Below are 70,677 nucleotides of genomic sequence, written 5' to 3'. Positions count from 1 at the left end.
CACAAGCATCTTTATCTTGTTGTAGAAATCTTTACCACACCACAGGTTAGTGTCAGAATTGGCTTTAAAAAACTTTTGTAAATATTCATTCACTCACTCACTCACTCACTCGCTCGCTCGCTTGCTCGCTCCCTCACTTATCCAGTCAGTCATTGTGTGTACTGTGGCTACACTCAGGGCACATGTGTATAGATCAGAGGACAACTTGCTGTAGTCAGTTTTTTCCTTTGACTCTATGGGTCCCAGGGATGAAACTCAGACTGTTAGGTGCCTTTACCTGCTGAGCTGCCTCAACAGCTCCAGAATTCTAGTCTATTTCTTTGAACGGCCACTCTCTACCCTCAGCAGGCTCAAGTCCTCGTGTCTGCAGTGAGATGGAGCAACTAGTTCTTTAACAAGCTCGTGGGATGATGCTGAGCCACCGAGTAACCACCTAGGCTCTCCATCCTGTTGTAACTCAGGGCCCTCACTGATTCCAGCTTTCGTAGCTTATTGAGCTAATGTCTCTTTATGCAGATCAGGCTGGCCTTGAACTTGCAATAAGCCTGCCTGAACCTCTCCAGTTCTGAGATTCTAGGTATGTTGCACCATGCCTGTCCTGGATTCTTAGATTTTAAAAATTGAGCCTTGAACAAAGTCTTCTATGTAAACTGAGTCTTCTCAGCTGTCCATGGTTAATAACACGCCAGCTCTTGTGTGTGCAGTGTTTTCTGTGGGTCAGGAGCTGTGAGAAGGATGTTTTGTCTTCATGAGAATTCTGTGGAGTGCTCCTATTGTTGCTAATACTGCTCCTGTCACTATTAGAAAGATGGAGAAATGGAGGTCTAGTGTGGTCAGGAATTTTGCCAAGTTCATAAATGCATTCGGAACTTGAATTAGAGTTTTGGCTTTAAACCAGACATTTTCATCATGATTGTATGTTTCGATGCACTTGCTTGAAAAGGAAGCATAAAAAGAGCGAAGCTCAGAGGAGAAACTTATCCGCCCCTGCCTGAAGCCTGTGGGAACATTTCCCACTGACAAAGGAAGGCTCAGTAAAGAACAGACGGGGCACAGAGACCTGGTGTCAAGTCCAGCGGCAAGGACAATGGCTTGACAATGCACTTGGGGCTGTGGGGGAAGAAGGGTAAGAGACAGTCCCCGTGAGACCCAGCTATCCAGGCAACGTGTCCCTTGGGGCTACTGTCACTATCCCCACATTGCCTTCCCTGGCTTGTTATAAGGGAACAGATGAGCCAATGATACTGCTAGAATGTAATTTAACTATTCTACTTGTTGACATTTAAGGTGTGTGTGTGTGGGAGGGGCGGAATCTCTAAAGCGGGCCATTTAATTCCCACCACAGACAGCTTCTTCGTATCTCGGTATCTGCTACTGGTACTCAAACCTCCCTCACGTGTTCCCTCCAGCTGTTCCCTAGCCAATAGATGACCTCACTCTCTGCTTCACCAAGCAAATGGACAGGCGGATGACATGTCCCTCTTCCTTCCCTGAGCCTCTGTATTCTACACCTGCCCACTTGTCCCTGCTCCCACCAGAGGCCAGCCTCACCCATGGTCCTGTCCTACTCAAGGCCTGATCTCCTGCGGTTACTTCTCTCCTGGTGGGAGTGTTTCATAGTCAAGTGTGCTGTTCTGGAAAACTCCATCTTGGGAAATCCCCAAAGAAGACTCTCCATTGATGATGCTTTCTGTTCTGTTTTAGAGCACTTGCCTCTCATCGCAATTGCTATTGCTGCCACCACCTGCTGACTTCCTTTTCCTTTTTTGCTGGCACTGGAAGTTTCTGTGTACCTTTTGGGGATCTGTGTCTATTCTATGGTCCTGCTAAGTGGTAGGGCTTAAAGAGTCTGGGGCCTGCATCTTCCATGGGCCTGCCTCCTTCCCCTTCTCCAGTAATTTACACAACCCCTTTTCCTGACAACATCTCAGATCCACACCTTCTCTCTGAGTTACAGAACTGTTCTCCTGACTGGCCCCATGACATCTCCTCTTGCACGGGATGCTTTTTAGAACTCATAAAATGCATGTCAACCCAGTTATTTTGCCTTCCTGTTTTTGGCCTTCCCTTAATGAGTCTAACCTTTCTCCATGCCAGCTGTCCTGCAGGGCTTGGGTGGAAGGAGAGTGAGGAGAAGCCAAGAGCAGAGGGAGGCATCACTGAAATGCTGTACAATAGAAAGGAGCTGTTCCACTGGGGCCTGGGGACCTCCTGAGCCCGAGGATTTAAAGGAACCAACTGGATGCTGCTTTAAGCCACTGGAGAAGATATAAAACAGGCCCCAGTCCTCCTGTGATTTCCCTCCTTATGACTTCCTGCTATGGTTAGAATAAAGTCCAAATTCCTCACCATAGCTTACATCCTTTCATCTGTGTTCTCTGTTACTTCGTACTTCATCCCATGTTCCTTCTGCACATGCAGCTGCAGCTGTACTCTCTCGTTCCTCAGACCCACGGCACACACTCTGGCCTCAGGGGCTTTGCAATGGTTGTTGACACTGGTCTCTTTCTAGTCTTCAAGAGCTGGGATGCTATCTCTCAGAGGGACATTTTTCTGACTATCTTTGTCAATCTAATGGACCACCATGTCTGTTTTTGTTTTGTTTTGTTTTGTTTTTTGTCCCAGTATCACTCTGAGTCTGTAGCCATCTAATCTAAAGACTTTTTGTTTAAATCTGGTTGAGATTCTATGAAAGCAGCACTTGGTTTTGTATTATAGCCATATCCTTGGAACTTTTCAGGCTTATGTACCAGAAAGCCTAAAATGTTCTTTTGGATAAATAATGGGCTGGGGTTGTAGCTCATTTGGTGGAGTGCTTGTCTACCACGCACGAAGCCCTGTGTTCAATACCCAGTGCCACATAAAGAGTATGATGGTGCCTGTCCAACATCACAGCTACTCAGGAAGTTGAGGAAGGAGAATCAAAAGTTCAGGGCCATCCATGGCTACAATAGAGATTGAAGCCAACCTGGACTAGAGACCCATCAATGAATGTTCTTTGGAGACAGCTTCAATTCACAAAGGTAAATGACTGTGCACACCAGTGCCTCTCAGCTCCAGTGAGCGTGCAGAGCAGCTGGGTCCTGGTAAAATGAGGCTCTGCTTTTATACTTCTGGGAACACTGAACTAGGCCTGGGATTCTGCATGCCTGTCAGGTACCCTGGTGATGCTGAGAAGATGGTACCACAGCACGTCAAACAGCAGAACATTTAGAAGGTTCTAAATGCACTGTTTAACAACTGCATATCTTTTGTTTGTTTAAAATGCCCACAGATAATAATCCTTACCCTTTTCTCAAGTGTCTTTCCTCATGTTTAACTGATAGCTCTGTATTGTGTATGTGTATGTGTGTGTATATATATTCCCCCCCCCCCCCCATTTGGGGTCTCTTGTTTTTCAAGTATGTGAGTCTCTATCACTAAAAGTCAGGGCTGCTTCTCAGAAGTTATTCACCGGTGGATCTCCACACCTCAGGACTGCAGCAGCTTCCAGTGTGTACCCTGCTGTGTGACCCAGGGAAGGGATGGTGGGTGTCTCTGTCTAGGACATCTGATGTTCACTAGTGACATTGGCCTAGAATGGGAGGTCCCATCACTGCCTGCCTGCAATCCCTTTCACAGTTAGCTAATGTCTTTGAGATTCTGAGTCACCAGCTTCTGGTGAATCACAGACGATTTGTCCATTGAAGTTCCTCAGGCAGCTTTGCTCTCTGGCCTGTGTCTGATGTCTTGCCTTGTCCCTTGTGCCAGTGTCAGCTCATCTCTTCCACTTAAGCAAAAGGAGCCATGCCCTGTATTTTCAGGGCACCAGCCCAAGCTGATACCTGTCAGGCTTTGTGGCTTTGTGGCTTTGACGCAAATGCTCCTTCTTGACTCTAAACCTATTAGAGTCCATGCTTGCCCATTAGAAGAACAGAGAGTGGGCTTAGCCAGCGTGTCTGAAGTCCTGGATTTGATCCCCAGCAGTGCATAAATCCATGTGGCATGTGGTGATGCATACTTTTGATCCATGCTCTTGGAAGATGGAGGCAAGAGGACCAGAAGTTGTAGGTCATCCTGGGCTACATAGCAAATTCAGTACCAGCCTGGGATATGTGAGCCCTGTCTGAAAAGCAAAAACAATGGCCCCCACCCCAAACAAAAGAGCTTTAGGGAATCATTGTCACTTGAATGAGGCCTCAGAAACAGGGCAAAGAGATATCTAGAAAATGGCTTTCACTGGCTGCTTGTTCTATGCCATTATCTCCCAAATACAGTCTCCCTGGGCCCTGAGTTCCCTCCTCCCCATATGCTCTTCCCTTACATAATTTAATATCCCTGAAAACAAACACTTCAAACACTCAAAGAAATTGCAAGAAAGGCGGGTGGGTCCATAAAGTCTGCAGGACAGTTGTCACAGACCACACCACAACCCAACCTGCTCCCCTCTCCGCCCCCCCCCCCGTTCTTTTGTGGTGAGTGTGGACCAGAATCCACTGGGAAAGACGGTCTTCTGGTGAGGCCAGGACTGCCCAGGGTCTGGAGGAGGACTATGGAGAGAACGGCCAGCTACACCAGAGAGGAGGATTCTCTGGAGGGCATCATGCTGAGGGTGTGGCTCCCTTTCAGGCCAGCATGGCTTCTCAGAACTGTCTGTGGTCAGCTTCTCTGCATTTCTCTGATGTGAGGCAGCCTCTTACTCTTTACCTTATCCCCAGATCTACTCAAAGCTCCTTTCTGTGGGCAAGCAGTTTCTGTACTTGTTGACCTTGCTCACTTGATGCATAGATATGAAATTGGCAGCATCCTCACTGAGCTGACCTTCCCAATCTTGAGGTAGGCAGCCTTGGTCACTGTGGGAGTTCGAAGGCATAGAAAGAGGAGCATTATTTCTGATGGTCCATCCCTGAGAATGAAGCCAGGTGCGGGGCAGTGAGGAGGGGCGTTCACGGAAAGCAGCTGGAGGTTGGCAGCTGGGCAGAGGGCCTGCCCTTGCTTCACACAGAATCGGAAGATAATAGTACAGAGTCCTCTCAGCCTGCCTGGCACCATACTAAGCAATCAGAATGCCTCATCTCATCCACTCCTCATAGGGAGACAATGCCCAGGGTGGATTTGGTACCACTCTTAATGTCAGTGCTTGCTCAGAGGCCTGCTGCATCCACAACAAGGAAACCAAGGACAGCTTCAGGGGCAGCTTCAGGGATGGAATTGGAGCCTGAGCAGCCAAGCCTGGCCACTGTCTATACAGCCAGACTTCACTGGACATGGAATTCATGCTTTACTGGATGGGAGGTTGACTTGCCCTTCCTTCCTTCCTTCCTTCCTTCCTTCCTTCCTTCCTTCCTTCCTTCCTTCTTTCCTTCCTTCCTTCCTTCTTTCCATTTTTTCATTCAAGTAACTTAACTAAACTTATCAGTTTAGACAGTGCTGGAATGTGTAAAACAGAATTGCAGCCCCCACCTAACACCAGTCTAGCCCTTAGGCAACACCAGCCACTGCTAACAAGTTGGAATCTTTTCTATGATCATTTACATCAAACAAAATCTCCGTGTTGTTTTTCCCTGACTTCAGAACATGTGGGGTTCTCAATGAGGCACGTGGCCCTTTAAGGGTAGACCTGTCAGAGTCTGGGCAGAGCTGGACTATTGAAAGTAAGTCCCAAGAAAAGGTGAGGAAAGCACCAAGGAAGAAAGGTTGGGTTGCCTGGGTTTAGTTTTTATCTACCCAGCACAGTGCCAGGTTGACCCTGACTCTCGCGGTAGCCCTGACTGGTCAATGCTGGTGGATGGTCACCCTGAGAGTTCCTCTTCTTGGCTTGCCATGCCCAGTTTCCTTCTTCCTATAGATCAGGGCAGGCAGATAACCCCAGATAACCTAAGCCTCTCAGGCTTAGCCACTGACTTATATGCCAGTCACTGTGAATGTTAGAAGGTGGAGTTGAGGAAGTGGTTGCTTAGCAACAGCATCCATAGAGAGCCTGAGTGTTCAGTTGAAGTGAGTCGACACAATGGGAACTTCCACGGAGCCAATTTGTTCTCTGGCCACATTAATGGAAGCATGGCATTTCGGATAAAAGGGGCGAGGGGACAGTCCACCAACCTCCCAGCCTGCCAGATGCCATCAGTTGTAATGGACTCATTTAAAGCGTGTGGTTTCAGACCGGCCTGGCACTCAGGGGTGTGAGAAGAGCAGGATGACCATAGAAGAGAAGGCTTCCTGAAGAAACTGAGGCTACCGGGCCTGAATGGGAGGCTATTTGCAAACCTGTAAAGTCACTGTGCATCGGGGCCCGAGAGTTGGGAGCACTGCTAGTGGTAGCATGGCACTGGACAAGTTATTTATCTGCTGGGAACCACATTCCTTCAGCTTTAAAAAAGAGAGAGTCATGTGTGATTTCTGAGGCTTCCCCTTGCCTGGGGGTCTAACGTTTCATCTGCTCTTTATTAACTCATAAGTAACTCAGGTGTGGACTTGTGAACAAAGGCAGACTCGGTGCTCAGGGCAGCACTGTCTAGCCTGGCTTTAAGAAAAAAGACTTATTTGTTTTTTATGTGCATGGATTTTGCATTTGTGTATGTATGTGCATAACATGTGTGCCCGTCTCTCTCAGAGTCCAGGACAGGGCGTCAGATCTCTAGAACTGGAGTTACAAAGGATTGTACGTCACTATGTGTGTGCTGGAAATCAAACCCATGCCCTCTGCAAGAGCAAGTGCTCTTAACCACTGGCCATCTCTCTAGTACCTTTGGCTTTTGTTTTTTTTTATTACCAGTCATCTTCAAAGTGGAGAGGAGTCATGAGAGAGGGGTTGGAGACTGCATTGGGAAGAGAGTGCTGGTTTCTGACACATTCAAAGAAGATATCCCTCAGCAGTAAGATTAAGTCTTTTTCCTTTCAATGACTGTATTTTGTTTATTAGTAGAAATTTTAATATTTACTTACATAGGATTTATGACTTTTTAAGGTAATTACATTTTGTTTTTTTTTTTTATTAATTTATTCTTGTTACATCTCAATGTTTATCCCATCCCTTGTATCCTCCCATTCCTCCCCCCCCCCCATTTTCCCATTATTCCCCTCCCCTATGACTGTTCCTGAGGGGGATTACCTCCCCCTGTATATTCTCATAGGGTATCAAGTCTCTTCTTGGCTACCTGCTGTCCTTCCTCTGAGTGCCACCAGGTCTCCCCCTCCAGGGGACATGGTCAAATGTGAGGCACCAGAGTACGTGAGAAAGTCGTATCACACTCTCCACTCAACTGTGGAGAATATTCTGACCATTGGCTAGATCTGGGAAGGGGTTTAAAGTTTACCTCCTGTATTGTCCTTGGCTGGTGCCTTAGTTTGAGCGGGACCCCTGGGCCCAAATCTGCCTATCATATTGTTCTACTTGTAGATTTCTAGGACCCTCTGGATCTTTTTATTTTGCTGTTCTCCCATGCGTCTCTCATTTAGAGTCCCAATAGGATGCCTTCCCCTCTGTCCCAGTTTCCTGATAAGTGAAGGCTTTTGTGGGTAATTACATTTTGTAATAATATAATATGATCACATCATTTATCATTTTCCTTTCCTTCTTCTAAACCCTCTTTTGTACATAGCTCCTTGTTCAAATTCATGTCTCTTTTTCTTTAATTGTTGTTATATAAATATATAAATATAACATGCTTAGTCCATACAATGTTATTGTATGTATGTGTTTTCAGGGCCGACCATCTAGTGTAGGATAACCAATCAGTGTGCTTTTCTCTGATAAAGACTATAACTCTGGATCTCAGCATCCGTTAGCTGCCTGTAGATTTTTGTGTGGGATCAAAGCCTCCTGAGATCTCTGCCATCCATATTAGCATGCCTATTGCTGGCATCTTTGATCCAGTCATGTTTAGGCTGCTGTGTTGGTGAGGCTTCTGACATTTACACACACACAGAAAATTCTTCATTCCTCTGGCTCTTGTGATCTTTTGCTCCCTCTTCCACAGTGATGCCTGAGCCTTAGGTGCAGGTGTTTGTTGTATTACAGAGCTATCAGTTAGGACTGGGCTCCACAACTCTGTGCTTTGAATGGGTTGTGCTTTTCCTTAACAGTCTCTGTGTTGCAAAAAGAAGTTTTCCTTGATGAGGTATGAGAACTATACTAATCTGTAGGTACAAGGACAGGTATTTAGAATGTTGTAAATGTTTTTGTTTGCTCAGATGAGGGGATGAGATGAGAGCCGTGTCTTGGGCTGGGCTCAGAGAGTTTCTAACCATCCCTAAGTCTAGTTCTAGAAGCTTCATACAGTCTGTCCTTCTGCAAGCTGGACCTTGAAGGCTTCAGCCTCCAACTACTATCTGCTAACCTAGGCCTAGAATGTTTTCAGCCTCACAGACTTACTGCTGAATAAGCTCACCTTTTCTAGTTCTTTCTGAGCTCTGCCTGGCTGGTTCAACTCAGCTGTTCTGACTCAAAACTCCTCTCCAAGATGACTGATTCTCACTGGCTTCTCTCTGCTTCTCACTAAATTGCTTTGCTTGGAAAAACTGCCTCTGAACTGTAGGAACTCAACTGCATTGTTCTATACTCCTGGACTCTATTGTACTGTTTTCATGAACTCTCCCACCCCTGTGCTGTCTCTCTGCCCTGCTCTTTGTTTGTTTGTTTGTTTTGTTTTGTCTTTGGTTTTTCGAGACAAGGTTTCTCTGTGTAGCCTTGACTGTCCTAGACTCACTTTGTAGACCAGGCTGGCCTCGAACTCACAGCGATCCACCTGCTTCTCTCTGCCTGCCAAGTGCTGGGATTAAAGGCAGGTGCCACCACTGCCCGGTTTCTCTGCCCTGCTCTTAAGTAGCTTCTTATTCCTGTCTGTTCTCATGAGAGCGCATCCTATCTCTGACTTATTCAGTCAAATCTTTCTCTGATTTGTCACTTGTATGTCCCTTAATTAGACACCATTGTTTGGGATTAGAGGTGTGTACTGAAGGTGCGTCTATATTCCAGCCACAGCGACTAAAGGTGTATACCAAGGATGTCTGTATTCTAGCCAGATCCCACAAACCTAGCTCTTTGGATGTGACCTCTTGCCAGAGTAGCCATGTTGCTGGATTAAAATTCCTCCACAGGATGTAGTTAGGGATTATGCTGGCATAATAACAGAGTGGTTGTAGTTTCTCCTATAAGACCTATGACTTCATTAACTCTGGGTAGTTGACTAGGTTTCCAGTGCCAGTCATTATTCCTCGATTGCTGAGCAGGTTTTAAGTCTAGTTAGAGAACCACTGGCTACTGCAGAGGTATGTGTGCCACTGCTGCACACTTAGGGTTATTGTGCCATGCTATTTCTTTCTATAGTTTGTAATTCTTATAGCTGGGTAGGACTGCTGGTTGCTTTCATTCGTTGGAACCTTTCATGGTGCTTTCTTGTTGAACTGATGTGCATGATCCACAGATTATGTAGCCAGAACTATTACTAATAGTAAGTAGTCAGAGCTATATAAGTCTTTGCTATTAATTAGCCTTGAAAGTTTTTAATAAAAATTAATCCTGAAAAGAATTGTTATTGTAACCCATGTTCTACAGATGGAAACAACTAAGGCAGAGGGGTTAAGAAGTTGCCTGAAATCACCTGGCCAAGTTGTCATCTCTTCCTGCAGGTTGAACACTTGATGGAAAAATCAAATACAAACAATACTTGTGAAACAGTATCTAAACTTAATCCTTCTAAAAGCCCCTTTCTTGACAATATTCAGCCTCCTCATTGTAAGTTCACCAAAGAGTAACAGAATAAGAATGGCCTTTGGGAAGTGCGAACAGCTCCCTCCAAACTATGAAAGCACTTTTTGCACTGAACAAAATGATTAAAGTCCTTTTCTTTAAATGGCTTCATCAGTTTAAGGACCAAGTAAAAAAGGTGAGTCCTATCTCTTGTTCCTTTGCCATTATTAAAAATAGTGTTAACATCACTGGTTGCTTAGTTGTACATCTTCTCAGATCCTTTCAGGAAGCTGACAGAAGGCAAGTAATGAATAACTGGCCTGAGCTTTATGTTCTAGCTTCTGTTCTTGTTGATTAGAAGTCTATGAAGTTCTTTACCTGTACTTTAGAGACAGAGAGCTTCATAGATCAATGTCTGTGAGGGGCTAAGCTTTGAGTAATTATCCCGTTTGCAACTTCATTTTACAGATAATGGGTCTTGGGGATGGCGCGAACTGATTTATCCAAGTTCTTACTCACAACCAATTGCTTTTACTCCATAACCATTAGCCTTGTCCTAAACATCTTTCTCTCCTGCTAGCTGTGGAACTTTGTGTGGGTTAATTTGTTTGTGCTTTTGTTTTTATTTTGCTCTTGCTGGTTCGTTGGTTGGTTTTTTTTGTTTGTTTGTTTAATACAAGTTCTTTGTATGTTGTTTTCAATGTCTAAACCTTGTTTTGTAGACCAGGCTGGCCTGCAATTAACCTGCCTCTGACTTCTGAGTGCAGAATCCACTGTGCCTGGATAAAAAGTATGTAATACTTCATAGATTTGAGTGTCATTCTTACTCAAGGCCAATGCTAACCTTTGTGTTGTCCCAATAGTGTATGTGCTGCTGATGGGAGCAGTGCTGGCTAATTTTTTGTTAACTTGACACATGATAGAAACTGCAATTGAGAAAATGTCTCCATCAGATTGGGCTGTAGTCAAGTCTGGGGGGGCATTTTCTTGGGTAATGATTGTTGTGGGTGGTGCTGCCCCTGGGCAGGTGACCCTGAGTTGTCTTAGAAGTAAGGAATGGGGAGTAATCCACTAAGCATCATTCCCCCATAGTCTCTGCCTCAGTTCCTGCCCTCAGGTTCCTGCCCTGACTTTCCCAGATGATGGACTACAAGCTATAGGATGAAATAGACCCTTTCCTCCCCAAGTTGCTTTTGGCCATGGTGTCTTATGCAGGACAAGAAACCTAAGCTGCAGCTCTTGGCTGGTTGTGTGCTTACAGCCTTAGCCTGTGTGTAAGTGGGTGTCATGGGTCCCAGAGCTTTACCGAAACAGTCTTCTTGCCCTTTGCATGAATTTTGCAGCTCTTTTTGCTAAAGGGTAGATTGAGAGTGTGAAAATATTTCTCTGCCCTTTGGATTTAGCTATGTTACTTTCTCAGTGTGATGACAGATCCTTAAAACGACACTTACTTTGTGAGCTTCTGGCGTCACCAAGAGAAGAAAATGTCTACAACAGGTTTTCATTCCCAGAGAAGGATCCAGCCAAACTCAGTTTCTGTAAATTTCCTCCCATTCATAAATATATAAATCAACTAAATGGTTATTGCAATGGTTCTGCAAGGGTAGACTACAGACCCTTTTTAAGGGGTATATGAAGTGACAATTATTTTAAAATAGCATGAAGATGTTCATGCCTTTTCTACAACATTGACATATATGCTAATGTTCTGAAAGCAATGGGGCTATATTTAAAAACAGAACAAGACAAAATGTCTTCTATATTAAAAAATATTTTGTATGGGTAGGCATTTTGCCTGCATGTACATCTCTGTACCACTGTGCATGCCTGGTGCCTCAGGTGGCTAGAAAAATGTGTTGAATCCCCTGGAACTTGAGTTACAGATAGCTGTGAGTTACCATGTAGGTGCTGGGAATGGAAACTGGCTTCTCTGGAAGAGTAACCAATGTTTATAACTACCGAGCCATGTCTCCAGCCCTCTGCTTTCTACTTGTAGGTGAGATATTTTAGGTTCAAAGGCGTAGGTTGAAAGTAAAATGATATGCATATTGTGCAATCAGTGACCGTAATAAAATTAGCATGGCTATTTAGTATCAGACAAATATACTAGCACTCCTAAAGGGCATTTCACAATACTGAAAGAGTCACTCCATCAGGAAAATACTATAATGTGTCTTTGCCAGTCTTCTGCTACTGTAACAGAATTCCCGAGGATGGATAATTTATAATGAACATAAACTTTTTATGTTTTGTGGTTCTGGAGGCTGGGAAGTCTAGGAGCATGGTGCTGGTCTCTGGCAAGGGCCTCTGTGTGACATTATATATTATGGCAGACAAAAGGGCAAAAGAGAACTAGAATGAGAGAGCAACAAAGGACTGAACTTGCTTTTGTATGAGTTCACTTTCAGGATAATTAACCCATTCCTGTGGTAACAACTGTGGTGGTTTGAATAAGAATGACAGCCCCCCATAGTCTCATATATTTGGATACTTAGACACAAGGGAGTAGACTGTTTGAAAGGATTAGATGGATTGTTGGAGTGGGTGTGGCCTTGTTGGAGGACATGTGTCACTGGGGGTAGGCTTTGAAGTTTCAAAAGTCCATGCCAGCCAGGTCCAGTCTCTCTCTCTCTCTCTCTCTCTCTCTCTCTCTCTCTCTCTCTCTCTCTCTCTCTCTGTCTCTGTCTCTCTCTCTCTCTCTCCGTCTCTCTCTCCTCCTCTCTCCACTCCTCTCTCGCCTCTCCTCTCGCTCTCTTCTCTGTCTCTCCCCTCTCTCTGTCCTCGTCTCTCTCCTCTCTCTGTCTCTCTCTCTCTCTCTCTCTCTCTCTCTGTCTCTCTCTCTCTCTCTGTCTCTCTCTCTCTGTCTCTCTGAACAATAACTAAGGCAATGACATTAATTCTAGTTGTGAAAGCAGACTTCTTATGATGTAGTAATCTCTCTTTATCTGTCAGCACTGTTGTATGAGACATAAGATTTCCAGCATGCAAATTTCGATGAGGGTGATGCTAAATATGATGCAGTCATAATACCTAATACTTGAGCTTCTAAACAACAACAACAACAACAACAACAACAACAACAACAAAAAACCTAAAGGAAGAAATATGGATCTCAATAGTAACAGTATCTTTGATATTCTAGTTCAACAATGAATAGGAAATCTGTGTAGAAGATCAACAGATGTATAGAACTTGTCTGGCAAATATACTGTATGCAATATGAAAGTTGATAGGGGTTGCAGAATATGAGATTGATATACTAAAATAAATTTTATTTCCATACACCTACAAAGAACAACTGGAAATAAAATTAAGACAACTGTTCTTCTTGTGTTAACATTAAATAGAATAAGATACAATGGAATGATTTTAACAAAGGTGCAAAATTTACATTCTGAGAGCTATGCAATGTTGTTCAAGAAAATTGAGGAACATGGAAGCACATCATGGATTAGAAGACTTACTGTGACCAAGATGGAAGCATTTCCTGTTGTGGTTTATCCTAATTGTCAACTTGGTGGGACCCAGAAGTCCCTAGAGACACACCTCTTGGCCTGCCAGAGACAGCCTTTCTAGAAAGGATTAATTGAGTTGGGAAGACCTGTCCTTGGAGGTCAAGGTGCTTTCCAACTGGTAGCTCAGGCTTCAAGAGATCTGGGGAGAACCAGTGTTAGCTGCCTGCCTGCCTATGCTGCCTCCTCCTGCTCCCGTTCTCCCTGCTTTTCTCCTTGCTCCTCCTCCCTATGCTCTCCTCCTCCTTGCCGCCTTCTTCTTCTTCTTCTTCTTCTTCTTCTTCTTCTTCTTCTTCTTCTTCTTTCTTCTTCTTCTTCTTCTTCTTCTTCTTCTTCTTCTTCTTCGTCTCTGTGTAGCCTTAGCTAGCCTGGAGCTCACTATGTTTACCACACCAGGCTAGCCTTGAATTCAGAGATTTGCCTGCCTTGGCCTCCCAAATGCTTGGACTGAAGGTGTGCATCTTCTCACCACTGCTACCCTCCCCCACTGATATCACAGTCCAGCTTCCTTAGCCTTCCACTGTGGACTCAGTATCAGTGACTCTCCAGGCCTCCTCCAGGCCTTCCATAGGACTCCTTACATATCTAATTTTGTGAGCTGAGAGCTACTAGGTTCTCAGCTTCTTAACTACACAGAAAGCCCTACCTACCCCTATTATGTAAGCCAACCACAAATCCAGTAGGTCTAATAGATGTGTGTGTGTGTGTGTGTGTGTGTGTGTGTGTGTGTGTGTGTGTGTGTGAGAGAGAGAGAGAGAGAGAGAGAGAGAGAGAGAGAGAGAGAGAGAGAGAGAGAGAGAGAGAACAGGGTAATCTTGAAAAGCTACGGGAAGAACCATGCTTTTTTTTTAAAAAAAAATTAAGACTCACTACAAAGACTCAATAGTCATGACAGGATAGCTATGAAGGAAAGTATTGCAGCTCAGTGAAACAGTTCCTGGACACAATCCCTGTGACTATAGTCACTTGATTTCTACAGATGCTTTAAGTATAGAATGGAAGACAAATATTTTTAACAAAGGGTATTACAAAATGGTTCTGCACATGAAAGTGAATGAATCTGAGCTCCTAACCCACATTATACGCAAAACCTAAAATGCATCAAAGATGTAATTATAAGCATGAAAACTTTAAGCATGAGTCTTTGGGACCTTGAATGGAGAATAACTTCTTAGATGTGACATCAAAATCACAAACAACCAAAGGAAAACTAGACAAATTGGAGTTTACGAACGCTGGAACCTCTTTTGCGTTAAGTAAAACCACTGATACAAAGGCAGACAACCCTATTTGAAAATTGGGCAAAGGATAAATAGACCTTTCTACACGGGAGGTTACTAGTGGCCAACAATCACAAAAAACAAACAAACAACAAAAAAGATTAATTCAGTTAGCATCAGAAAAATGATTAGTAAAGCCACAATCAGATACAACTTTTTGGGCTGGACAGATGGCTCAGGGGTTAAGAACTCCCCACTGCTCCTGCAGAAGACCAGAGTTTAGTTCTTAGCATCCATGTCAGGTGGCTCAGAACCACGTGTTACTGAAGCTCCAGGGATCAGATGCCTCTGTTTCTGTGGTATGTACACATAGATGCCTCCATAATTAAAAATAAAAATAAGCACATAAATTGTGTGTGTGTGTGTGTGTGTGTGTGTGTGTGTGTTAGAGGTACAACTTCTCATCACTTAAGTGGCTATAATAAAAAAATATATTGTAGCGGTAGTGCTTGTAGGAAATGAGATCCCTTCTAATGCTGCCAGGGAAAATGTAAAATGCAGCTACTTTGGAAATCAGTCTGGTAGTTCCTCAAAAATGTTAAACAGAAGCCAGGCGGTGGAGACACACACCTTTATTCCCACCACTTGGGAGGCAGAGGCAGGCAGATCTGAGTTTGAGGACAATTTGGTCTACAGAGTGAGTTCCAAGACGGCCAGGGCCACTCAGAGCAACTCTCTTGAAAAAATAAAGTTAATCAGAGAGGTGTCACAACACAGCAAATTTTCACTAGATACCTATTCAAGAAAAAACCAATATGCATTATGTATATAAAGCCTGTGGCATTCACCATAGCCCCAAACCAGAGTAAGCAAAACATTAGCTAGTAACTGGATAAATACATCCACACAGCTGGAGGATATTCACAATAAAAGAAATGGAACCTGATGCGTGCTATGGCATAGGTAAAACTGGATAATAACTAAGCTTAAAAAAAAAAAACAGGCACAAAAGGCCACAAATTATGTGATTCCATTTATAGGAAATGTCTAGAACAGTGAACTTGTTGACAGGAAGTGATTGGTGGCCCATATCTGGGAGCTTTGGGGAGATGATGTGTGAGTGACAACGGGATAAGGTTTCACTATGAAATGACGCCACGGTTCTAAACTTGTGTTGACAGTTGATGTATAGGTTTTATAAAACTTATTCAGTTAAGCACCATACACTCGCCTATGGTTCTGGAGGCCAGAAATTAGGAATGGCTTCGGGGAGGCTGTTCTGGGCGCTTCCTATAGACTCTCTGTAGCTTCTGGGCTCCCTACATGTGTTGACTTGGTGCCCTCCCCATCTTCAAAGCCACCTGTCTGTGACACTGACACGGACTCAACATACATATATCTTTCAGTGTAAGGAGCCTTGTGCGGGACCCACTCCTGATAATCTAGAAAAACTCGGCATTAGATCCCGTCGCCCCCCTTCTCTTTACCCGCCCCGTGGCTGTGGAGTGGAAACCCTGTGCCATCACAGCCCTTTGCATAGCCATAACTGGAAAGGCAGAAGGCAGAGCCTTTAAGCTCCAGATACCGTCGTGTTCTGATACATGGCTTAAGTAATCTAGCTCTCCCCAGACTCTGATTTCTGAGCTGTGGCATCAAGATGGTAATAGAATTTGATTCCCCAAATTTATTTGAGGGCATTCAAGTGAAGCTTGTAGCACACAGAAACACTCAATAATGATTCCTTCTGTGCCTGGTGATGATTACGTCCTGAGTCTCAGTTTCCTCTCCCGAGAAATGGAGCGATGACTCCTGCTTGGAGTCTCATGGGGTTATTTTTGAAGCTCTAACAAGCTAATAGCCTGGAATATGTTCTGATCTGGAACAAAAGCTGGGCAAGTACAGGAGGCGAGTGTGGTTCTTTTCAGGATCCATGCAGATTCCAAATTCGGAAGGCTCTGCTGAACCCAGCACTGCCTGAGGCTGGCTCTCCCCTGCTGGCAATCCTTTAGGTGGTGCCCCTCCCCTCTCTGGACACACTGGGCGGCTATTGGAGAATAACTGGATGCCTCCCTGCCTCCAGACCAGGCAACAGTGCCAACCAAGGCCAGGAGGGCAAGAAGGGTTAGGTTGGGTGCCGGCAGCGGTAGCGCTGGTGCTTGTACTTCCGGTCCCTGGGGATAGTCTGGCAGCGGATTAGGTAGCTCTCTTGTTTAAACTGACTAAGGTAGTTGGTCGTTTTTTCTACCAAGTCTCAGTGTGAGACTTTTCAGTGGCAAAAGGGCAGAACAAAGCACGAGGGAGCTGCTGTGCATGGACTGGGCTGTCTACCCAGCTTCTGTTGGAAGGTGTTCAATGCAGATTAAAGTTAGGGTTCGGGCTGAGTGTGATGGGAGGCTAAAATTAGTTAAGTCAAGCATCTCCTCCAAAAGGCAACCCAGTGTAGTTGAAGGCCCGAGTGTAGATATGGTTGCAACTGGATTTAGACTACCCTTGCCCTCACCTATGCCTTCTGTCTGGCCAAGGTTGAGAAACCTATTCAGTGGAATGACAACAGAAACAAATTAGCCAGAAGCTCCGCCTAAGAAGCCCAGGTACCTGCCGCAAGTGTGTGAGCTGTTTCTGGAGCCTCTGGCATCCTGGCCCTTTGCCTAACTACAAGAGAGAAGAGCTCCCTTGGTATTCCTCTGCTGCCAGCATCACAGACTCTGTCCTCAAATTTAATAGCCTCTCCTGCACCAAGCTCTTAATACACGATCTTGTTTATTCCTCACAGCCTGCTTCCAAGGCAGTTGTTCTCATCATCCTGTTATGGATGAGGGAACTTTTCTGTTTCCGTTGGATATGTTGTTAGTTCCCAGGATTGGTTCAAGGGATATTTGGCTCCCTGTGGACTCCAACTTCTGCAGGCTCTGCGGAGCCCAGCATTGCTGCTGAGAATGGCTCTCCTTTGCTGTCAATCAATCTCATTTAGGTGGTGCCCCTCCTCTTTCCAGACCTACTGGGCGGCATATATCACTCAGCATATACATTCTAGGATACACATGAATAAAGTAGACCTGGCTCCTGGTGGTCGGCATCAATCAAAACCCTACAAACCTTTGCCTGCCAAACTGCACCTTTGGGAGAGACTAATGTTAGAAATAAGTTCCAGGTAGAAAGAAAGAGACCATTCCAATCAAAGTGCCTGGACAAGGCAAACTCTATTCCTGTCCAAGAGGGTGTGCTCCGAAGATCCAGCAAACGGAGGCAGGAAATGTGCTTGGTTTTTATTCTTACTCAGGGGGTGACCATGCCCTTTCCCATTTGGCTGTGATTTGACCTCCCAGTTATTTGATTGGCTAGTCTTAAAAGAATCAGCACACAGGAAGTGAGCGAAGGAGAAAGGGGTCACTGCTCCAGGCCATCTAATTATTGGATTGCAGCAGGGGTCCGTATGAAAAAGATTTTATCTGTGTGTGTGTAAAACATTAACATAAAAGTCTTTAGAGGTAGGGGAGATAAAAGATTTGAATTCCTAAACACAAGTTTTATAGTATTTGATAGAGAACTCATATTTACTATTTCTTATGTGAAGGAGAGATGTTATGATGGAGTTGGAAGACTTGATGAGGCAGTGTTTTTGAGTCAGGAGCAGGAAGTAACTTGGCCAGGCATTTGGGGCAGCGGCTGAAGATAAGGGAAATTAGAGTGCTCAGCAGCAATGGGGCCACCCTACTCTCTGCTTCTGTGACTTTGACACCTTTTAAAGATTTCACAGGTACACCTGCATCTAGCTTGATTTCAAGCATAGTGTGTGCCAACGCTGCAAGCGGCAGGACTCTCAAAGGCTGGCTATTAATTATTCTGCTGTGTTTATGTACCACACTTCCTTTAACTGATCTGTCTGCGCACTCCAGGGTTGTTGTTATTGTGACGCTTGCTGCAGTGAACATGGGGTGCAGGCCTCTCTTCAAGACACTTCAGATGTATACCCAGAGGCAGGATTGCTGGATGATATGTGATGTTTTAAATATTTGAGGACCTCTATACTGTTTCCATAGTTGCTGTACTAATGGTGCTGACTAGTTGTATGTCAACTTGACACAAGCTACAGTCTTCTGAGAGAAGGGAACCTTAACTGAGAAAATGTGTCATTAAGACTGAGCAGTAGGGAAAGGAAGCCTATAGGGCTTTTTCTTTTTTCCTTCCTTCCTTCCTTCCTTCCTTTCTTCCTTCTCTTTCCTTTCTTTTCCTTTTTCTTTCTTTTCTTTTTCTGAGACAGAGTTTCTCTGTGTAGTCCTGGATGGCCTCACACTCACAGCAATACACCTGCCTCTGCCTCCCTAAATGCTGGGATTAAAGGTATGCTCCACCACACCCAGCTATTAGGGCATTTTCTTAATTAGTGAATGTTGGGAGAGGGCTCAGTCCACTATAAATGATGCAGCCCTTGGGCTGATGGTCCTGGGTTCTATAAGAAAGAAGGCTGACCAAGCCAGGGTGAGCAAGCCACTAAGAGCACCCCTCCATGGCTTCTCTGTCAGCTCGTACCTCCAGGTTCCTTCCCAGTTTGAATTCTTGTCCTGACTTCCGTCATTGATGGACTACAACATGGAAGTGTAAGCTGAGAAAACCCTCTCCTCCCTGTTTTGCTTGGCTCCTGGTGTTTCATCAGAGTGATGGTAACCCTAACTAGGACACTAACTTACATGCCACAGCACTGTCCATGTCCTCGCCACACTTGTTTTTTTTTTTTTTTTTTTTTTAATTTATTCTTGTTACATCTCAATGTTTATCCCATCCCTTTTATCCTCCCTTTCCTCCCCCCCCCATTTTCCCATTATTCCCCTCCCCTATGACTGTTCCTGAGGGGGATTACGTCCCCCTATATATTCTCATAGGGTATCAAGTCTCACTTATATCTGCATACTAGCCCAAGGGGCATGTCCCACAAAAGCCTTCACTTACCAGGAAACTGGGACAGAGGGGAAGGCATCCTATTGGGACTCTAAATGAGAGACGCATGGGAGAACAGCAAAATAAAAGGATCCAGAGGGTCCTAGAAATCTACAAGTAGAACAATATGATAGGCAGATTTGGGCCCAGGGGTCCCGCTCAAACTAAGGCACCAGCCAAGGACAATACAGGAGGTAAACTTTAAACCCCTTCCCAGATCTAGCCAATGGTCAGAATATTCTCCACAGTTGAGTGGAGAGTGTGATACGACTTTCTCACGTACTCTGGTGCCTCACATTTGACCATGTCCCCTGGAGGGGGAGACCTGGTGGCACTCAGAGGAAGGACAGCAAGTACACACTTGTTATCTTTATAAAGTTCTCTCTCTCTCTCTCTCTCTCTCTCTCTCTCTCTCTCTCTCTCTCTCTCTGTGTGTGTGTGTGTGTGTGAATATATGCCACATGTCTCTGGGTGTTCACATATTTTATCCCACCTTTTCATTTTGTCAGTTATTTCCATTTTTCCATTGCCTTTTAGTTTATTCTAGTCAATTTTATTTGGTCTTGATTTTCTTATCTATGCCTTTGGTCATTGTCAAGACTAATTCAGGCGCTTCCTTCATTTTTTAAGTGTTTCAAGCTTCAGGTTTTGCATGCAAGTCTGTAATCCATTCTTTATTAGCTTTTGATGTCAGATAATGGTGTGAGATAAAGGTCCAATTTCATACCTTTGCATATTGATATTTAGTTTCTCACTGGCAATTTTTGAGGACTGTCCTGCTGTTGTCATATCTGTATTAAGGCAAGGCTTTCTAAAGAAATGGAACTGATAGAATGAATATCAGTTCATGAGGCTGGTTGTCTGAGCCATCTCAGCCTGGCACTGAAGGCTTTGAGGATTCCTGGTGACCTTCTGGTCTTCAGCCTAAGTTAGAAGCCAGAAGAAGTTGGTTCAAATGTAGGTGAAGGAGCGTTGCAGCGACAGGAGAGATGGACCTACCAGCAATAGTGAGGGCAAGCAGGCAAAGACCCGCTTTCTTTCTTGGCTTTTTATCCCTGCTGCCACCAGAGGTGCAACCCACACTCAGGGTGGGTCTTCCTGCTTCAAATAATCCAATCAAGGCAACCCCTCACAAGACTGGCAGCTTGTGTTTTCATTGACGCACTCAATGATGCAACCAAGCTTAGTTGTTGCAGTATGGGTTGTAAAGTTTAACGACCCGTGCCGTTCAATCTCACCATGTATCTGTTTATGCCAGCTGGCTGCGTTCTCTTGCCTCCACCCCTGAGTGCTGGGATTACAAGCATTCTGTTTGACATCAGAATGTGTGATGTCATAACTTGCCCTTTACTCTAGATTTTCTTTGGCTTTTCCGAGTCCTTTCTGGTTCTCTATGAATTTTAGGAGTATTTTTCCTGTTTCTGTGATGTGGGTCACTTGGAATTTGTATGTTATCTTTAGTAATATGGACATTTTAACAACACGACTTAAGATCTTTTTCCTTCCTGACTAAATCCATTCCTAAGTATTTTATTCCTTTGCATGTGGTAGGGACTGTTTTCTTAATTTCTTTTTGGATTGTTGTTTGTTGGTGTACAGAAAAGCAGCTGTACAGTGCTAGCAGTTTGGCAGGAGAGTTTGCTCTGCGGAAGACCATGCAGAAGACCACTCCTTCTTTGCTGACCTACGTGTCTTGTTTTTATTGCTAATCACTCTGGTTAGAACTCCCACTCCCGCGCTGAGTGGGAGTGAAGAGATTCCAAAGGTTCTTCTTGACCTGAGGGATGCGGGCAGCTCGTCACCACTGAGTAGAGACTTCTCTGTGCAGCATCACACACGGCCTTTCTTATGCTGAGTCACGTTCTTCCTATACTTCTTTCATTGAGAAATGTTCCTTTCTTTGTTTTGAGACAGTGTCTTGACATTTAGCTCAAGATAGCCTCAAACTCTACCACTGAGATTAGAGTCATGCAGCACCATACCTGGCTAAAAAATAACAAAAATTTTTAATTTATTATTTTTAAAGATGTGTGTGTATGTGTGTGTCCACGTGAGTTAGAGTGCTTTGGGAGCCAGGAGAAGGTATTAAATCCCCTGGTGCTGGAGTTCCAGGTGCTTGTGAGCCACCTGACGTGGGTAAGAGGAACCAACTCTAGTCCTGTGCAAGAGCAGCAAGCACTGTTGACAGCTGAGCCATCTTTTTCCTTGGGGGATATTTTTAGTTCTAAAAGAGCATGAAATTTTGTTCAATATTTTTTGTTATAATAAGGTGACCATATAATCTTTGTTCTTCATTGTGCTGTGAGGTGTCGGAAGGACCCTGCTGTTTTAGGTTGCAGTCCTCCTTGTCTGGATAGCCATTCTGAGCTCAGCTCAGTGTTAGACGCAGCTCTCCCCAGCAGGGCCTCCGGCTCTCTGTCTGACTCCATCTGGAGAGTGTCTTTAGACATAGATGCCCCTAACCACACTTGATATATGGCCCGTGACACAGCTCCCTGCTAGATCTCCCCTCCCTGTGCCTATAGGATAATTAGGTACTGGGTTCCCATTCATATGATAGGAGCTTGCTGCCAAATGCAAAACAAGTATATTTAAAGTGCCTGGTTTCAACCAATTATGAATGCCTATCCTGGAAGCCCCCCACCCATTCCCCAAGGAGTATATAGCCTTTGTTTTCCCTGGTTAAAGCTGAACTAGCTCCTGAAGTGGTTCCTGCAGTGTTCAATCTCTGTCATGCTTATGGCCTGCCAGGCCCTATGTCTTGTCTTCTGCTCCTCTTGCCTCAGTTGGTTGGTGGCCAACAGCCTCCCAGGGAGGAGGAGAACCACAGCAAGGTATTCCATATGTGTTGCTTTACATATATTGAACAATTCTTACGTCCCTTGCATAAATTCTACTTCATTATTATAGATCCAAAGACCCAAAGCCTCTTGGAGTGAAGGCTGGTTCCCAGTACATTAGCATGCAGGGGTAATCTGACCATGAAGGCTTGACCTCATAATATAGAAAAACCCACTGATGGACTTTATGAACTACTGGGAGCTGATAGAAACGGGAGGTGGGCTTCAGATAAAGGTAATGGTCTTCAGGGGCATGCCCTTGACCCTGTCCCCTTTGCTCTGTCTGTTAAATGCTCCTTCCTAGGACATGTTGACTCTCCAGAGGCCTAGAAGCAATGAGCCAAGAGATCATGGACCAAAGTCTTTCAAATGGAACCAAAAGCAAGTGCTCTTTCTTTTATGTTGTTTATCATAGACATTTTGTCACAGTAATGGAAAGCCAACTATGGTATAGGTTTCATCTAAATTGATGTTGAATTAGGTACATGAATATTTTGTTTTGCATATGTATGCACTGTGTATATATATGGACACATGGTGTGTATATGTGCACTGTATATGTATATGTATGTGGACTCTGAAGTTAGCATCAGATGCTTTCCTTCATTTCTCATCATTTTCTTTGACTGAAGCAAGGCCTCTCTCTGCACCCAGAGCTCAAGGATTCTGGCTAGTCTCACTAGCCAGTTGGTTGCTGAGATCTCTATGTGCTGCAATTATAGGTAGCATCCCACCTGCCTGGCTTTTATGTGAGTTCTGGAGATGTAAACTCTGGGCCTTCCAGTTGAACAGCAAGCTCTTTATCCACTGAGCTGTCTCCCTGGCCCAGCACACTAGTATTTTTTATTCAACATTTTTTCTATCTGTTTATTGGGCATATTGGGCCGCAGGTTACCCCCTCCGCCCACTTTCCTACTCCCCTCCATTTCTACCTCCTTCTTTCTTACTTCTCTGTAGAGTATCTACCCGGGTGTGACATGAAGACAGTGATGGCCTGTTCCTTCCTCTTTGGTTCTTGGAAGAGTCTTTGCTCATGCATTGTTTGCCCAGCTGTATTCTCTTGTTATCAGTAGGGTGGTTATTTTGAATTCTTTTTTTTTTTAAAGATTTATTTATTTATTACTATGTATACAGTGCTCTGCCTGCATGTACATCTGCAGGCAGAGGAGGACATCAATCAGATCACATTATAGATGGTTGTGAGCCACCATATGGTTGCTGGAAATTGAACTCATGACCTCTGGAAGAGTAGACAGTGTTCTTAACTGCTGAGCCATCTCTCCAGCCCCTTGAATTCTTTATGAGCTAGCTCAGAAGCTTCTGTGGGGTTGGTTACTGGCACCTTCTCAGTTTGTTTCTGTGATTCTGTTTTTGCTGTGTTTTTTGTAATCTGTGCGGCCTTTGCATTGGTGTTTGGGCATCTGAGGAGGCAACACCTCTCCAGTCTTTCAATCTGGGTTCAGGAGGTAAAGAAAACTTTTGTTGGTCAGGCCCTAGGCTTAACAGTACTGCCTCTGGGACTGTGGTTTTTGTGGCTGAGTCTGGCTAGAGTCTGTAGTTGAAGAGCTCATTATTACAGTCTTCAATGGCTGGTCCCTCCAAAACTCTGAGTCAAAATAAATCTCACCTTAGATTATGTGTTTTCTAACGGGATCATGAAGCAGACTGAGGGGCTCTGTGTTTCACTTTACTCTGGCTTGTACAAAATATATAGCCAAGCTGAGGCAGGAGCAGGGTCCTCAGTACCTACCTGAGGTGCAGGCTGTTTCTAACCATCTCCTCTAGATCAAGTGGCCCAAGGCCCAGGAACAGGAGGAATCACTGCCCAGGGTTCACAAGCTGTGTGCAGGCTTGGAATTCAGCCATAGGAACAGTTCTGGAAACCCAGCCATAGAAACAGCCCTGGCAACTGAGGGAAACCAGGATCAATTTCATTCACCTTCTGAATCCCACTTTTATTACCTGAGAGACAAAGGGATTGTAATATATGACTTCTGTAGTCCTCTCTGGCCCTAGCACTTAGCATCTTTACGATTCTCCTTGCTGTCTTTATGCCAGTTCCCATGGCTCCTATTGTGTTGGGCTGGGCCAGGCTGGGCTGGCTGGGTATTGGACTGATGGGATGTGGCGATGACAAATTGGATCAGCTAAGACAAGGCCTTTGCTTATCTTTTTTTGTTATGAAGCTCATTAAGTGAAAAGCGATCCCCCTCCCTGCCAACCACCATCTATCCAAATCTTGGCAACCCAGACCCCCTGACTAGAAACATCAGGGAGTGCTGGGGACTGTTCATGCCAGCCTAGAAGCTATCTGATTCTCTCTTCCCAAAGACTGCTTCAAGGGATACTTTCATGAACAAAATAAATGCAATTGTGTACAAACACCGCATTTAAAACATTGTCTTTGTGCATGATGTGGGTTGTAAACACAGTGCACATGTGCCTGTGGGTACAAGTGTGTATGGGGCCAGGGGTTAACATCAGGTGTCTTTCTTCAATCGCTCTCCATCTTTGGTTTTTGAGATAGGGCCTCTCACTGAACCCAAAGCTCATTGTTTAGGCTAGGCCGGTGGCCCCTGAGCTTCAAGGGTGTGCCTATTGCTTGCTGCCTTCCAGCACTGACGTCATAGATGTGTGCCATTGTACCTAGCCTTAGGTCCTCATGCTTGTCTCAAAGACACGTTACTGAATGTGCCATCTACACCCTGTAAACGCTGCATTTTTGGGGCCACTTGTCATGCAGTCTCAGTGACTGAAACACATAGCTATAGTGATCCTCTCATTCATTAGTGAGCTACGATGATGCTGGTGTGTCACTCAAGGTAATCTGTTAGTACGTAGCAGCATTGGTACTTAGATCCAGGCCTTCATGAACCTTCCATAAAACTGCGATTCCATCAAGGCTGGTGGATCTGGGCCCAGGGAGGCATAAACAAACTCTTGTACCAATCAAGGACAATGCATGCAGTAAACCTAGACCCCCTTTCCAGATCTAGCCAATGGGCAGTGAATTCTCCACAGTTGTGTGGAGAGTGGGGACTGCCTCTGACATGAACTCTGGTGCCCCCTATTTGACCACTTCCCCTTGGTGGGGAGGCCTGGTAGCACTCAGAGGAAGGGGAAGCAGGCTACCTGGATGAGACCTGATAGGCTGTGATCATATATATAGTGGAGGAGGAGGTCCCTTTCTGTCACAGGTCTAGGGGTATAGAGTGAAAGAGGAAGGAAGGGGGAAATGGGAAGATACAAGTGAGGGGATAACAACCAGGATGTAATCTGAATAAATTATTTTAAAAATAAAAATAAAAAATGAGGGCTGGAGAGATGGCTCAGAGGTTAAGAGCATGCTCATTCTTCCAAAGGTCCTGAGTTAATTCCCAACAGCCACATGGTGGCTCACAACCATCTATGAGATCTGCTGCCCTCTTCTTGGTGTGCAGGCACACATTTGGGCAGAATACTGTGTAAATAATAAAAATAAATCTTAAAAAAAAAATGAAAAAAAGAAAAGAAAAGAAAAACAAAACAAAAACCTGCGATTCCCAGGAAAATCTAGCCCCCAGTCCATTTCTAGAAAGCCTGATTCTCAAAAGGGCCCCAGTACTAGGAAGGCTCAGAGATTTGGTCTGATACCAAATTAGCCTGGCAATCTTAAGCAAGTTATGGCCCCCAGTTTCTCCACCTGTAAAGGGTGAGAGCTGGTAGTTAAGGGGCTGACAGGACAGTATATCCAGCTGGGAGTGGGTTGAGCCAGGAGGAGACTGAATTCATGGGTGGAGAACAGTTAACTTGGCGATGCTCGCCTATGAAGGCAAGCTCCACACCGGATGAGGAAGGAAATGACAGGAATGCCAGTTTTGGAGGCCTACACAGTAGAATTAAGAGTTTACTATCCGGGAATTGGATGTGTGCTGTCCTGGATGTAGCTTGGTGAGCAGGGGTAGGGGTGGGAGTGGGGGTGGTGGCTTAATCAGCCTTCAAGACTAAACTGGTATGCAGTGATACCAGATGTTCCAGAGGTTCTAACATCTGCTGTCCCTGTCTTCAGATCACATGGCATGGTGTCGGTGCCTGCTGCTCTGGTGTCTTAGGCCAGCTCTCTTCAGTGCTTGTCAGGCAAGAATTTCTGAACTCTTGATGACCCAGACACTTGATCACAGAGGCCTATTCTGCCCTAATTTGGCATAGCTTTCTCACAAGAATGTGTCTCTAGAGCTGGGCACCTTAAAGAAACTGTGAGCTAGGGCAGGAAAACAGCTGTCCCCTTGCTAGCATTGGAGCTGTTCTGCTCTCAAAGCTGGATCATTCCTTGCCTGGTATTTTATTACAACAACAAGAAAAGTAACATATACATACATGTATACATGTATAAAAACATCACGATAAAAATAATTTTAAATATGCTAACCAAAAGAATAATGTAAAGAAAATTATTCTTTTCCACTACAAAAGTAATCTCTATCTCTGTGAAACAATAGAAAAATACAGATAATACAAATATTTAATCTAGAGATAATTGGATTAATCTGTTTGTAAAATCCGTTTTAGATCATTCTTTATGTATAGACATAAAACTGCCTGCATCCATATGTCCCATTCTATGCTGCCCTCCTCCTTGCCCAGCACATAGTCAGACAGACAGACAGATACAGGTGAGTCACACGCACGTGCGCACATGCGCGCACGTGTACACACACACACACACACACACACACACACACACACACACACAGAGAGAGAGAGAGAGAGAGAGAGAGAGAGAGAGAGAGAGAGAGAGAGAGAGAGAGACAGAGTTTCCATGTCAGCTCCCTTGGGTTTTCTTTCTACGTGGTCTACACAGTGGACACTCCTTTTTTGTTCCTTCCCACTATTTCTGACGAATCTCAATCCTTCATATCTTTCAGTTTTTGCTGGATTATTTTCAATTCTGCCAGCAGAAGGTAAACACCACAAGGGATGCAGCCATTCGGCGCAGATCACTGGTGGTCCTCCAGTGCCTTCCCGTCGGTGAGGCGGCATTTCCCCAGCTCTTCTCCTCTTTCAGTCTCACTAAGTTGGTAGATGAAAAATTAGTTTCAGTTGTTTAAAATTCCCTTCCGGCAGAGGACTTTCGCCTTCGCCTGCTATCCAGACTCACTTCGCTGGTCTGTGACCTGGGCTGCTTTCATGGTGTGTGTGTGTGTGTGTGTGTGTGTATTTGGTGCCTGAGCCATGAGAATTATAGAGCGTTAACACTATTTAAAGGACTCTACATATATACTATATATAATGTACTACCATTTAAAGGAGGGGAAACTGAGGCATAGGGAGATGTGAAGACACTTTCTCACAGTCATATAGGAAAGCACATTCAGGCTGGAATTACAACCCTGAAATGGGGGATTCTGGGCTTTCTGGTACTGGCTACCCAGGGCCTGTGCGTGCTAGGCAAGCATGATATCACCGAGCTACACCCCCATGTTTCTGACCGAGCTTTAGAGCACTGGTTGGCCAAGTTCAATGTCAATGAGATAAAGCCCTTCTGTGCTGTCTGTCATTCAGGGCTAAGTCTGTTGAGTGCACAATAAGTGTTTTGAACATATTTGTGGAATGAATGTTTGTGCATGACAAATCAGGAAAACAAAACCAATCATTCTGTCAAAACCTGCTCTGGATTCCAGGAAGGCAGACTTCTGTCAGGCGGCTATTTGGGGCAGAAATAGCCTCTCCAGTTTTTAAAAATTAAAACAGCAACGTGAATGAGCTGCTGGAGCTGATAGAAGAGGGGAGTGAAGGCTCTCCAGCTGGAGACAGGCATGTTTGGAGCTGTCAGGCTGCAGGAATTTCCCATGAGCAGTTGCCTTTTTTCCAGAGATGAGCTGACAAACTGGCTGATGGGAAGGAGAGCCTTGCTTCTTCTGCATTCCTGGACGAAACAAGCCTGGCTGGGTCTCTGGTGGCTTCTAGGGAGCCTCTCAGGCATTGCTGTGACTCCCTTAGTGCCCATCACTCTCTGTCCCTTGGTCCCCAAAGACCATTTGCAGCATTGATCTCCCCAAGAGGATCAGTGCTGTGGGCCTTTCCTGACTTCATAGGTTGGTGGGTCAATGGAAGCATGTGCTTTCAGCATGGCTTCATTTCTGCTCCCGGTGTAACACGGATTGGGGGCCTACCCTGCCTGTCAGTCACTGGACCACTCTGTTCATACTAGCTTCACTGTTGCCTGGATGATAGCAGTAGCATTTTTTAAGGTGTGTATATACCTCCCATGTATGTGTTGGTGTGTGTGTGTGTGTGTGTGTGTGTGTGTGTGTGTGTGTGTGAGAGAGAGAGAGAGAGAGAGAGAGAGAGAGAGAGAGAGAGAGAGAGAGAGAGAGAGAGAGAAGAGAGAATTTCTCAGGCACTGTCCACTTTCTTTTTCTTTTTTTCTTTCTTTGTGATGAGGTCTTTCATTGACCTGGAGTTCAACAATTTGGCTGGGCTGCACGGCCAGTGAACCTTGGGATCTTGTGTCCACCCTGTCAGCACTGGGATTACAGGAGTGCACCACCAGGGCTAGCTTTTCATGTGGATGCTGGGGGCCGCATTCGGGTCCTCCAAGCTTTGTGGAGAAAGCCTTTTGGCCACTGAACCATGTCCTCAGCCCTGCAGCAGCTTTTGATTCTTCTGTTGTCATTTGTCCCCTGCTGATGGAGCACATCAACACAGGTCCCATCATTTCTTCTCTTCAAACCCAATTCTCAGAGAAGAGATCAAAGTCCTTTGCCACACTGGCCAAGTCTCATGGCCTGGCACCTGGTTACCTATGTTCCACTCCAGCCATGTTCACCTTTCTTAGCCAGATGTGTGCCCTGGAGAAAGCATCTTCTCATCTTGGACCCTCAGTTTCCTCATCTGAAGAGCTTACATCATAAGCTCAAGCATCCTGCATCTAATGATGCTCTCAGCCACTTCTCAGTTACTCTCAACACTCCCAGGTGCTCCTTCTTCAGAGATCTTGATTCACAGTGAACCTACTCTTCTGTGAAAAAGCAGCTTGGTTTTACTGTAAGCTCCCCCAAGGAAACCCTTCCTCTCTGCTTCTTTTCTGCTGTCTTAACTTAGATGGACATCATCTACCTAGAGAGGATGCACTTCTAAAGCCACTCGTTACTGAGATTTGTGCTGTTAGAGCCAACACGAAGCCCCCTGTCTTATCTCAGCCATCAGCTCCCCTTGGGAAGAATGGCATACACATATGAATGACACACTTTCTTACAAGGAGGCTTCCTTCAGCTCTGTTCCAGGAAGCAAGTTTCCAGAAAGCAAGGACCTGGCCCCAGTGGTTGATTTGTTGAAGGATGTTCTCTGGAACCCATCAGCCATTTTCTGGTCACATTTTTATTGATAGGCACAGACGATGGGAAGAAGTAAGGCGTGTGTTTACAAAGGAGAGGGAGCTGGACCAAATGGAGCCACTCATTACCAAAATGGGACCATTCATGTGATAAAGGGGATCTGTGGCCACCTGCTGAGCCTCAGAAATTGACATCTTTTCTGAGGGCCCAGGTGGTCAGGAAGAGCCCCTCTGAGGTGAGGGCTTGATGTGCCCAGGACATCAATTAGGTTAGAAGGAACTACAGGCACAGTGTACTCCAGCCCCATATCCTTTGTCTCAGGGACCTGAGCTCCATTGGTGATCAAGATGGAAGCAGATTGTTTGAGTATTTCCACAGGGTGCTTCTAGAAGGTCTGTCAACACGGGAAAAGAGACTCAAGTCACACAGGACTTCAGCCTGTTTGTAAAACACTTCTCATACACACCAGCTCTTGTTTGCTTGCGCAGCCTCAGGAGGTCAACATTTTGGGGACACTGAGTCTTAGAGAGGTTCATTGAATTGGTCATTCAAGCAGGAGGTGGTTAAGACCACTCAGTAGCGCTTGTCACTTGAGTTCAGGGTTCTCTCCAGTACAAAAGCCTGCTTTGCTTTCTTTTTACACCTGCTAAAGAACACGGGAATGAAAATACAGGGTGAGGAATCCAAAATGATGCTGGCTAGGAGAATAATTCAACTTATAGCTGCAAGCTGGCATGGAAACACAGCCACCCCCTGAACTTCCAAGGCCACACATTTGCTGACCCTGGCCTCTTGCTGGCAGTAGCAAATGTAGAAGGGCAGGGCTGGCAGCAGCAGGAAGACTGTGGCAGTGTGTTCACCGTCATCAGCCTGAGGGAGCTACTGACCCTTCCTGGAGGCAGAAGCCCAAGCAGAGATGATTTCAGAGAGAGAAAGGACTGGAGGCAGTGACCACTCATTTCTTCACTACCTGCAGAGAGGCTAAATGTTCCAGAATTGGAGAACTGTCAAGGTACTAAACCCCAGGACCCATTCCCAGGCGCGGGGGTGGGGAGTGGCGGTGCCTCAAGGGTCATTCTTCAGATAGGATGTCTTCCCTAGGTGGTGATCCTGCTCTCAAGGGAGTGAAACAGCCACGGGAAACGCTTATTTCTCTTCCGTTTCCTCCTCCATCACTCCAATTTTAATACGTTCACAAAGAGCCCATTCTGCTGTGTCCTGAGCTTTTTGAAGTGCCAGTGTATCTAATACCCACACTGCTCAGCCCCCAAGGTATGTGTGGGAGGGAGGTGTGCACAGAAGCCACGGAGAGATTTCCTGTGTGACATTTTACTTTGGGTGGACTATGGTTTGTGGTCAGACATTATCCTGGATGTCTCTCTGGGAGCAAGAGACATCTTTTTTTGCAGGGGCAGGTAAGATTAACATTTAAATTGGAATTTTTTGAGTGGAGTGGATTACCGATTGCACGATAGTGAGAACAGGCCTCGCCTAACTGCTTGAAGATCCGATGCCAAGCCAAGAATGGCCTCCACTGGCCAAGAAGGGGTTGTGCAGTGGACGCCTCCTGACTTGAAATGCAGCAGCATTTCCGCCCTAGGGTTCCCGATGACCAGGCAACTCTGCAGACTTGAGCTTGCCAGCCTCAACAACACACAAGCCAACTCTGTATGTAAATAAATTTCTTTGCACAGGTGGGCCTTACTTTTATTTTTTTTTAAACAAGGTATCACCATGTTGTGATGGTTGACTTAAAACTCATTCTGTTAACTAGGCTGGACTTGAGTTTATAGAGATCCACATGCTTATCCCTCTCAAGTGCTGGGATTAAAGATGTGTACCACCAGGCAGGACTGATGTGAGTGTGTGTGTGTGTGTGTGTGTGTGTGTGTGTGTGTGTGAGTGTGTGAGTGTGTGTGTGTGTGTGTGTGTGTGTGTGTGTGTGTGTGTGTGCATGTACATGCAGGCACCCTTGTAGGCCAGCAGAGGGTGTTGGATCGCCTGGAACTGAAGCTATAGAGGTTCATAAGCACCCCAGCTTGGGTGCAGGGAGCTGAACCTTTAAGAGTAGCAAGTGCTCTTAACCACCAAGCCACTGCTCCAGCCCTGTTTCTCTTTCTTTAGCTGACTCTGGTTGCTATACATCCCAGCCTCACCACAGTCCACACACATGCCTGTGGCATCTGCCTGTGGCCACCAGCGTCCCAATGCCAGTCTCTCCCGTCCACCTTCTCTATGGCTCTCACGCTTGCAATGCCCTCACTTGTTTCCCTCAGTTCCCTTTCCACAGTCAACCAAGCCCTTTACAATGTAATTAGCGGGTTAGCTTAGCCTACGCCAATCAGCTTTCCTTTTGGAGCTCCTAGCTCTGTTTCTAGCAGACTTTGTTCTTGGTGAGTCAAAAAGAGTGAGACAGGAAAAAGAAAGAACTGCACTTTCTGCCATTTTCAATGTCATTCAGGGCTAAATTTATAAATTGAGTACTATCATAGGAAGCGTTTCTCCCCTTGCTTGGGCAGCGCACTCACTACATAAATGCACTCGTCAAGAAGCCTTTGAGACCCTTCAGCCCCCACCATGCTTCATCCATCTGCATGGACTTATCAGTGCCCACCCCACCCCTGTGCCATCTGGGGGAGGGGGAGGGAGGATGCCTTATCCATCCGCATGGACTTATCAGTGCCCACCCCACTCCCGTGGCATCTGCGGGGGGGGGGGCATGGAAGGATGCCTGTCTTCTTTAATCCAGAAGAATGTCCTTCATGGTGAATCTGCCTCCTGAGAGCTCTCTAGGACCAAGTACTTTGTCGCCTTTCTGTTTCAAGTCATCCCCACTACACTGAAAATAGACAAAGCTTTTCTCTCTGGCCGGGGTTCAAGAATGCCTGTGCGTGCCTCACTCTTTACCAGGGACCTTCAGAGGGGGTCACTAGGCAAGCAGAACTTCTCTTCTCTGCCTGGTCCCCCACACACGCTGAGAAATTAAAGAGGCTGTGAGTGTTCAGATGATGGCCAAGTTAGAGAACTTAGCTTTTGCCTGGGCCAAGTGGTCCTTAGGAAACCCACAATGAGATTGAATCACTTGCTTCATGAGCCAGTGCTGAGGGTGTGGCTGGCTGACTCGCCCCTGAGAGCCACTGTCCTCTGGGGGATGAGTAGGCTGACTTCTGCAAGCCCAACACTTTTCTTCCCAGATGTCCTAGTCAGGGGCTTGCCAGACAAATCTTTCCTCATCCAGCCATGGAGTGGAGTGGGGTTATTTGACCGGCTAGACCCTCTCAACTCACTTTAGAAAGAAAGGAGAGTTGAGGAGATGCCTTAGTGGGGCCTCAAGTTCAAATCCCACAGAAAGCATGAAAAAGCCAAGCATGTTAGCATGTCCCTCTCATCCCAGTGTTCCTGTGACAAGATGGGAGGCAGAGGCAGGAGAATCTCTGGAAGCTTCCAGGCCAGCGAGCCTGGCATACACGGCAGAAAACAGGCAGTCTGTGTCAAACACGGCGGAAAATGAGGACTAACACTTGAGGTTGTGGTCTGACCTCCGCATGTGGGCCCCAGTGTATGCCCCTTCCCCATATACACAGAAAGAAAACTAGAGTGGTAGGACCAGCCACCTCATTTTACTTATGGGAAAACTGGGGGCTCAGGTTGGGCCACTTCTCACTTGAATGTTCTGTCACCTTAGTCTGTCATGCGTGTGACATGTTGACAGGTACTGTTGGTACTCTCGCGATACAATCCCAAAGCAAGAAGATAATAGATAGCCTTTGTCTCACACCGTTAAGTAATGCTCAGGGAATCCAAGCCGCCTTGGCATGGTCTCATGCAGAACCCGGGGAGTAGGGCCCCGGAGGACTCGGCACCTAGGTATCTTGGCACAGTGCTTTAATTGTCCATTCAGGAAGCACTGCCCTTGGTTCATTTCATTCTCTCCATAGAATTAGAAGAGGAAAAAGTAAAATGTCAGAAGGTAATACACATTTAATTCATGTTAAGGAGCCCCATTCGTTTCTCAATCCCGGCCCTTGGTCACTGTAAATCAGTTCAAAAAAATGGTTTCAAAATAGAAATGGACAAGGCAGTGGAGGAGCAGCCCTTCATAGTGAATCAGTGGCGGAGCAGCCCCTCACAGTTAATCTTCCCCTGGCGCCAGTTAGGGTTTTAATTTTGAAGTATGGTCCGGTCTGAGGGCAGAGGTGGCCTTTGGCCCATTGACAAGCATGAATAATCTTAAACACAAATGGACTGGGGGGTGGGGTAGGGGCACGGTGTGTGTGTGTGTGTGTGTGTGTGTGTGTGTGTGTGTGTGTGTGTGTAGAGAGAGAGAGAGAGAGAGAGAGAGAGAGAGAGAGAGAGAGAGAGGCAGAGACAGTCAGACACACACACACACAGAGAGAGAGAGAGAATGGCAGAGAGAGACAGAGACAAAGAGAGAGAGAGACACAGAGAGACACAGACAGAGAGAGGCAGACACAGGGAGACACAGAGAGGTTTCCATCACAAACTACCTAAAAATGAAGATTTCTCCCAGGGCTGGTGGCAGGAGCAGGCAGTTCCAATCACTCCTTAACATGAATATAAGAAAAACCATTCCAGAGCAAGAGCTTACCTGAGTGCTCTTTAAAACGATGTGAAGAAAAAAGAAAGAAAGAAAGAAAGAAGCCAATATGTGCCTTCATTAAAATTTACTCATGGAAAAATGTCATTCTCCAAGGCTCCCATATCTCTGAGGACGTGAAGAGCTAAACCAAGAAAGGAAGAAGTTAGATTATTAACCTAGGTGAGTTTTAAACTACTATGAAATAAATCTGAGGGACTACCAGGCTAGCCCACCTGGCTCTCTGGGATCGCCTCGGCTTGCTTGCTCTGCCCCCTAGCGGACAGCTCTGGACTCCAGTTGTGGCAAAGCCGGCCACCTTCCGACAGCGCCTTGTGCTGACGCGGTCCACGCGCACTCCCCTTGCCTTCAGTCCGCATCCAGCCACCAGCAAAACCGCAGGCTAGGGCATTGCAAAGACGCGGAGATCCACTCGTGGTGGCACTGAGGGTGGCTCCGGTAGCTGTTCCATTCCTGGCCTCAGAGCCCACACCATCTCTGAAGCCATCAATTACACTGCAACTTCCCCGGTGGCCAGGCAACTTTGGGCTAACCTTCAAGCTCCCTTCAGGTGGCTGGGTGCTGCGCACAGTGGGGACAGGATGTATCTGAAGTAAAGCTTATCAAGATAGGACCAGTGGGACCATCAGGTTCTGAGGGAAGGTTCTGGCGCGTCTCGTCCTTCTGGTTCCCGGAGAGAAGTGACTGACGGCGTGGACGAAAATGCAGAGCTCTTGACTGTTCGGGCTGCTGCAGCTTTGAGGCTGCTAGCGTGGGGGATTCCTGTGAAAGGTGTCCCCAGGGGTCTCTGGCATAGCAGCCTTGCGTTGCGGATAGTAGTGGTGGGTGGGGTGGGGGCGAGGGCGGGGAGCGCTGCGCTCCCAAGCGGGAGTCCCTCCAGGAGCAAGCGGCTCTCGGGAACTTCTGGGAGCTTAGGCTGAGCGTCTTGGATGGAGGTGGTGAAGGGAAGAATGGGCTTGACCTGGGCTTTTGGGGGACCCTAGGAAGATGTACCTGAAATAAAGCTTACCAAGATGGGGGATAGCTTCGGGGGGGGGGTCCCTTAAGAGATAGCTGTGCTAAGGGTCCTGCGGGGAGAGGTGTAGGGTTGGGGATTCTCGGGGGGGGGGGCGCTGCTGGGGTAGGTATCCCTGTTTTGGGGAAAGCGATTAATCGCGAGCCTCCTCTCTCCTCAGGCAGTAAGGCGGATCGTTTCCTGGGACCCAAGCCCAAGTGCATCTGCGGAGGCTCAAAGAAGGTACCGAAAGAGATTTCTGCGGTCACTACCAAAAGAAATCACCAACACCACCACTGAGCAGCCCCTTGGCTGGACTTATGCCCTGACACTCAGGTAACTTCAAATTCCCAGAAAGGGGACAAGTACGTCCCCCGCGCGTGTCCCAAGTGAAGCGCAGCGGTCTTCCCAAGGCCCTCCTGCTTTGTTTCAGGGCGGGAACTGGCAGGTCAGTGCCCGGCGCTCCGACAGACACCTGGACGGCGCATCGGGCCCCGCCCCACGTGCCACGCTTTAAAGAGCCACAAGGCCCGGTGCTCCTTCGCGGTCACGGTCATGGAAGGCACGCCGGCAGCCAACTGGAGCATCGAGTTGGACTTCGGGAGTGGAGTGCCACCAGGGGTGGAGGGAAACCGCACAGCCGGGCCGCCACGGCGCAACGAGGCCCTGGCGCGGGTGGAGGTGGCGGTACTGTGCCTCATTCTGTTCCTGGCACTGAGCGGCAACGCGTGCGTGCTGCTGGCTCTGCGCACCACGCGCCACAAACACTCGCGTCTCTTCTTTTTCATGAAGCACCTGAGCATCGCCGACCTGGTGGTGGCTGTGTTCCAGGTGCTCCCGCAGCTGCTGTGGGACATCACTTTCCGCTTCTATGGGCCCGACTTGCTGTGTCGTCTGGTCAAATACTTGCAGGTGGTGGGAATGTTCGCCTCTACTTACCTGTTGCTGCTTATGTCGCTCGACCGCTGCCTGGCCATTTGCCAGCCTCTGCGTTCGCTGCGCCGCCGAACGGACCGCCTGGCGGTGCTGGCTACGTGGCTAGGTTGCCTAGTGGCTAGCGCGCCGCAGGTGCACATTTTCTCACTGCGCGAAGTGGCAGACGGCGTCTTTGATTGCTGGGCGGTCTTCATCCAGCCCTGGGGACCCAAGGCCTATGTCACGTGGATCACGCTTGCCGTCTACATTGTGCCTGTCATCGTGCTGGCCGCCTGCTATGGCCTCATCAGCTTCAAGATCTGGCAGAACCTGAGGCTCAAGACAGCAGCAGCGGCTGCGGCAGCCGAGGGGAGTGATGCTGCTGGCGGAGGTGGGCGAGCGGCACTGGCAAGGGTCAGTAGTGTCAAGCTCATCTCCAAGGCCAAGATCCGCACAGTGAAGATGACCTTCATCATCGTACTGGCCTTTGTCGTGTGCTGGACGCCTTTCTTCTTCGTGCAGATGTGGAGCGTCTGGGATGTCAATGCGCCCAAGGAAGGTAGTGAGAGTGGAGAGGGTGGCAGGGCGAGGCTCCAGTTCTCTTATCTCTGTTCACCCAAGGTTTTGGGGTCCTCCTGGGGGATAAGCTGTGTTCACATCATCATTGTCTGGTCCATAGACTTTGAGGCGGAAACTTCTCCGAGTCTCCTGGACTGCAGCATGAAAATACCCATAAAAGTACCAACTCTTGCCAGAACACAGGCAAAATCCCCAGTACAGGCCTTGGGCAACTTTCAGCGCCAAAATTCTTATTACGGAGGGGGAAACTGAGGCAGGAGACACGATGGAGGTGGGTTTGCAAACTGAGTACAGGCTCAGGCTCCTTCTACTTTGAGTTCACTTTATACTGAACTACTTTAAGTTAAGTTGGCCTGGACACAATAAAGCCAGGTTGGGTAGGGTCAACCTCAGGAAGAAACAGTTGGTGCTGTGAAAGCTGAATGGGTCTCCCAAGAGACCTCTGCGGGAGGTCAAGACAAGCTCCAGAGTGTCTTGTCTGGTGGAGGTAATGGAGAGGTGAGTACCTTAGAGGCCCTGGGCAGGGACAGGGCTGGGGTGCCCAGGCTTGTACTCAGGAGAAAGGAAGGGAGCCAAGAGGACAGTGGTCAGCTTTGGTGGGGAGGCCATGAGATTGCTATACAGGGGGGAAGAGCCCTCTATCCTGGAGGACCACTGAGGTTATAGGATGGGGGCTGCACTTGTGAGAAGCCAAGAGGGCATTGAATAGCACATGTGGAGGAAGGAGCTGGGGGAAACAGGACAGCCCGGGATCTGAGGCGGTGACAAGCACGAGGCGCAGCTCGCAGACAATGTCCCCTCAATCCCATCACCCCCAATTTGGAAACAGCAGGAGCCATTATCACCAGTGGTCCTGCCTTACACCCTCGCTTTGGCATAGCCTGCATCTGGGAAGGCCTGGTTTCACCTCACAGACCAGCTAGAAAGGATTTAACTATTCTAACCCTAGATGGTGCAGCATCGTTTTATGGATATAGTCACCCCTGCTACCAACACCAAATCCCTATGCTTGGGAAGCTGGAATTCACCAAGCCCTCTCGATTTGCTCTGCCGGGGCCAGGACACCTATTAGTCAGCATTTACTGATGGCCTGTGATACTCAGGACAAAGATTGCTATGAGGACTCTGGCCATTTTGTGGCCTCTGGTCACACATTACAAAGGTCTAGGGGTAAAAAGACACTTCTACTGAGACACACAGCAAGTTTGGGCTGAGCAACAGTTCAACGTGGGGGTCTTTTGAGCCAGGAAAGGAAAAGCCACAACCAGGAAATTGAACAAGGTGCAAAGCTGAAGTAGGACTTTCTGAATAAGGCTTCAGGCTTAGCTGTGTCCTCAGCAGAATTGGAGGATCCTAGCCCGTGTGGTACAGGGGGAACTCCAATGCCAGTGGCTGCAGATATTAGGTGGGCCCCCTTTAGGGCAAGTCTGGGTGATACCTGCTATATTTGTAGCTTTCCTTGCTTCTGTGATAAATGCAATTTAAGGGAGGAGGGTTTACTTGGCTCGCTGTTTGAAGGAGCGGGTAACAGCAGGCATGAGGTGCTGGTCATATGGCTTCTGCTGGCAGAAGGCAGGCAGAGATGAGCACTGTTGCCCAGCTCAAATTCTCCTTATTCAGTCCCGGCTCCAGCCTACAGATGGTGCCACCCACATTCCGGGTGTGCCTTTGCTCCCTGTGTAAGCCTCTCTGGAAATGTCACCTTCACAGATATGTCCAGAAGTGTATCATCTGAGTGTATCTAAATCACCTCAGGCTGAGAATGTGAGTCACACCTGACATTCCAGCCCTGTCTCCTGCACTAACTGGCTCTGAGATGCCTTCCTGTCCAGTGACCCTCTGTGTCTAGCTCTGAGGATGAGGACAGTTCCCTGTAGGGCCTATGGTGGGGACACCTTAGAAGATCTTGCTCTTCAGTGGCCTAGCCTTGTGGAAAGCCACGGGGAGGGTGCACACAGGCACACTGGGCAGGTTTTTCCTTCTTGGCCCTGCAATGCCCTCCATCTTGATCCTGCAGGTTAATCACTACAAACAGATGGGCAGTTTTCAGCTGTCTTGGCTCCCAGAGGAGGAAGGTTGTGAACACTTGTGTGCTTTTGGCTTGTATGGAGCTTCTGCTGCAAGTAGCTTTAGCTTTCCAGCTTCCAAAGGTTTGATTAATGTTGGAAATTAGTGGGTGAGGCTTGCTGCCCAGCCTTTCCTGTCTGACAGCTGTCCAAGTGGGCTAGGAGAAGTGAGGAGGTAAGGGCAGCATGTAGGCCTTAGATCTGGGAGCTCAGCCTACAGCTTGGGAGACCTTAGATTTGGGGAGCTAAGCCTAGAGCCTGGACCACAGCATACTCTTGGCAGAGCCTAGGTTGGGGCTAGACCTGGAGCCTCCTTGCTTTCACCCCACCATCTTGTCCTGGCAAGTTAGAAGCCAAGAACATTAAAAGGCTCCCCCTAGTGCCTGGGCTGTAAGGGGCTACCCTAGACTTTATGAGGCCCTGCTGGCCAAGCTCTGCATGCACAGGAAAGAGCAAGTCTCCATCAGAGACTTGTTGCCACCTGCAGGATTAGGGACCCATTCCCATCTGAGCAGCAGGGATAATCACTATGAGGGGGCAAGACTCCCCTTTTGGGTATCAATCTGGGTTAAGCGAGGAGTTAGATGAATGTCCCCTGTGTGACATTCATTGAGACCCACAGGAACAGAGGGGACTCTGCCGCTCTGGCCCAACCATCTTTACATCCTGGGTTTTTCTGAACCTACTTGTGTGTGCCCCTCCCACCATGGCCCTGCCAACAACATGGTACTCTCAGCACTCCGGGTTCCAAACCCCCATTGCCAGACCCCTAAAGCCTTGCATGGTCTCTGTTGCCTTAGCCACAGCCCTCATCACTTGCTCTTCCCTTTCTCGTCCTATCGCCACCCTCTTGGCTAGAAGGAAGACTTTTCATCTCACCACTCTTTGTAGTTTGGGACAGATCACCTTGTGTGTATGTGATTGTGTGTGCATGTGTATACATTTGAGTGTCCACATGTATGTGTGTATGTTGTGACATGCCTGTGTGTATGCACATGTTTTTGTGGGTATGGGCACATGAGTGAGAGTGTGTGTGTGTTTATACACGTGTTTCTGTGGGTTTAGGCCTTTACTTAAAGCTCCATGTGTGTGTAGTCATTTTGGTGTGTGTTTGAGTGTGTTCATATGTGTATTGTATGATAATATTTGCCTGTGTGCATGTGTTCGCATTCATTTCATGTTGCTGAGGGTGCATGTGTATGTATGCATTGCCTGTTTGCTTGTGTGGGTGTTGGTTCATTTGCATGTAGGCATGCATGTGTGTGTCATATATGTTTGCATGTGTGATGTGTGTGTAGGTGTGGGTACATATGGGATGTAGGGAGCATTAGTGTGGCTGCATGTATTGTGTGAGTGTGTATGTGAGTGCTATGCTCATGTGAGAGTGGGTGCATATGTTTGAATGGCTGTGCATACGTGTTTAGGTTCTCATGCACTTGTATACATGTGCATGTGGAAGCCAGAGGCCAATCCTATGCAGTGGCTCAGGGGCCTCCCACTTTGTTTTTGAGACATTGACTCTCACTGGCCTGGAAGCCACTGATTCAGCTTGGCTGCTTAGCCAGTGAGACCCCTCATCTCTGTCTCCTCAGTGGTGGGATTGCGAGCGTGGACCACTGTGCTGGCTTTTCAGTATGAGTGCTGGCGGTCTACCCCAGGCTCTCTCATACTTCTAAGGCAGGCACGTTACCAGCTGAGCTGTCTCTGCAGCCTAATATGGTGTCTCTTTTGAAAAATAAGGAGACATTTTTTAAAACAAGTCCCAGGGCTTCATGGAGCCAGTGAGGGGAGGGAGTGATTTTGAGAGCAGTAGTAGCATGTGGCTAGTGTGGCAACTAGGTGGCCTGGAGTGCCTAGGAGCAGGGCAAGAGGTGGAGGAGCCAGTGTCTTACTGCCCCACAGCGGGAAGGCTGATGCAGAGGGCATAGCTCTGCTCTTGGAAGTGTCCCAGCTGGACCCTTGGTAAGGGAGAGAAGACACCAGGAGTGCAAAAGTGTCATTTTCCTGGGCTGCTTGCTCCTGGGTCCTTAGCCACTGGGAGCAGCTTCTGCTTTTCTTCTCAAGCAGTTCTTGGCCAGGAGATGGCGCTTCTGTGCCAGGCCTCTGACTAGTTGGCCCAATTTCTTCCTGAACAATCACTGTTTCTCTCTCTCTCTCTCTCTCTCTCTCTCTCTCTCTCTCTCTCTCTCTCTCTCTCTCTCTCTGTCTCTCTCTGTCTCTCTCTCTCTGTCTCTCTGTCTCTCTCTCTGTCTCTCTCTCTCTCTCTCCCTCTCTCTCTCTCTCTCTCTCTCTCTCTCTTTCTTCACATAACTTACCCAGAGGGAATTGTGTTTGAGTCCAGTCACCCTGTTAGCAGGCCATGTCCTGTTATCTAACAGGGAGATTGTCTTTTTGCCTTTCTGATGTGCTGGAGGAGGTGGCTGACTTATCAAGACTTCCTGTCTGCTAATTTCATGCTTCAATTCAGGTCAGTCCCTTATCAACCTTTTCTTATTTTCTGCCTCTGCTTGCAGCTAGCGACACAGTCACAAACGGGGCATAGTCCTCAGCCTAGGAGTGTAAAAAAAATTGTAACGAGAACATTATGGGATGATTCCACACTAGGTGTATTCATTTACCATGTCATGTGAGTGTTCATAGGAGTCAGTGGCTGATGCTGTATCCCTGGGGGGTGGGGGTGGGACAGGAGAGATGACATCGGGAGGGTTTCAAAGAGGAGGCAATGTTTGAAAAGTTTCCTGAGGGCTGAATAGGAGCTTGCTGTGCAGAGAAGCAGATATACACTCATAGTTGAAAGCATTAGACAGCTACTTTCTCTTGCTTCTCTATCCATGTGAATTGGGATAGTTGGAAAGAATTTTAGTTGCACACCAATCTCTGAGGCCCTTCGTAAAATGCTGATCTGACTGGGCATACCAGGCCTGGATCCCTGATTGCCTGCATCTTTGGCACATGTACAGGTGATGCTAAGTGGTACCGACCATCAGCTACACTTTGAGCAGCAGAGCTTTAGCAGGGAGGCTGTGTCCTGAGCATCCCACTTGCCTCCCACATGCTTTCCTAGGAACCATTCCTTGAGAATGGGGTGACGTGGAACATGCAGGAAGATCTGACTTTTCTTTTTCAGCCCAACCCAATGGCCTCACATGTTGGCCAGAAGTGATCAGAGCCGCCGGAACAAAGGCCATTTTGGCTTCAGTAACCCAGATGCTCTTTATTCCAGCCCCAAAATGCATGGGGCTAGTCTACCACAGGTAGTTCTGGGAAAAAATCATAGTTGTAAAAGCTCAGTCTTTTGCAAAGATGCATCCTGTGGCATATCCTGGGATCCCATCTTTATGTAAACATACATTTAGAAGGAATATTTTGAAAGGCCCGCCAGAGCTCTCCTGCTACCCTCTCCCCCACAAGTCCCTGTAGTAATAGGGGCTTCCCATCAGTTTTACATATTCCGGGGGTGGCCTTGCCCAGGAGGATGGCTTCCTGGCTGAGAAGTTTAGGAAGAGGCTGGTGGATGTGAGTCAGAGGAGAGGGGCCATAAGCCTTTATTTGCACTGTGTGTGAATGCCTGGGTTGCCTCAGGAACAACACAGCCTTTGGGGACTGTGGCCAGCTGCCTACCAGCTGTCCTGGGCTAATTTGGGCCCTCAATGCAGGGCATAGTAAGTGCCCGGAAGTCCAAAAGGGGGAGTTTTAGGGATGTGAGTAAAGCTGGTCTGGTGGAGATGGAGTGCCTGGTGCTGTCCCCCATAGCTTTCTGTCTCCTGTCCCCATGAATCACAGTTCTGGGGCAAATGCACTGGGGACTCTCTAGTCAGGTGCATGGCACCAGACTCTGGCTAGTGGTGTGTTGTTTCTCCTGCCCATGCTCCTGCCTGGTAGTGGGAGCCCCCATTTGTAGGTGTCCCCAGCCCCCTAGCTCATCCAGCCTCTTCCCCAAATGCTGTCACTTTTATATGTGTAGATCCCAGTGCCCAGGAACTTGATGAGTCTACATGTGTCCCCAGTGCCAGCTTAGACCTGGCAAGGATAAATTAATTGGATTCTGAGAGTGGAGAGATGTTTGCTCTCTTCCTCCTCCAGGCATCTCCTGGGCATGTGGGTGGCCCATCACTCCCACACATTGTCCCTCTCTGGCAGGGACCAGCCATACCAGGCTGATAGCCTTGGCACCTTCCCACGACCTCTGCTCACGGGGAGGGTGCAATCTTTTATTTCAGAAGAGTGGGAGACAGAATTCTATAGCTGGCTCTTCTGGTGAGTCCCCTGAAGGCCTGTTCATCCTACCTGCAGAAACCCACCCTGCGGGGCTAATTATGTTTCCGGCAATGTAAACTTCTCCAAACGGGCTCTGTTGAGTTTCTCTTGTACATGCATCTGATCCCAGGCCTCTATTTTTCTTTCTTGTCCTTTAATTTTTGAAAAGTGCTGGAGGAAAAGGAATTAAAGCAGTTTCTTTAACCTCTGGTTAGAAGCCCCGTCCTTGACTGAAATGAATGACAACAGCTGATCCCATCTTTTATCCTTTCTCCATTAGTCACAGCAACAGGAAGTCGTTTCACTCTAGCTTTAAGACCCTTTCCATTTTCTGACCTTCCTGTGTGGCCTTCAGTGTCCAGATGAGGAAAGCAACATGCAGAGGGTAGATTTGGCTCCGAGAGGGACAGGGAAATTCAGACCTGGCGGGGTTGGGAGGAATCCTGTATTCCAGACATGTCCCTTCTCAGAGCACTTTCTCCTGGGCTCAGGTCTCCTTCTGTGAACCAGTTCCCTACCTAGGCAACTTTTGTGTATGCCCTCATCCTGGCTTCTATAGCTTTCTTATCTCTTCCTTGACCTCATGATGCCTGTCTTCTGGGAAATGTGACAGGAGCATCTTTCAATGTGAGATATCCCTGCAAGGAAGATAGAGGGAGGCCGGATTCCTGGCCTTTGAGCATCTTCACTGAGCATTCATGAGATGTGGCTGCTCCTCTGTCCAGAGGCAACAAGAGGCTCCCACTGTGAGCCCTGGGCAGCCCACACTCTGGTGGCTCCAGAGTGAGCTCTGAGTCCTGAAGGGTGAGACTGCAGTGTCTCTTTCTGAAAGAGATGGGACTACAACATCTTATAGCCTGCTGCACTTGCCTAAAGGCAGAGACTAGGTCAGTCATTGCCTTTAGAATGCACATATATCCAACCTTTTGGCTTCTCTGAGCAACACTGGACAAAGAAAAATTGTCTCAGGCTACGTGTTTAGATTTCAAGCATCTTCAATCCACAGCCTGCAGGGTTTGAGAACATATATATGTTTATTTTGTGTGACGTGGAGACATGGTGTTGTCATTGATGGCGTTCATACTGGAGAACTGCACAGTCAAGCTTCTAAAAAGTAAGCAGTGTCATGTTTTAAGTACATTTACAACTTTGTGCTGGAATGCATTCATAGCTTTCCTGGGCTGCTTATAACTTGTGGGCTGTAGGCTGGATGCCCTTGCAAGCATTAGCCAACTGCTCAGCATGCTGGGAAAGAAGATAAACATGGGCAGAATCTCAGTGTGGGAGAACACCAAGGGATGATGCAGCCCTGGACTTGCAGGCTGCAAGGCTGGTAAGCAGAAGGCAGAGGGGCCGACTGCACACATGCTCAGAGCAGGTGAGTCCTGGCTTATGGCCCAGATGAAGAAAGATGGAAGTCCTAGCACTTCCAAGTGATGTAGGTTCCCCAAACCTGCAGGACATGGCTAGACATTGCCAGGATGTGGAGGAAGACTGTGAGTTATTTGTTCTGGGTTGGAGCTGAGACCCCGTCTCAAAGTGTTTAAAGCCATCAGAAACTGACAAGCTGGTGGAGACGGGCAGTTTCACTGTGCAGGCTTCGGGCTGTGGACCTTTTAAGCTAGCACAAGTGCCTCCATGTCTGCTGGCTTTCTTGGCCAGAGAGCCACACTCTGGATGCAGTCAGTGACAGCCACAGCCACATGGCTGCGAAGCTTCCAGAAGCTCAGCCACGGGGTCCTTCATCTTCGCCCCTCCCAGAGTGCTTCACATTCCCAGACCCACCCCAGCTCAGGGAACACAAGAATGTCCGTTTCCCATGTAGGGGCTAACACTGCTGGGGATTACAAAAGCATCTGCCTGTCAAGTGCACCCTCATCATTGCAGGAGTGAAGGTGGCGATGAGGAGGCTGTGCTTGCTGTTAAGGAATCTGAATTCTGGACTACCCTTGCTTGTCAGTCTCACAACATTCCTGTGAGGAACACTTTTGTTTCCCATCTCATGGATGAAGAATTCGAGGTACAGAGGTCTTGAGTAACTCCCCCCAAGAACACACAGCTCCAAAATATAGAGCCAGATCTTTGCCCAGATCTGTGTGACTTAGAAGCAATGGCACAATTGGATTCTGCTGACTGTGGTGTGGGGAGGGAGGAGTTTCTTCCTGTGGCCCACATTGCCCTATGTGCACTTGCTCTGGGGTTTCCATCCTCTTCCAGGGCCCTCAGCATCTACCTGTTAACATCTAACCCTCCTACAGGTACTCCGTCAAAGAGTGACTAATTTTTCTATATGGGGTCAGATGACAACTACTTTCGGCTTGTAGGGTTCGAAGCCCTAGTCACAATTGTCCAGCTATGCCCCTGAAGCACAAAAGCAGCCTAGAATGGGTGGCCATGCTAGTATCGATAAGAACAGAATGCAGGCACACTTTAGCCAATGAGCCATAGCTTGCTGACTCTGTGCCTGGAGTCACATCAGTCTAAATGCAAAGCCGTGATGCCAGTCGCTTCAGGCGATCCACCAAGATTATGCAGGGAGAGGATCCGTATCCCAAATACCTAGAACCAAAAGTGCTTCTCTGGATTTTGGAATATTTGCACAAATGCAATAATGTGTCTTGGGGGACTATGAAATTCATACATCATGTAAACCTTGCACCTGCTGCCCCAGGGAAATTTTGCTCAGGGTTTTTAGTGAGCTTGGGTCTTGACTGATATATCACATGAGGTCAAGTGTGACACTTTACAGTTGGGGAATTATGTCAACCTACAAAACCTTTCTAAGTTGGGAGCACTTGAAATGCTGGGCTGCCTCATCAGGCGTGTTCAGCCTGTACTTTGTAACTGTGCACAGCGGGGTACGGGCTGGTGCCTTTGGGTCTGGCTATGAGCCTCCCTCTCATTTCATGTCCATCTTCTCTGGGGCTGACAGTTGGTTTCATTGTGTTTGGCCTTTATTGATTTTTGCCTCTTTTATGATTTTAAACATATTCTATTTTTAGTTCTGTGGGTGATTTTAACCTTAAGGCACCCCACCTGTGTTTCTCATCTTCTCTTTTCCCAGCCAAACAAAAGCCTATAGAAAATTTTCCTTAATAAAAATAAGGAATCTCATCATATTGGCTTTTCTTTCCTTTGTTGTTTTCTAATTGTTATTGTTTTCATTTTAAGGATTTGATGTCCCTATTTGGATTTTAAAAAATTACTTTGCAAGATTCACTTGTATTTATTTATTTATTTATTTATTTATTTATTTATTTATTTCTTCCTCTATTGTAGCTTGCTTCTGGGCCGATCAAGAGCAATGAACGGGGTCAGAGGCTCTTACATTTGGCTTCCGTTCAGAACCCTTGGGGGCTGTTCAACCACTGCCGAGCAGCTCCGTTGGGCCTGAGCGCTTGCATTCCATGCAGGTTTGCAGCAGCAGCTGTGCCCCGGGGTTGCCACTCTGAGAACCACTCAGACTCCTATTCTTCCATGGCTGCTGGGGACATTACTGGCAAGCCCCTGTTCTCTGAACCCAGGCCCTGCCACTTGAGCCTCCCAGGGAAGATCTTCTGACTTCTGGAGTGAGTCTTGAAAGTTTTCCAAAAGATAGAAAACCAGTGGGTTTGCCCAACTCCCCCTGCCCGTGCCAGGAACCTTCCTTCACGAGTGCCAGTGCCGCAGGCAGAAATCCTTAATCTCACTCTTATTTTATTTTCCTCCCGGGTTTCTAGAGAAGCCACCAAGAAGCATCTCTTGTCAGAAATAGTTTCCAGTCTTCAGACTTAGGCTAGTGAAAAAACAAAACAAAACAAACAAAAAAAACCCTAGATTAAAAAAAAAAATCCCTTCTGTTTCAAAGTTTCTAGGAGTAAGTTTGTTTCTTCATCCCAATGTCCCCAGAGCCTGGTGGGTGCCTGGCATGTGGTGACAGCCATTACCTCTTGCTGTGCAGTCCTGTGTACCTGTCACTCTTTGATCCTTGCTGCTTCCAGGCAGGTTGGAACTCCTCATTGTTTCATGTGAAGCTGAAGGAACTGAAGCCTTCCAGGGAGATACGGTAATTAGTTCTAGTGACTGGTGCTGACAGGGCTATGCAAATGAAGGCTGCCATCGCCTGGCCACCCCTGTGTTCTTTCCCACTCCAGCTGTAGGCACTCAAGCATTTTCTGGGTGAAGGATGAAGAAGCAAGGGTTTGTGATGCATACTGCTGAAGGACAGAGGACTTAAGCGCCTGGGAAAGTGCAGTTACCAAGGACAATACAAGTAGTAAATATTGAACCCCTACTCTGATCTACCCAATAGACAGGACATTCTCCACAGCTGAGTGGAGAGTGGGGATTGACTTTCATACAAACTCTGGTGCCCCATATTTGACCACCTCCCCTTGATAGGAAGGCCCAGTGGCACTCAGAGGAAGGATAGCAGGCTACCAAGATGAGACTTGATAGCCTATGATTATATAGAGGGGGAGGAGTTCCCCCCCAGTCACAGACATAGGGGAGGGGAATAAGGTGAAAGCAGGAGGGAGGGAGGAACAGGAGGATACAAGTGATGGGATAACAATTGAGTTGTAATTTGAATAAATTAATACAATTAAAATTATATTTTAAAAAAGAGCCAGGATGAGGTAGCTGAGGGTTGTGTTGTGCCCTGGTTAGATCAAGGAGTGGACCCGGAGCAAGGAAATGGATGAGCAATACACTGTGTCTTGTTGGTACCTTGTCTTGTGACCCAGCCTGTGGTACCTGGGAGAACTGTTGCTGGGGCAACCATGGCTGAGTCAGGAAGGTCTGGGATGGACCCAGACTAACTCCCTGTTCTCCTTTCTTCCCAATCCCACCCTGCAGCTTCTGCCTTCATCATTGCCATGCTCTTGGCCAGCCTCAACAGCTGCTGCAACCCCTGGATCTACATGCTCTTCACAGGTCACCTCTTCCACGAACTTGTGCAGCGCTTCCTCTGCTGCTCTGCCCGGTACCTGAAGGGCAGCCGGCCCGGAGAAACAAGCATCAGCAAGAAAAGCAACTCATCCACCTTTGTCCTGAGTCGTCGCAGCTCCAGCCAGCGGAGCTGTTCTCAACCATCCTCAGCGTGAACCACAGGCCTGGTCCACGTGGCCAGCCTGCGGGTTGTATGGACTCTGGTCTTCCCCTGGTGGCCATGCATGGAGCTGTATAAGGTGCCCAGTGGGTGTGAGTCCCTCCTTCTTCGGGGTGGCTAAAGTGTGGGGTATATTCTGACTTGAGGTGGGGAAATGTCTCTATGGGAGATGATAGGGTCACTCAGCCATCAGAGGGTCACCTGGACTCCTACCTGTGTTTCTACTACCCTGACCCAAGTGCTCCTGGGCAGTGGGCGAAGTCTCCTGAGCCTGGCTTTTATTCCATTTGTTTGTTTGTTTGTTTTCCTTGTTTATCCTGGGATCTTGTGAAAGGCAGTGCACCTAGGATTGTTGACCAATGATGTGAGGAAACCCAGTGGGCTGGGACAAGGAATGAGAAATGAGGCTGCAGGTGCAAAGTGGTGCTAACTTCCTTCTGACCTGAGTTGTGTGGACAGAGCTTAGCATCCTTAGGGACCAGTTTGTTTCAAGAGAGCACTGGAAGCTGGAGACTGACGCGTGAGGCCACCTGGCTCAGGAAGGCCATGAGAACACAGGCTGAAATGTTGAAGAACTGACGCCTGACAAGCATTTGGGAAGGAAAAGGAAATTAAAGCCATCCAGGAGAGACAGGAAGGAGGAGAACGGTTTGCACATGACACTGACCCACGCATATGAGATCCTAAGGAATACACACATGCATATGTGTACGTGCACACGCATGCACATAGGCCTTCTCCCACCCGCCCCCTCCCTGGAGCTGACAGATGAATAGCAAGGTTACTGCCAAATCAATGTACAAAAATCGTTCGTATTTCCTTGTATTGCTGGCCACCAATGGGAAAGTGAACTTAAGAGATTCCATCCATAAAAGTGACAGAATGAATAAAGGGGGTGGGGTAGGGCTAACAGAGGAAATGTAAGCCTTGTGCCCTGAAAACTGCAAACAGCACTGAAGGAGGTTAAAGGAGACCAAATAAACGGAGCCACCTTGAGCTTATGAATCAGAGACATTATATTGTTGGGCAGATTTGATGTAATCCTCATCAGAATTCTAGCTGGCTTCTGCAAACATTGATAAACTGATCTTAAAATTCCCCCAAGGAGATGGTGGTTAAAATGCTTTGGAATTGGTGGTGGGAGCACAATTCTGAGAATGTATTGATAATCACTGAGCCAGGGGCTGAGGAGATGGCTCACTCAGGAAAGCGCCTGCTGAGCAAGTATGAGGACCTGACTTCAGAAATCCAGCACCCACGTAGAAGCCAGGTTCAGTGGCACGTGTCTATAACCTCAGCCCCGGGATGGAGACGGTGGACCAGAGACTTGCTGGCCTGGCCACTCTGCCTAGCAGATTGATTAGCTTTGGGTTTTATCGAAAGTCTCTATCTCAAAACAAACAAAGAGCTAAATAAAAAATAGGGTGGAAGAAAACACCTGAAGTCAACCTTTGGTCTCTACGTGCACACGTGGATATACAACATACACATACTCATGTGCAAACACACACACACACACACACACACACACACACACACACACACACACACACACACACAGACAAAACCAAAACCCACCGAACCATATACACTTAAAAATGTGAAAAAAAAGTCTAAGAACTGAATTCTGGAAAAATGATGGTGAATTTCCTGGTCCATCCTCCTCAAGTGCTATTTCTCCTGTGACTCTCCTCCACCTCCAAGTGTCAGCAGGAGAGGCTGGCTCTATTCTGGCCTGTAAAAGTGGTGATCACCCTTACCTGGCCTTAACAAAGGCCCGAGAGACACTCGGCAGCTGCTGTGCCCTGTCTTCTTTAGAACAGCAATTCCCCAGGGGTCTCAAAGGTTTTGTTTATCTGATAAGCGTGTTCTCCAATGTCCTCTCAGCCTTGAGGGCAGGATATGACTCTGTCTCAGAAATAGCTTTGGTCATTAAATACAGGACACAACTGAATAGTGGCTTTCTGGCTGGCTGGCCACTATGCACTCTGGAGCACCTTTGAAACCAAGACCTAATTCTAGACTTACTTAGATATATCAAGGGTACTTTCAAAAAGCCTCGAATCTGCAGGTCCACTTTGCCACCTCCATCCCCAAATTTCTAATCACATTTTTTTTCTGTCACACTGCAGTATTTGCCCAAATGCACACACATATCAGTGTGTCCACATGCACACATAATATGAGCCAGTACAGTCTAATGCTCAGGAAGGAGGGAGCATTGTGCTACAGTGCCCTTGCTCAACACCCATAATTTAGGGCAAGCTGGTTGGCACCAGCTGGAGACAGGAGGCAATGCCATTTTTGTACCCAGGGGCATTGCACAGTTGTCCACCTCCTGCATGCAGTGTCATCACCAGCTAGTCCCTGCTCTTTGAGATGTTAGCAGAATTATACTTTGGGGTGTCTGTGCCTATATTCTAGACCACTCTAATGGCCTAGGTGCATATATGGCAGTAGGATGGAGGCCTGTTGACATGTCTTACAGATGTCCTTGCTGTCCACTGAGATATTGCCATCCTTAGAGCCAATGGGTGTCACCAGGAGTCAACGGAACGGTGACTCAGATATTCTGAGCAGGGGCACAGTGTTCCTGAGAGCCCCAGAAGCATAAAAATATACTGGGGTACTGTTGTCATTCTAATTGAAAGCTCTAGCTGGTACCTTGGGTTTTGGTATGCTTCTGACACCTGTGTCTATGACATAAGTGACAATTGACTTCATCAGCAACATTGGATTAGCACTTCCTGTTCCAATCTCACCAGAGAATATTTTCACCATTTCTTGTTGTTTCTTCAATCTTTTAGGGGATCCTTAGGGGTTAAAACCACCAAACCTATGGCCTGCATTCTTTTTCCTCAGACCCAAAACTTGACATCTGCAATGTCCTTTCCTGTTTTCCAGCCTGTGTACAGCCCTTGTGCAGGGATGCAGGTTGTATTACATTGGAACATGCTGAATGTTCTGGAATGCTTGACTGTTCTGACCATGAGGAGTCAGAGTGCAAACAGTGAGGATTATTTAGGCCATGCAAACAAAACAAAACAAAACAAAACAGAAAAACCAAAAACCAAAACCAAAAACGAAAACAGCAAAAACACAACCCAAAAAACAAAACCCCCAAAATCTGTGGTCTCCTTTGGTACAAATCTGAGTCATCACTCCAGGAAGCACAAAGGGATGTCAGTGCAGGCTCCAGCACGTAACTGTTTTGTATCCACTTGCAATGAGAAGCCACTTAGCACTCTGTGTGAATAGCTTGGTATTGTTCTTCCATGGACTCTGTGTAGTGCCCCGTGTTCCCTGCATCTGGGGAGTGATGTGGCCAATCCCGAGATGCCTGCTTTACCAGCGACTTCATAAAAGGTGTGCATAATAAACACTTTTCTGTATGCTCCATTGCCTTTTTCCTCCCTCCCAAGAACAGTGACCTCTCCTATTAGTTTCCTGGCAGGCTCCAGGGTCACCTTCTGCCGATGACAGCTGCATGGGCTGTGGAGGGGCTGGAGAGGGACCTGTTACAATTCTCTGTCACCCCAGGTGTGACCATTTGTTTGTGGAAAGATGCAAGGACCTTGGACCAAACCCCTTGTGGGATTTGTCAAATCCATTGTGTTCTGTGTTTCATCTGGAGATTTGGGATTCTTTAGTGTCACCTCGAAGGGACCACGTTCCCTAGTGGGAATATGAGGAAAGCAGTCAGAGAACTGGGTTGCTAAGGTTTGCTGTGTGCTTATGCTCTGCTCTAGGGGAGACGAAGAGGTGTTGCAAATTCATTTTCTTACTTTTACTTTCACAGCTAGCCCAGATACATACACCCTGTGCCTCAGGCACTCATGATGTCTGTTAGGGCTGATGGTGCTCACAAGCTGCTTGGCAAGGCCAGGTATGTTCTGGGCCCTGTTTTCTGATCCAGAGGGGGATCCATGAGGTTTGAGGTCGGGGCCTATCCTCAGCTGTGCCTGGTGACGCTCACCTGGCCTCAGTACTCCTCACCTGCCTCAGGGGCAGCAGAAGTTGTTAGAAATCAATCTCCTCGGGCCAGGCGTGGTGGTGCACGCCTTTAATCCCAGCATTTGGGAGGCAGAGGCAGGCGGATTGTTGTGAGTTCGAGGCCAGCCTGGTCTACAAAGCGAGTCCAGGACAGCCAAGGCTATCACAGAGAAAACCTGTCTCAAAAAAACCAAAAACAAACAAACAATCTCCTCATATGGGAGACCCTATTTATGCTCAGCAAATAAGCAGAACCCTAAAGAAAACAAAGCTTAGTGCTAGTTTGTAATTTTCCCAGAGGACCAACCGAATGTTTGCATTTCAGAAGCAGAAAAGGACATGCGACCACCTTACAGACACAAACAAAGCATGGCGTTTCCCGGTGCAGCCGAAACCCTTTATTGTAGTGCCCTCCTCATCCCGCAGTCACGGCTTGCTCTCCTTAGCATGAGGAGACGGGCCACCCCTCTATGGGACTGGTGCTGGTTTGTGCTATTACAGTACATGTGAACGAAAAGCCTTGCGGTAGCTGCCTCTTAACAAACCCTCCCCTAAGGCAGGGTCACAGGGGATCATGGTGGGCTGTGCAGAGCGAGGGTGCCTGTGTTTCCACACTGGGCTGCTTTTCCTTTTCCTTCTGGCTCCTCTGAGCCATGCGTTCCCATCGTGAGGTAAGATTTAGAGGAACCCCCAAAAGAATGAGCTCTCCAGCAGCCCACGTGAAGCAGAGCCTTGGTGCTCACCCAGGCCCTACGCCCCATGCCCAGCCTTCCCCATAGCCCAGCCTGACTTTTAGCCTTCCCTTCGCAGCGCCACCTTGATGTTGCTGCAGACCTGGCCCAAGGCAGTGAAGAGCGGGTTGCAGAAGGTGCGGATACACAGTGAGTAGATGTGGCTGATGCACTGGATCTCGATCAGGTAGCTCTTAATGCAGGGCACCACGGCCCAGATGTGGCAGAAGGAGATACAGGCGAACAGGAAACCCCAGAGCAGGGCCAGTGGCACACCCAACAGCGTGGAGAGCAGGCGGTAGCACCAGTACTTGGAGACGGTGAAAGTGGTGAAGCTCACCTTCCACACACCGTCGAAGCTGTAGGTGCCCTCAGGCTCTGCGATCACGTCTTCAAAGTCCACCTGCAGAAGCCAGAAGGGGACAGCTCAGCTCACAGCATGTGTGGGCTTTCCTTGTGTTTACTTCCATACCTGCATCAGAGACCCTGGGGGGCGGGGTTCGGGTGAGGCCAGGGAGATGGTTTAGCAGCTAAGAGTACTTGTTGCTCTTGTAGAAGGTCTTAGTTTGCTTCCTAGCACCCACATAGTGGCTACAATCGCTCATAACTCTAGTTCCAGTGGAACCTGACACCCTCTTTTGAATTCCATGGGCCCCAGGCATTCACATGGTGCATATATGTACATGTAGGCAAAACATTCATACACATAAGCAAAATAAAACTAAAGACTTAAAAAAAAAAAAAAGAATGAAAGAAACCCTGGGGATGTCTACTGAGCATCAGTGGGTCTTGGAGTCTGGGGCTAGATCTCTAGTGAGTGTCCAGTGTGGATGACAATATTGTTTCCTTAACCTGCCACATACATAGCCACAAGGTCCTCTGAAGCCTGTTCAGCCTCTTCATTCTATGCACGGTGAGAACACACCTGGAAGTTGAAGAGCTTGTTTAGTACTGCAGTGCTGGAGTCGCAGTGCCTGCTATAGTTTGCATCTGCAGTGCTCCTCAAAGGTCCGTGCATCAGAGGCTTGGACCTCAAGATTAGCACTGCTAGGAGATGGTGGAACCCTTAAGTGGTGGGATTTAGAGGAAGGAAGCTAGGGCATTTGAAATGTGCTGTGGAGAGGACGCTGGGAACCCTGCCTCCTCCATTCTTGCTCCCTGGCCGTCAGGAACAGTTAGGCTCCACCATGTGTTCTGGCCATGATGTACTTGCCTTACCATGGGCCTGAAAGCAGCCAGTTGACCTGGATTGCACCTCCACAGCTGTGAGCTACAACAAACCTGTTGTTGTTTTTCTTTTTTTTTTACTACGCTGTTTATTTCAGGTGTTTGTTATAGAGGTGGAAAGATGACACCACTGTCCTGGCTAGTTTTTTTTTTTTTTGTTGTTGTTGTTGTTGTTGATGTTGCTGTTGATGATGATATTGTTGTATTGTTGTTAACTTGACACAAGATAGAGTCATTTGGGAAGAGGGAAGCTCTATTGAAAAAATTTCCCCACCAGATTGGCCTGTGGGCAAGCCTGCTGTGACCTTTTTTTTTTTTTTTTTTTTTTTAAGTTAGTGATTGATATTGGAGGGCCATCCCTGGGCAGGCGGTGCTGGGGTGGATAAGAAAGTAGGCTGAGCAAGCCTGTAAGCAATGTTCCTTCATGGCCTCTGCTTCAGTTCCTGCTCCAGGTTCCTCCTGCCCTGCTTGAGTTCCTGCCCTGACTTCCTTTAGTGATGAACTGTGAACTGACAATTGTATGCTGAAATAGACCCTTTCCTCCACAGTTGCTTTAGCCATGGTGTTTTATTACAGCAACACAAACCCTAAGACTCTCTCTCAATCTCTCTCTCTCTCAATCTCTCTCTCTCTCTCATTTTTTTTTTTTATTCTAAAGAAGTTGGGCAGCAAGAGATAAAATGAAGCCCAGTTGGTAGAGCATTGTTCGAGCATACACAAAGCCCTGGCTTTAATCTTTAGAGGCACACAGACTAGGCATGGTGGCACATTCCTGTAATCCAAGAACTTGAGAGCTGGAGGCAAGAGGATCAGGAGTTCAAGGTTATCCTCAACTGTATAGAGTGTCAAAGAGCAGCTTGGGTTATATGAGTCCTTGTCTCAAATTAAAAACAAAAACAAAACAAAAAAGAAGTTGGATGGTCATATTTATCCTGCAGAGACTTAGGGATCACTTGCCGACATGCCACAAGCTTTGGTCCTCATGAACCTAATGTAGACAGCATCCTTACACCTGGGGATGTTTTAAGCTGGGCATGGGGGATGGGTACTTGTAAGGGGCATTTAACTCTGACTGTGGAGCTAGGACCTTCCTGGGGGTAAGCCGGTGTCTGAAGACAACCAGGCGGGGAGAGGGATGTAGGCTGGAAAGAGCATCTTGGCTGAAGGAACTGAAACTGCTAGAAGCCAGTGGGCTGTAGTGTGGCATGTGGGAGATACAGGTGCTTCCCAAAGGCTGATGAGAGCACAGAGCGGTGTGATGCTGGAGAGGGGAGGGAGGGAGGGAGACTTCAGCACTGTGGGTCCTTCTATGGTGGTGGGAGGTGCTCAGCTAGATAGGGGTTTTGTACGGCTTGTTTAGTTATTGCAGCTGGGAGGCAGGAGCTTTCAGGGTAAGAATGGATGCAGGGGTCAGTGAGAACTTGGTGACACCCAATTTGGAGTAGTAGCTGTGAGTTGGAAAGATGCATGGGCCTGTTGCTATACCCCAGCCCAGAACTGCATTGTCACCTCTGGCTTATGTGGAACAGAAATGCAGAGTATTTCTCCAGGCATCTCCCAAAGTCTAGAATCCTAGGAGCTAGGCGGGAGGGCCCTTCCAATCTAACCTGGGTTCAGTCGCCACCCCACCTCTCAGGGAGGGACCCTGTCTATGGAAATGTTTTTCACACCTCAGAGGTCTTCCCAACCCCTTCCTGAGAAATCTCGTGGGGTAGCTTGTAAAGAGACCCACATGGCCTCAGGAACTCTGGCAACAAAGAGGCATTTGAGCAGAGGCTTGCTTCTCTGCCTTTGTCCTACTTGGCCCCTCTTCACTGCCATCCTTACCCAACCTGTTCTGATCCTGCCTCCCTTTCATGTGGCAGTCCTCAGCAGAGGAGTGGAGGGATCCCTGCTCACAGGCGTCCCATTGCTCCTCACAGTACTGGGGAGCATAGAGGAACAGAGGTGGGGGGGGCTCTAATCCAGGCATCCCAACTAACCCAGTGTCTTCCTACTGCCCCAGCTCGGGTCAGATCTCAAGGTACATGCTAGCTGTGCTGCAGTCCTCAGGGAGAGTGACCACTCCCAGTGAGAGCTGGCCCTTGGTAGGCAGAAAAACCTATTCCAAGACAGAGTCACAGTTCTTTATCTTTACATCCACCCAGATCTGAGGGTCATTAATCACTGTGGCCCAGACTGCCCCTTTAATCCAGCAACTTCCTCCGTTTGACACACGTTTCCTGTTTGTGCCTTGCTCTAAAGTCACTGCTGGGCTTTGGACCCTTATTGCTGCTGATTGGCTGGATAACCCAAGCAGGTTATTGAGCTTTTCCGGGTTGTACTTTCCTTGACCTGTTTTGTAAGGGTTGTCAAAAGATTAAATGAATCGAGACATGCAAAAAACTCAGAGCTCTGGATGGCACATAATGGCTGGGTGAGGAATGGCTGCTGGAGTTTGGATCTAAAGTGTCCTCTAATGGAACACGTGTTAAAGTGTTGATCCTCAGAGAGGCACTACCGGGAGACCAAAGAGCTTTTTGTGGTGGAGGGTTGTTAGACCATAGGTGGTGTGCCCTTAAGGAGAATTTTGTCCCTTCCTCTTCCTCCTTCACTTCCCTGCCATGAGGTGAATGGCTTTCTCCAACATGTGTTTCAGCCATGATGATGAATTGTCTCATCATAGACTCAGAGCAATATGGGGCCATCTGTAATGGAGAGAGACCTCCAAAACTGTGAGCCCAAACCAATCTGCACTCTTCATAGGTTGGACATCTTGGGCACTTGATGCACAGACGTTGACTGAACAGCTGTTGTTGAAGGGGGGGTCTGTATTAGAGTGTGCTCCTCAGTAGAGAGCTTGTAATCCAAGCCCCAGGGAGTCTGAGACAGGAGAACTGCTGTTAAGTTTGATGAAAGCCTGGACTACATAGTGAGTTGTAGGTCAGTCTGTCTACAGTGTGAGATCCTGTCTCAAACAAACAAACGAACAAAAAAACCAAATAAACAAAACACCAACCAAAAAACCACTAGGAATCTAGAGCCCAAGGGTGGGTTTGCATGTCAGTAGAGTCACTGACCAGATGAGTGGGTTTGGCATGTCTCTTAGCCTCGGTGAGATTTATTCCCCATTCTTTAAGATGGTTTTGTCAACTACAGAGGTTAGGTATAGAGTAAGGGACTAGGGGAATGGAAAGATCTCCCAAGGAAGAGGAAACAGAATATATAGTTATAGACTGATGGTGAAATGGGAGGATTAAATGGAGATAATGAGGGAAGAGGTGGTAAGGGAGGAAATATGGGGAGGCACAGCTAAAATTAAGGGCCATTTGAAGGGTTGTATGGAAACCTGCTATGTAGAAGTTTCTTAAAATATATACACATATGAAAGAAATAAAAATGGGATCACTAAATTAGGGAGACAAAGCCCTAACTAGACATCTCTTTTCACCAAATGAAACATTCAACACCAGGAAAGGCTTTTATATATTTGAGTTGTTGGCCAAAGGGGCCCTATGGGAGCCCTTAAACAACTCAGGTTATTGCTAAGGCTATTTGTTGTACTACAAAAACTGATGGTAAAGTTCTATTGCCCAAAACATAAACTACACAACTCATTGAACATGAAGAAGTTTACGTGGTGCCTACCTAGAGCCCTCACCACTACTGAGTATTGTTTATGGTACTGGAAGGTACTGTGCATGCTACCAGAAAAAGACAAACACCAATCCAGCTGCCAACCCTTTGATCTACAATGGTGACTTGCCTGTATAGTATGCTGGTGCAATAGTGGCACAAAAGTTGTGGGAGTAACCAAACACTATCTGATTGGATTTAAGGCCCACTCCATTACACTACTCTGCTGGCCAAGAACCTAAGACCAGATGAGCCAGGGGAAAAAACAATACTATTGTTTTGCTGAAGGAATGTAGTAATAAAGTGACCCCTAACAACATTCTGCTATGCTCAGTGACCAGCATTTATACTCAGCCACCATCAGAGAAGCTTCCTCCTGCAGTAGTTAGGCATACATACAGAAACCTACAAGTCAAAAATGTCGAGAGAGTGAGAGACTTTGGAACACTGGTTCTTAAATGAAATGTCTCCATCAAATCCCTCCTCTTAGGGTTTAGAGAACTTTGCAGAAGAGGAAGGAAGATGGTAAGATCCAGAAGGGATGGATGACACCAAGGAAACAAGGCCTTTCAGATATAACAGGACTGAGGCACATGTGAACTCACAGAGACTGTGGCAGCATGCACAGGGTGTGCACAGGGTTAAGCCAGATGGGGTCCCAGTTTTGAGAGGGGAAGTGAACACAAGCCTCATATCTAACCCAGAAGCTCTCTCTAATTAAGAACTGCTGGTGAAGGAAAAATTAGTTTTTCTCCAACACTGTTTCACTACGTATTTAAATCCAGTGTAAGGACAGGTTCCATGCCCAGCAGTAGAGGGCCAGCAAAAAATAAACTCAATAATAACACTACTGAAGGGCTTTTTTATTTCATAATGCTTTGATTTTTTTTTTTTTTAAATACCACAGGGTCTTTTGCTTAGTGTGCTGGGTTGTTTTGTGTCAACTTGACACAAGCTGAAGTCAGCTGAGCAGAGGGAATCTTAATTAAGAAAATGCCTCCATAAGAATGGGCTGTAGGCAAGCCTGTAAGGCATTTTATTAATTAGTAATTGATGGGGAGGGCCCCACCCACTGTTGCTGGTGCCATCCCTTGGCTGGTGGTCCTGGGAAGCGGGCTGAACTCACCATGAGGAGCAAGCCAGTAAGCAGCACTCCTCTATGGCCTCTGCATCAGCTCCTGCCTCCAGCTTCCTGCCCTGTCTGCATTCTTGTCCTAGCTTTCTTCAGTGATGCCAAATGATGCTGAAGTGTAATCCAAGTAAATCCTTTCCTCTCCAACTTGTTTTTTGGTCATTGTGTTTCATTGTAGTAATAGAAATCCTAACTATGACACTTAGATAGCATTGCTTTTTTATTTTGTGTTTTTATAGGACTCTTGTGTACACAAGTATGTGTGTGTGTGTGTGTGTGTGTATGTGTTTCTTGTGTTCTTGTACTTTTTTGGCTCCTTTTCTGGTGTTTGTTTTACCATATTCCATATTCTTTTTTTTTTTTTTTTTTTGCTTCATCTTTTTTTTTGGGAGAGAGATAGAGATAGAGATAGAGAGATAGATAGAGAGAGAGAGAGAGAGGGAGGGAGGGGGGAGGGGAGGGGAGAGGGAGAGAGAGAGAGTTTGAGTAGGTAGGGAGGAAGGATCTGTGAGGAGTTAGGGAAGGGGAAACTGTAATCAAAATATATTGTTTGTTAGGGCTAACATTTATTATTGGTATAAAGATCAGAGGTAATTTTTTCTTCCATTTACTTTTGATTCATGTATGTCCCAGCACCTATCCATTCATGTATCTATTCATCCTCTTTTCCATCGATTTATTTACCCATCTATCTATTCATAGATTCATCTAATAATTTATTATCCATCCATTTGTCTGACCATCTACTTACCTACCTATCCGTTCCCTCTTCAGCCTATTTACCCACCCATTTACTCATCCTTATCCACAGACCACCTATTCTCTTTTTCATCCATTTATCTGTCTGTCTATTATCTATCTATCATCTATTTCTCACCTGTTCATCTAACTATGCATTTTACTATTCATTCTCCTATCTTCTACCCATCTACCTACTCCCTGATCTGCATCTACTCCTTCTTCTTCCTACCCACGTGTCTATCCATATATACCCACTTGCCTATCCTTCTTTCCTCTCATCTAGCCATGGTTCATCTGTCCATCCATGGGAACAAATACTTATTGAGCACCCAGTGCTCAGTACTCAATACCTGCCACATAGTAGGTGCTCATTAACAACAAGGACTTGTTCAAATGTTCTTAAGTTCCAATAAACTATGTCTTGGAAGTTTTGCTGACATTTCAGATAGAAGACTTCTCCATCTGACCTCATCACACCATGTCAACCTCTCGTTGGCAGCTGACAATGGATGGAATGCTTTCTCTCCTGTTCTGTTTGTAGTCCTTGTCCCTTCCACGAAAGATTTCTATGTTATGTTTTTAATCACTACGTCTTCTCAGAAACCATTGGACCCACACTTGAGACCTATTTCCTGGGATCATCTTTGGAGGCTGAACGTGTGGTAACTGGTTTCTTTTCTTTGAAGCGGCTACATGCTATTAGAGGGCTGTACTGTGCTGGGAGGAGGGCACCTGCTCCCCTAAATTGAATCTGAGACCTGAAGGCACTCTGGTCACTAATGCTGGTTTGGAGAGCCATTCATAAAGCCGTTCATAAGAGTCACTCATTAGATCTAGGTGGCCATGCCAGTGAGTGTATCAGGCACACTGTGAAGTCATTTCTTATTTCCTTCCTAGCAGTGGGAGGGAGAAGAAGTTTTCTTGGAGGGTTAGGGCTGAGGCGGCTAGGAGCCAACTATTGAGCTGGAGGGTGGGGAGGGAAGGCCGGTGCTCTTTCAAGCCTGTATCTTCTTCTCTGACGTAGTTATTTTTGGAGCAGCAAGAAAGCCATTTGGTTAATTGGCACAGGCCTGCATAGCCCCTGCAGTCACTGAGAGGGTTGGGAAGGCGCAGGGGTACTGGGCTGCCTAAGAACGACCCCCATCAAAAATCTGCCTCTACCCAGAATTCAACACGTCTCAGTCTTTGGTCATGCAGGGTCGATGAATCAGGTAAGGTATTTAGGAGCCGGGGTTGGGGGACTAGGGGACTGGCGGTTTGAGGGGCTGGGAGGCTAGGAGGCTGGGGAGCTGGGGGGGCTGGGGGCTGGAGGGCTGGGGGGCTGGGGACTCGGAGGTTAGGGAGTTAGGGCCCTGAGGGGGCTGGGTGTATGTGGAGGTGGCAGTGGTGCTGGGCTTCCAGCTTCCACTTGGCCTTTAAGTTACTGTGTGATCCAATGTGCTGCACTTTTTCTCTCTGAGTCTAGATATTTGATGGGTTGAGCTCTACAAAGAGTGGCTACAGACTCAGTCCTCAGCACAGCTTCAGCTTTGGATGGGAGCAAATAGCTTAGCACAGCTGGGTCCTGGTTTCCTGGCCTGCTGTCTTGCTGTGTAAAGGGTGGGCTGTTCAGTTGCAGAAGGCCAGTGCAAAGCTGAGTTGGTGTTAGAAATAGTCATCGAGATTTGATGCAGTAATTTTGTGCCTACTGAATAATTATATTAATGGACATTTATACTACATACCTGCTTTTTATTTCATTTCTCTGATAATTAATTTTTACTACGTATTACAAAAGCATTGCTGGGATATGACTGGGGTAGTCACAGACTGGTCCTTACCCACACGGTCTGAAAAGCACTAATGTATAAAATTGCAATGAGATGATAGCTGCAAAAATAGTTTTAAAACATGGATGAGATTTGCTTCTTTTGTTAAAAATGGTATTAGAAGATTTCTGTATGGTCTGGGGTGACCATGGTAACACTCACAATGCATTTGGGCCCTGTAGATCATCTCTGCCCATGCATCTTTTTAAAGAAAATTATTTTTTTCATTTTCATTGCTTTTCTGCCTGCATGTATATATGGGTGAGGGTCTCAGATACCCTGGAACTGGACTCACAGACAGTTGTGAACTGTTATGTGGGTGCTGGGATTTAAACCTGGGTCCTTTGGGAGAGCAGCCAGTGCGCTTAACTGCTGAGCCATCTCTCCAGCCCGCCCACGCATCTCATACTAGTCATTTCATAGGGTGTATAAGGGACAAGCAGAGGTGACTCAAGTTGGCAAAGCTTGTGCCTGCATCTCCTCTGCATGTTTCTTACCCAGGGTTACCCCGGGGTCACCACATGGGCCAGGTGCCTTGTCCAGCACTGCTCCAGGGATGAACCTGACTGAGGCCATACAGGAATAGAGAAAAGACAAACACAGATAGACATAGCAGAACTCTGGGATCAGATGGATTTGGCTCTCTGATGGAGAAACGCAGCACCCTGGAAGCTCAGCTGTTGGTATAAACAGTCGATCAGAGAGGCAGCGTTGTTGTATACAGCTGAACAAGGAGACAGGGTTTATGGTTTAGCGTTAAATCAAGGAATCAGGTGTAGCTAATCTTGTAGGAGCAGTCTCTGCAGGTGAAAATTCTTCAGGCTATAAACATGCATGGGAAGAAAGCTACGTGGCCATTTTCTCCATGCGTTACCAACCGCACAGAGAAGGAAAGGTTTACCATTTACCTCTGACCCTCACGCTCTGGGGAGAAGACTTTGCCGTTACTCCATGCAGCTCTGGAGCCTTGGCATGACTGTGTCTATGTCAACAGCGTTCACTCAGGACTTCATCCACTCCAGGCTTTCTCAACTCCCCATAGCCAGGTACCCAAGCAGGGGCAGGCTGTCAGAACACAGCACAGGTATTACCAGTAGCTTGGGCTGAAAGCATCTGCATCTGACAGGGCTACCTGGAAAACCCTTGCTGGAGCACAAGAAGACTTGTGTTGGTGTAAAGGACCAGGGAAGAGACCAGGAGGTGAGAATGGAACCTGCTAGCAGGGCCCACTGTCCTCCCAGTCCGTTTTGGCATCTAGCCTGTTTCTGGCTTCTTCCTGGCATCTCACTTGCCCCCTTAGCTAGTGCCTTTGGTGAGGATGGTGCAGGTAGGGATGGGAGTGATAGAAAGGCCTTGGCTGGAGTACTAGACTGTGTACTGGCTTTTGGGTTTTGGCTAGCAAGTGTCCCTAGATAACCTTCAATGAGTCACACCTTTTTGTATCTATGTCCATGGGTAGTCTTGCCCCATCTCAAGTCTGAGCTTGCCATGTGAGTTAATTTAACCACCAGAATGTGACAGAGAGCACACTGGGCCAGCTCCAGCCTAAGCATCAGGAAATTCTGGCACTTTCTGCTTTAGATACTCCTGAGACATAGTTTTTTGAGGTTTACTTTTGTACCTAGCTCTAGAGGCCAGTGGTACTAAGTGTGTGTTGCAATCTGCTCTTCTAAAAACAGTCCTGAAACAGATAGAGGCCTAGCCATTCCAGCATCCCAACTGCGTCCTGTCCTCTGTCCCTATCTGTTTCCTAGAATAGCAGAGAACCTCCTTGAATGGTCCAGCTCAGAAGAGTCCCTAAGTGATGTCAGCCCTAGGCTACCATCTGACTGAAGCTGCAGGGGACATCCCTAGATAGAGTAGAACTGCCCAGCCAGCTCCACAAAGCCATAGAGCTGTTGGGGTGATGGATTGCACCACCATTGATTACTGATTAAAAAGTGTTTCACCAGGAAAAGCATCCTGGGTCCCAGGCTCATTTTCTAGAGGCTGGCAGGCTTGATTGCTGATGGCACAAGACATTTTCTATCTTGGTTGCATTAAGACTTCTGATGGCAGAATGCAGGGAACTCCATTTTAGCAAACTAAACCACTAAAAGGAGACCATATTTTGAATGGTGTAGACAAACATAGTATCTGTAGCACCAAGTAAGAAAACCTCTATATTACTTTCATATGGTCTTGTGTATGTTCATGTGTATGCATATGTATTATGTGGGTGCACATGCATATGTGTATGCATGTACATGCATGTGCACATGCATGGTGTGTATGTGCGTGTCTACATGTGTGCATGTACATGCAGATGCTTTGTGTGTGTGTGTGTGTGTGTGTGTGTGTGTGTGTGTGTGCGTGTGTGTGTGTGTGTATACATGCGTGGAGGCCAGAGGCCAACACTGAATCTTATTCAATGCTTCGCCACATTATATCCCTGAGGCCATTTCTCACCAAGCCTGGAACTCACGGTTTGCTAGTCTGGCTAGACTGCAAGACTCAGGGATATTTTATCTCCTCTAGACCCAGCGCTGGAGTTACAGGCACATGCAAGCCCTGCTTGGGTTTTTATGTGGGTTCTGGGGGAACGAACTTAAGTCCTGATAGAACCATTTCCCCAGGGCCCATGTAGCCATTTTGAGAAGAAATTTACAGAGGGAAGTGCATTTACAGGAAGGAACTGCCAGTGAGGATTGCACGAACTGTGCTGCAGCCTCAACCTACCCTTCTTGCTTTCTCACCCCTTCCTCATTGGATGCCTCAGTATTCTCCAGCAGCCAGAGCAGTAAAGCGGTTCTATTTGTGATACCAACTCTGACTAACTAGTGGGGCTTGGCTTCCTGGAAAAGCACTGCGATCCATTAATAATGCCTGCTGTGCACACAGGCAAGGATGGCAACAGCACCTCCCTCATGTCCACCAGCTGTATCCAGTATTCTTCCCAGAGCTCATTCCACTTCCTCTTCTCAGAATGCCTGTTCCTCATTTAAAACTCTTCTCGTGTTAAAAAGTGTACCTTGGGTATCATTTTGCCATAAGGATCGCTCTTGATTTTCCCAGGCACAAGTCACTCTTCCTCCCTGATCTTCCAGGCCACTTCCTCTGACACCAGCCTATGACATTTGGCATCTTCCCCCCCAACCCCCCCCCCCCCCGGGCAGGGCTTGGATTCTTCCCAAGGAGAAGCATTGGGTCAGTTTTCCTACTGCACAGCAGTGGGGTGCAGCTCCACCAAAGCTGGGAGCCGGACTTTGAAGGAAGTGACGGACTGCTGGCTTCTCTCAATGCTTTCTTGGCCTTAGCTGACAAGCAGAAGGTTCCACCGGAAGGTGTTTTGTGGCAGGTGTGGATTGGCAGTGGGCGTAGTATTCATGGACTGAGAGGAGTTCTGACATATTTACCTGCTTCCCCTTCTTGAGGGGCTGATTTGAGGCATCCAAGGAAGGGAGAGCTGAGGTTGCCGCTTCAGGACACAGTGCCCATGTGGGAGCCAGGGAAGGAGGGACTTGGAGTCAGCCATGAGCCTTCTCAGAAATGACTCCAGTGACTGGGGGTAGGCTGAGGTTTCTAGGCATGCGTGGGGGAGGGTTGCTGGAGTCTCTACAATCTGAGTCTTCAGGAGGTGCCCTTGTGTGGGGCACATGTACCAGTGAACTTAGAGTCCCAGATCCTGGGATGCAATATGCACATAGCTCTCACCAGATCCTCTAGGCAGCATGGCACCTGGCATGCAGTAGGTTCTTAGTGACATGCAGGGGTTCTCAGTGACTAGTTGCAGGATGGGTGGGGAAGGGATGAGGTACCCTCGTCATCACAGTTCCTCAGCTGTCACCTCTCATGACTTCCACTCAGCCAGGGCTCTGACCTGAGCATGAGAGACTAGTTCAAGTTGAGTGGGTGTACAGTTTCCATTTTCACAGTGACTCATTTTTCAGCCTGAGTTCAAGGGCAGTACAAATAGTAAGTACCTGCCAGTGCTGGGGCTTCCAGTTGTCTGTCTGTCTCCTTTCTCTCTTGGGTTTTACTGTTGATTGTTGTGGGGACTATAGGTCTCTTAGTGTCATAGCGGGTGCCAGAAAGGGGGAGTGCAGCTGGTGCTTCCCGGACTCTGTCTTTGCTGTCCATCCTAGCCCATGAGGACCCAAAGGCCACTTAGTATGCTGTTGTAGTTTCTGTTCCTTCACCTTGGCTCCTGTCTTATCTCTGTCCCCACCCCTCACCTGCCTTATTCTTCTGTCTTGGTTCTTTCCCTTGTGATGATAGAAACCCAAGCAATAGAAGGCTCCCCTGTTCCGAGAGCCTGCCCACCCCACCCGTAACCAGGCAGCTCTCTCCTTCAGCCAGTCAGCTCAGGTCTCTGAAACTGCGTGGCATTTATCTCCCAATATTATGCCTGTTCTGCGTTTCTCAATATTTCATTTCTAGATCATTAAAAATGAAGGAAAGGAAATGCCAGACCACTTCCCAAATCAGACAATGTCCAAACAATGTCAGTTAATTTCCGCTGGGTAAAATTAATGGTGCACCTTTTATTTAGTCTTTGGGAGCTATTTGTATGGGGATCAGGGCTGCCTCTGAGAAGTGACAGAAAGCTGGGTATCTATGCTGCATTCTCTTCTGCTTGCTTTGGATCATGATCAGGGTATGGAGCCCGATACAAGCTCCCTCTTGGCTTAGTCTTAGAATGTATCAGTTCCCCCTGCACTTGTTATCCATCACAGCCTCCCGTGCTTCCCATCCTCATTCTTAGTGGTCACCAAGGACTCCAAAGGGCTCAGTTTTCCTTCCTGGGGGTGGGGACTGTGCTAGATACCTTCAGTCCACACAAGACCTTTCTGTTGCCCAGAGCTGTCCGAGGTTCATTTACCTGATGAAGGTAAATGGCACTGGTGTAATGTCACAGAGGAAACGAGGCTCAGATGCTTAGGTGACATAGCCAGTGTCTTTGCTTTTGGGGAGGAGTCTGGAGTTGAAACCAGGTAGTTCAGCTGAACCACTCTATGGAAACCATGACTGCTACACCTTTTAAAGTCAGGAAATTTGCTCTGTAAGAATCCCATGGAGTTCCACCTCCACCATTAGTGACTTATGTCAATTTAACATACAATAGTGTGTTAGAGAGGTCAGACCCAGAGATAGGGCCCAGAAGTGTGGAGCAGTGGGCTTCCTGGAGGAGTCAGGGAAGTCTTTCTGGAGGAGGTGACATTGGGTGGTGGTCTGAGTTGGGTAGAGTGAAGGCAAATACTTCTGCCTAAGAGACAGGGCTATGCTCTGGGGGGTGGGCTGGCATGGAGAGTCACTATGCAGAGCAAACAGGTGGCACTAGCTTGTGTTGGGTGTAAACAAGTACAGGGGAGGTTGGGCTTTAGCCATGTAGGATGGCAGCTCTGGATGTGCCTTAGATTGGGCCCTTGGTTGTGTTGCCAAAGTCTGTGGCTCATCTGACCCCCCAGACCTCTAAATCCTGTGCCATAATAATCACAATATAAAAAGAGACAAGGCTTCACTGATGGAAAACTTGAGAATGTCCTGCACAATTTGAGCATGTGAATCAGTTTTCAACATTAAATTTTACAAACCAAATATGGAACATGTATTTCTGTGGAAAATCTGGAGTCCACACTGAGGTGTGTCTTCAGTATAAGACACACAATGTTCTAAAAACAGATGTGCATCCTTTTATGCAGCTTAGATATTGAAACACTACAATTCTGGGTGTAGAGATAAGTAAAAACATAAAAATTTATTTCTTTTAAAAATGTGTGTGTGTGTGTGTGCGTGTGTGTATACATGCCTATGCCATGGTGCGTGCGTGGATGGCAGAGGGCTTCTGCGAGTCTGTTCTCTCCTACTACAAAGGCTCTGGGATTGAACTCAGGTCATCAAATTTGGCAGGGGCATCATTACCCACTGAGCCATTGCAAAATGCCAGGTGTGGTGGCGCACACCTTTAATCCCAGCACTCTGGAAGCAAAGGCAAGTGGATCACTGTGAATTCGAGGCCAGCATGGTCTACTAAGCGAGTAAAGGACAGCCAAGGCTAACACAGAGAAACTCTGTCTTGAAAAACAAACAAAAACAAAACCAAAAAGACCCTACACATGCAAAACTAAGCCATGGTGACTGCGGTGTAGGAAGAGCACAGTCCTGACAGTGGTGTTCAGGGCACAGCAACTGATATGGAGTAACTGCAGTTCCGTGGATGGTTTTACAACTGGCAGGGTGACTGTGCAAGGGTCACACTGCACCTGTAGTTCTACAAGCAGCTCTGGCCTGTGATCCAGTACTTAGGCAGGATGTCCAGCCCTCTGGGGACCCAAGGCTGGTGCCTGATGAGAGGCCTTTGCCTGGTCCTGGCCACCAGGCCTCGGGTTAGGCAGGGAGCTGGAGGGATGGCCTATAGGGCCCAGGGTGATAGAGGAACAAGCACTAGACACTGCTATAGGACATCCAGTGTCTCTTGGAGGGGCCACAGATGAAGCTGCCCTCAGATTAACCCCAAGCCCACTGTGGAGACAGCCTAAGTGCCTCTGGCACGACAGCACAACCGACTTGGCCCAGGTTCTGAATCTTCCTAGCCATTCCTCCGGGCCCTGGGGCCAGAGCCAAAGGCAGGCACTTGGAGCTACTAGGAAGAAGGCATTTTGGGTGTCTTCCCCTCAATCCCATCATGCACGTGGCTACCGTTTTTTTTTTTTCTTCCTGCTTTGCTAAGGCCTGTACAATTTTGCTGGGGTTTGAAGAAGACAGTATCCCGGGGACTTCGGGGAGGCTGACCTCAGATGTGTGTGGACCATGATGCCCTGCTTGGGCACTGAGCCTACCTTCACAATGTCCTCATTGATGTTCTTCGGGTCGCGGTTCACCAAGTCTATCTCCTTGCAGTGAATGTCCTTGATGATCCGTGCCTCCAGATCCGTGTGCTCTTCAGACATCATTGTGGGGCTGGGGCACCTTCGGGAGGAGATCCGAGCCCTGTGGCCGGTGCCGTTGACAGTCGTGGGGCAGAAAGACCAAGCTTAGGGTCTTCAGACTGCTGCCCGTACCGGCTAAATAGGCCCCACCCAGCATGCCGGCTGACAGCTGTCCTGCATAACTTCAGCCGGCCTCTAGCTAAAGCTGCCGGTGGCATGCCTCCAAGCTAAAATTAAGACTGGATGGCAGAGCGCTCCTTAAAGGGGGCTGTGCAGGCCGTTGGCCTCACGCGAGAGGAGACCTGGCACTCCCTGCCAGCCACCAAGGCCTGGCCTTCCCGGTACTCTGCGGAGGCAGAGGCGGGCTGAGCAACCCCCTTGGAGTCCCTGGAATTTGCCACCCAGTACTCAGGCTCCTCCCAAGAGCAGCTGCCCAAGAAGGGAGGTGGGCTCAGTTCCAGCTCTGTCTTTTGCTAGTTGCTGAGTGACCTTGGCACACGTCCCTTCTCTGGGCCACCACGACCCTCTCAGTGAGTAGGGATACTGTAAGGACCAGATAATAACCATCAAGATTCCTCCCACCCTGGAGGAGAGGGGACTGGCTTTGTTGGGGGTTCTATTGGGGGAACTGGCAATGTCTGGTATACTCTCACTACATTAATGACTGGCTGTGGGGGTTAGTTACCATGCATTTGTTGTTTAGTTATTAAAAAATTTTAATTACATTTTGTGTGTGTGTGTGTGTGTGTGTGTGTGTGTGTGTGTGTGTGTGTAAATGAGCAGTCCACAGCATACATGTGGAAGCAGACGACAACTTGAAGGAATCTGTTCTCTCCTTCTGCCATGTGGGTCCCGGGGATCGAACTAAGATCATCAGGCTTGCTGGCAGGCACCTTTACTTGCTGAGCCATCTCACCAGACTCAATGTTTCCTCACCCAGGGGCTGGACTCAGGTCCTCACGCTTCCACAAGAAGCATTTTATAGACCGAGCCATAACCCAACTCCTGGTTCATCTCGACTGTCAGGTTAACAGGACTGAGACACCTAGGGTACTAGGAGTGTGCACCTCTGGAGCTGCCTGTGAGGGTGTTTTCTACAGATGAATCCACGGATGGCTTCAAAATTGGAGTGGATGGTCTGGAGCTGTTAGAAGTGTGGAAGAAGTGGGTCACCGGAAGCCGCGTCCCTTTGAAGGGCATACCCTGTCCCGGCCACTTCCTTTACTCATCCCAGCTTCCTGTCTCTTGTGGTGCCAGTTACTTTGCTCTGCCATGACGGATTTGCCATGGACAGGGAGATGCGTTCCTCTCACCCCCACAGCCACAACAATCTTGCTCTTCTGTGCTCTGGAAGGAAGAATTTACTCCAGGGCACAGGTAGGGGAGCGAGCCGTCAAGGTTTATTTTTAGCACCCTAAGTGCTGGAAAGCTAAGTGCACCCTACAGAGAGGCAGGGGGCCTGCTTCTAGTATCTGGGCTTGTACGTTGTGTCCCATCATTCCTCCACATCCTGCTTAGCCCTGGAGTGGTTACCCATAATTCAACCTGTTACAGGGAAACTGGAAATATGTATGGAGGTGTAAGTGCCTGTAGAGTTGAGAAAGGCCATCGGTTTCTTTTGTGTGTGTGCTCCTTGGGAGAAGGTTTGAAAGCCGGCTGAACCTGCCTGAGGTCAGCTTTGCTGTGGACCCAGTTACACATCTCTCCTTTATCTTCCCCACAGTGTTCCTGCCATTTGTAGCAGGAGTTTTCACCACAGCATCTGTTTTAAGTATAACAGACTACAGTGAGCTCAAGTTAACCTTTCCTACCCAAAGCTGTCTGTGTTCACAATGACACAGAAGAGAGTAACACCTTGGCCTTGCTCTTTCCTGCCTTGGATTAGTCTGCAGTCCCCGCCCCCAAAAGAAGGGAAATCAATGGACTACAGGGTGGGGTGGGCTTGGAGATGAGACAGGAAGAGGAAAACACTGGTGTGTGTGTGTGTGGGGGGTTTGCTTCATTCTCCATGTGTCAGCCAGTGCCAGGTTGCCACCTTCACATGGCCCCAGTTCAAGCCTTCAGAATGTCCACAGGCTGTCTATACACCACAGGGTGCCCTTTTCAGACACTCTCTCAGCTTTCTTAGGCCATCTTACAATGTGGCCGTCTTTATGAAGGATGGCGATTTCGAATCCTGGAGGCCAAGGTCCGTGAGTTTGCTCATCTAGCCACCTACACATTCGTTCAGGATGTAAGAGCTGGGGACAAAGTGATAGGTCAAATTTTGTCCAGGCCTCAAGGGCCTGGGTTAGGAGAGGTGAGTGGAAAGGGAGGGAGTTCTTCTTCTGCAGTGTGGCAAATGAGACAAGATACAGTTTATAGATAAGCCCACAGGAGGTGCCGCTTTCCTTGCTGCCCCCGGGGAAGTCTTCCTGGGAGGTGGCTGTAGAGTTTGCCATAGGAGTCTATCGACAAAAAAACCTTTAAATAGAACAACCGTGGCTTCAGAGGGGTGTGAACGGGCAGGCT

At 47.4% G+C, this 70,677-nt stretch overlaps 2 protein-coding genes and 1 pseudogene across 3 annotated transcripts; 1 reads left to right on the top strand and 2 right to left on the bottom strand.

Moving 5' to 3' along the window:
• Positions 1 to 10,456: 10,456 nt before the first annotated feature.
• Positions 10,457 to 10,555, bottom strand: LOC127197833 (uncharacterized; annotated as a pseudogene).
• A 25,069-nt stretch (positions 10,556 to 35,624) lies between these two features.
• On the top strand, positions 35,625 to 48,100 carry Oxtr (oxytocin receptor). 2 transcript variants are annotated; one of them, XM_051154595.1, is made up of 2 exons: positions 35,625 to 36,579; positions 47,759 to 48,100. In XM_051154595.1, the coding sequence occupies exons 1-2, from the start codon at positions 35,661 to 35,663 to the stop codon at positions 48,004 to 48,006; spliced, it is 1,167 nt and encodes a 388-aa protein (XP_051010552.1). In that variant the 5' UTR covers positions 35,625 to 35,660; the 3' UTR covers positions 48,007 to 48,100. The 2 variants fall into 2 exon arrangements, with proteins under 2 accessions (XP_051010552.1, XP_051010553.1); XM_051154596.1 differs by lacking the exon at positions 35,625 to 36,579 and adding an exon at positions 40,997 to 41,132.
• A 4,532-nt stretch (positions 48,101 to 52,632) lies between these two features.
• Cav3 (caveolin 3) lies at positions 52,633 to 68,401 on the bottom strand. Its single transcript, XM_051155028.1, has 2 exons — positions 68,077 to 68,401; positions 52,633 to 53,138 (listed from the first exon to the last, which is right to left on the bottom strand). The coding sequence occupies exons 1-2, from the start codon at positions 68,188 to 68,190 to the stop codon at positions 52,797 to 52,799; spliced, it is 456 nt and encodes a 151-aa protein (XP_051010985.1). The 5' UTR covers positions 68,191 to 68,401; the 3' UTR covers positions 52,633 to 52,796.
• Between the last annotated feature and the right edge of the window lie 2,276 nt (positions 68,402 to 70,677).

Source organism: Acomys russatus, chromosome 13 (assembly GCF_903995435.1).
Source record: "Acomys russatus chromosome 13, mAcoRus1.1, whole genome shotgun sequence".
In the NCBI taxonomy this organism is placed as follows: Eukaryota; Metazoa; Chordata; class Mammalia; order Rodentia; family Muridae; genus Acomys; species Acomys russatus.
Note: the sequence above shows the minus strand (reverse complement) of the source record. Positions and strands in the feature narration are given on the sequence as shown.

What these genes read in the sequence shown, in the direction of transcription:
- Oxtr (XM_051154595.1), top strand. Translation starts at nt 35,661, where the DNA reads ATGGAAGGCACGCCGGCAGCCAACTGGAGCATCGAGTTGGACTTCGGG. An exon ending in TGTCAATGCGCCCAAGGAAG is followed by an intron (nt 36,580 to 47,758) that starts GTAGTGAGAGTG and finishes CCCACCCTGCAG; the next exon opens with CTTCTGCCTTCATCATTGCC.
- Cav3 (XM_051155028.1), bottom strand. Translation starts at nt 68,190, where the DNA reads ATGATGTCTGAAGAGCACACGGATCTGGAGGCACGGATCATCAAGGAC. An exon ending in TCAATGAGGACATTGTGAAG is followed by an intron (nt 53,139 to 68,076) that starts GTAGGCTCAGTG and finishes TGGCTTCTGCAG; the next exon opens with GTGGACTTTGAAGACGTGAT.